At 44.6% G+C, this 70,569-nt stretch overlaps 1 protein-coding gene and 1 long non-coding RNA gene across 3 annotated transcripts; one reads left to right on the top strand and one right to left on the bottom strand.

The window, feature by feature from the left end:
- The first annotated feature begins 3,745 nt into the window (after positions 1 to 3,745).
- On the top strand, positions 3,746 to 8,006 carry UTS2R (urotensin 2 receptor). Its single transcript, XM_031598605.2, has 2 exons — positions 3,746 to 3,846; positions 6,300 to 8,006. The coding sequence occupies exon 2, from the start codon at positions 6,444 to 6,446 to the stop codon at positions 7,590 to 7,592; it is 1,149 nt and encodes a 382-aa protein (XP_031454465.1). The 5' UTR covers positions 3,746 to 3,846; positions 6,300 to 6,443; the 3' UTR covers positions 7,593 to 8,006.
- Positions 8,007 to 57,244: 49,238 nt separating this feature from the next.
- On the bottom strand, positions 57,245 to 65,409 carry LOC149915355 (uncharacterized). Of its 2 annotated transcripts, none has more exons than XR_016459078.1 (3): positions 65,069 to 65,409; positions 57,892 to 57,973; positions 57,245 to 57,507 (listed from the first exon to the last, which is right to left on the bottom strand). It is a non-coding gene; the product is annotated as an uncharacterized LOC149915355 (long non-coding RNA). The 2 variants fall into 2 exon arrangements; XR_016459079.1 differs by having other exon boundaries at positions 57,892 to 57,967.
- Between the last annotated feature and the right edge of the window lie 5,160 nt (positions 65,410 to 70,569).

Below are 70,569 nucleotides of genomic sequence, written 5' to 3'. Positions count from 1 at the left end.
TGCATGGGCTGTCAGCAGACAGCAGCGTCTGGCCAGGGACACGCTTGGCTGAGACAAATCCACAAGCAGCTGTATTAATTACTGATGTGAGATAATAAATAAAAAAACCCACCGCTGATCACAATTTCCTCTACTGGTATAAAATGCGTGCAACCTTATCTCTGTGCTCTGCTTGTCCTGGGTACTTTGTCTTCCTCACAAATCTCAGATCCAGGACACAGGCAGTTACATGAGAGTTTCTAACAGTGGCAGAAGACCAAGGAGATTGGAAAAAATACAAAAGGTGGAACAAGTGAGTTACGATGCGTGCATGTAGCTGGAATCAGGTAGGGGGAGATCCCAGAAAGCAGTGCTGGAACTGGTGACAATCACAGTGCTTGGTATGGTTGTGTGGGCTGCACATGTAGACACACTGAAGGGCAAACGTACTTGGCAAAGCAGACCTGACAAGGTTAAATATATTGCAAATAGGTTCTTGTTTCCTTTCACACAAGGACTTTTGGTATTATTACCATAAACAACTACATCAGATATTTGTGAATCACTGAATCATTAAGGTAGAAAAGACCAAAAAGATCATGAAGTCCAGCCATCAACCCATCACCACCATCCCACTAAGCCATGTTACTCAATGCAACATCCACCCTTTTCTTGAATACCTCCACTGATTGTGACTCCACCACCTCCCTGTGCAGCTGTGCCACGCATCACCAAATGGGATGAGCATTATGTGCAAAACACCACATCACTGCTGTGCCCCACTGCTGGCAGAAGGTTTTATGCCCACACATTACCAAGTCCCCATCACATACAGCTTCCTCAAACACAGGGACCTGAGGCTTGAGGGAAAACCCACACTGTGGGGAGCAGCCCATGGCCATGTTGTTCTGGGGAGCACTGCAGCCTGGTGTCATGTGTAATGATGTCTGTGTAAGGGATCCTGGATGAGTGCAAACAAATCAGTGATTGCAGCCCCCGGAGTCTCACTTTCATGCAGAGCTGCCAAGAGCAAAGCAATACTGACTCTGAAAGTACAACTGAAATTTCACATTGCAAAAAAAAAAACCAAAAAAAAAAAAACCAACAACGAAAACCAGGAGGAAAGGAGACCAAAATGCCAAAAACTTCAGTGAAGTCTCAAATGAGACACTGAAAGAACTCAAATGCGTTGGCTAATTTTGAGTGGCTCTTTCACTGGTGGGCACAGACAGGAAGACTGAAAAAGCTGTTGGAGCTCAGCTGGGAATGTGAACATCACATTTACACGTGTCCCAGCCTGTAAGAGTGGGAACAGAGGGATTTAAATGCAACAAGAAGGGGCTATAAGAAAGAAAGGGACCGACTCTTTAGCAAGGTCTGTTGTGACAGGACAAGGGGAAATGGTTTCAAAAAAGGGGGGGATTAAGACATTTTTTACTCCACAGGCAGTGAGGCAGTGGCACAGGTTGCCCAGAGAGGTGGTGGTGGTGCCCCATCCCTGCAGACAGCCAAGGTCAGGGGATGTGCTGTGAGCACTGATGGAGCTGTGGGTTTCCCTGCTCAGTGCAGAGGATGGGATCAGGTGGCCTTTATGTTCCCTTCCAACTCCAACCATTCTGTAATTCTATGATTACAAGAGATGCAAGTCAGTGAGGTTTGAACCAGTGACAAAACAGTCAAACTCAGACATCGCTGACATAAACTTTTATGTTGAAGATGAAAATGGATAATTTTTTCCTTGTTATTATTAGAATAATAATGACTGCTACCACTGCAGTCACTTTCGAAGGCCCTATGCAGAACTTGAGCCCTGTGGCAGTGGATGCTGTCTGAATGGTTAAACAGACCTGGTCCGTATCTCAGAGAGCTGCTACCTCTGTCTGATATTTGCTCTGCAGTTCCTTGCTGTGTTACCAATCCCACTGGCTGGGATTCCTGCCTATAGCTCTAAAAACATCTCACAAATGTGAAAAACCTTGAAACTCAACGCACCGGAAGATGAGAGGACGCAACGATCTCTGTTTTACAAATGAGGAAAAGAAGGGGAAGAGGAGAAGCAAAACTCTGATCACAAACAGCCCGCTGAGCCAGGGCTGTGAACCTGACACCAGCTCTCAAACTGCTCTCCAGGCACCTCCTCTGATGACTCCAACAGCACTCAGATGTTTTCCAGCACTGGGGAGCTCTGGTTGCTCTAATGGCAGCCCTGGGGGCACCGATGTTTCTGATAAACCAGCACACCAGTGTGATGTTTTAGTGAAGATCTGAACGCCAAGAAGAACTACCAGGTTGGGAATAACAGATCCGGGATAGAGATGGGTTGGCCAGAAGCTTTCCCCATTCCATTCCCCTCTCTTCTGCCTGGTCAATAATCACCCAACAGGCACCCTGGTGACAGAGGAGTGCCTCATCAATTATCTTTATACCTTTCCAAAGATTTTCTAGGAGAGAGTCACTGAGTACAAAGTTAGAGCAAACCTTCAGAGCAAAACTCCCTTTTATTGGGCTGTTTCAGGTGAGGATTTAGGGCTCAGACAACCCTCGTAAGAGTCTCTAATGTGAAATCTATTTTCACTGCAAACTCAAATCTCCCCACAAGGATTTGCTCTGAACCCAAGTCCTCACGAGGTGTAAAGGCCTGGATTTCAGAGAGGCTCAGCACCCTTCCCAGATGCCACCACTGTCACCTGGGCACTCTTCCAAATCAGATTCATGCTACAAGAAGCCAAGACCTTGGACACAAGATGCACTGAAAGCACCCAGACTGACACCCAGAGAGGGAGTCAGAGGAAGAAACTGCTCTCAGTTTCCAATACACAGTGGGCACAGTGGGCACATCCCACAGCCACATCCAGCAGCAACCATCCTGGGAAAGGTGGCAGGTCCTCATGTCCCATATAGAAAGCAGTTCCCTGTGATTCACGGGGCTAAATCAGGGAACCAGGAGGAAGAGCAATCCTGTGGCATGCAGGCAACCAACCCGATATTCAGCTGCTAGCAAAATAATCCCCAGCGTAGCTTCAGCATTCCACAACTCCAGCCCCTTCCTTGCACTGCAGTTTTTGAGGTGTTTGGTGGATCTTGCCCAGTCTCCCTTCCTTGAGAACCGCTGGAGAAAAGCAAGGAGCCCTAAACCACCTGGACAGCATTTTGTTACTGCCAACCTGACATGTCTCAGATGCTGTCGTGCGTGATACCACCGCTTGGATTCATTTGTGAATACGCCATCCAACCCAAATAAACTTTGGCATCGTTTTGGAATTGATCTCTGAACAGAGGAGCTCGGCTGTTTCCGTGGGCAGCCGACCCTCCTGCAGGAATTTAACCCTCCCCAACCCAGCTGCTCTGCACAGGCACACCAGCTTTGCTCACGCAGGGTTGGATGCTTGTGTCCTTCTGTGCGACGTGAGAAGGAGCAAAGCAGCTCTTTGTGTCCCCAGCCCTGCAACAAACAGCACCGACACCTCGCATCCCCCAGGTGAGGGGAGAAATCTCAGCAAGCCCCAGCTATCCAAATGCTGCTGCTTTAAAAAGGCTCTTTGCTGGCTGCAGTCAAAGCCACGCTATGCCTAACGTCACCGAGTAACAGAAATAGCAGGCGTGAGTGAAGGGAGGAGAATGAGAGTATTAAGAGCGCACAGATTTCAAACATACTTGGAGAGGCAGCACGCTCCCTTCCTGCCACTGCCTTTCCAGATGCGACAGAGCACGGGGATCTGTTGCTGTCTTCCCATGAAGAAGGATTCTCAATCTCCTTTTTTTTTTTTTTTTTTTAAATTTTCTTTTTAAGTTTCAGCTTTAAGACTACTAGATACGCTTTTGCTTTGTTTCTTGTAGGAAATTTCATCTGCCGGATTTAAAAGCAAGGTTTGAGCAGGAGGAATTCCTTTATCTGTGTAGCTACTGGAACGTGCATGGTGCCTCTGTGTGCTGATAACATAGAAGAAAATGCAGGAATGGCTGAGAAAATTGCTTAGACCGTAAGGTGCTTTGAATGGCTGCTTGGAATAATGAGCTCTTTATTGTGTGTGTCTGCATGTGTGCAAGTGTATGCATGCACGTACGAGTGCAGCAATGGCAGTGACTTTAAAGCGATGCAAGGCTTCCCCAATCTGCTTAATTTTCCTGTAGGAGTGAGGATTTGCCTTGCTGTGGGCTCTGCCTGCAGCCAGCTGGAGTGTCTGAACTGAATTAGTGCTGTAGTGATTTTATGAATGAAGTGAAATGCAGGCTCAGATGATGAGCAGAGCGAGCAGGCACGGTGCAAGAGCTCTCTCCAGCAGGAGCTGGCACATCAGGGACCTATGCAGACGAGCACAAATCTGCCACAAGTGCCCAGAGCACAAAGTAAGGCAGCTGCAAGAGGCCAGTGCTTGGGTCATGGAAATGTGCACCTGAAAACAAGCTAAAATGAATCCAACCGCATCCAAGAGCTGCGTGTGACTGGTGTTGGGTTCAGCTGGAGCATCCCATGCAGAGCCTTTCACTTCCAACCAAGCATGCTGATGACCGTGTGGCAAAACTCCTGAGCTTTTGTGTCTCCTTCTTTTGCTGCTAGCACAGCTTGTGTGTGAGCACTGATGAAGCAGATGATGAAGGGGCAGCTGGTGCATGGACTGGCTGGCTGCACACACCTGAAGCCAAGCAGGAGGGAATGGCACAGCACAGCAGTGTGAAGGATTGGGGTTTGCTGGGTCTCAGAAGGCTGGGATGCTGGTGAAACTGACAGAGACTACCTCAGAGAAGCAGCTTCCCAAAAGATAACTGAGCACTGCCTGACCATGCTTCTTCTCTCCCCAGTGGATATCTGTACCCAAGGCATGCGGGCAGGAGATAGGCTCTACAAACTGCTGTTTTCCCTTTTTTGCACCTTTATCCCAGCTGTTAAGCAAGAAGAAATCTCTCTGTGCTGGACCGTCCTCTTTTCTGTAGACTTATTGCATGACATCTCCACAGTAGCCATTGCCTAGTAATGAGGAGAAAATCATACAAGTGATGAAGAGGATGAACACTGCCTATCCTCAAGCATTACAGTGGTCACTGGTGGGGGGTGTCTGTGAACCATGGGCAGCTGGAAGAGGGCCTGCTGCTGCCATCCTGCTGCCAAGGAGCAAGCAGGATGAAAAGCAAAGGAGTTGGAGTGGGTGTGGAGGCAAAGAGACACCTAATTCACTTGGAAAAGCTGCAGAAGTTTGCAAATTCCCCTGATAAAACAACCCCAGCCTGCCCCAGGGAGCAGGCAGAGGGATGGCTTTGCATGCAAAGCCCTGCAAGGACGAGGCAGTCCAACAGCTCCTCTTGCAGTTTTTTCCAAACAAATGGACAATCTGAGCTGTGTAAAATTCGTAGCACAAATGTTTCTGTGTGCAGCGACCTTTAGGTCGATGCGGATTTCTCGTATGCCTTAAAATCCTGCCATTTCAGGTACTTCTGGTGCTTTTCTCAAGCAGCTTTGATCTCCCTTTGCCTACACCCAGAGCTGACACAAACTCAAAGCAGCACAGTCACGATTTGAACAGTGCTGGGCTTAAGCTAACCAAATGCTCCCACGTGCAAAGGGTGCCTGCCTTCCTGCAGCATCTCTCACTGCACTGCATGGTGCTGCTCAGGCCCATTCACAGATACGACTGTCCAAAACAGGGCTCTGTGCATGGGCACACAGACATCTGTGGGCTCATACTTACAGAGCATGTGAAAAGAACTGTACTTACACACATAAAACACACAGTGCAACCCACAACTTGCACTGCAGATGGAAAATGCCTTTCTTCTCCATCGCTTAACAATTTGAAACTGCAGGTCACAACAGAGCAGAAGCTCCTCATTCAAGAAAAGCTGTTCTGTGAAAGCACTGCAGAAATACCAGGCTTTGAGTTCATTATATGAAATAGACAACAATCTAGCTGCAAATGGTAAATACAAATTTGGCTTTCCCTTTTTTGGAACTTGGACTCCTTCATGCTCAGAGCTTAGCAAAAAGCTTATCAGCAATTGTGTTGATGAGTCTATAAGTTGTCACTATGAACGCAGGGATGTTTTTTTCCCCAACTCCAAACTAACTTTGAGGATTGCAACAAATGGTTCCAAAGGTCCACACAATCTCTTCTGTCTCCTTCCCATGCACACTACAAAATGGCATTTCTCAAAGCTGTGTTCAAAGCTCTTGTAACAATGGCGTGGGCCTTGCAGGAGTGAGCTCAGAGCAGAAAACTTTTGGTACATGCACACAGTAAAGGCTCAGTGAGAGGTAACTTCTGAATGACAGCCTGCGTTGCTCTGGCAGATTTCTAATATGCTGATTTCTGATGTCTTTCTTGTAGTGGAGAATGCAGACCTTCTTTACATGAGACCTCACTAAAAAATGGTTCGCCATCTCCCTGCAGTCGAATTTCTCAAGACAGAAAGAAGAGCTCGTCAAAAATCCGTGGTATGAACAGATCCTCAGGCATCCCAAGGCCAGGAGGATGTCCCTGACTGACGAGCTGGAGAGTCACTTCTCTGCAACCCCCTACATGGTGACAGACACAAATGAGAGCAGCCTATTCCGAATCAGACCCAATGCCTCTGTCAATGCCACCGGGGACGGTGCACCAGCTGCTGGTTCCATGGAGGACATGATTGCCATCTGCACCATTGGGACGATCCTGTCCCTGATGTGTGTGATTGGGGTGACAGGCAACGTCTACACCTTGCTGGTGATGTGCCATTACTTGCGGTCGTCTGCCTCCATGTACATTTACATCATTAACCTTGCACTGGCAGACCTGCTCTACCTTCTCACCATCCCTTTTATTGTTGGGACTTACTTCATCCAGAAATGGTACTTTGGGGACATTGGCTGTCGCATCCTGTTCAGCCTGGACTTCCTCACTATGCACGCCAGCATCTTCACTCTCACAGTCATGAGCACGGAACGCTACTTTGCTGTGCTGAAGCCCCTGGACACGGTGAAGAGGTCCAAGAGCTACCGAAAGGCCATCGCTGTTGTCATCTGGCTGGTGTCACTGCTGCTCACTCTCCCGATGCTCATCATGATCCAGCTGGTGCAAAGGGACAACAAAAGCATCTGCCTTCCCACCTGGAGCAAGCTGTCCTACAAAGTCTATCTCACCATCCTTTTTGGTACCAGCATCGTGGGCCCAGGGGTGATTATCGGTTACCTCTACATCCGATTAGCAAAGATTTACTGGGTGTCACAAACAGCATCCTTCAAGCAGACCAAACGGCTGCCGAATCAAAAGGTGCTCTATTTGATCTTCACCATAGTGCTGGTGTTCTGGGCTTGCTTCTTGCCTTTCTGGATATGGCAGCTCCTCTTCCAGTATTATGAATCCTTCACGTTATCCCCCAAAGTGATGAAGAACATTAATTATCTGACAACCTGCCTGACCTACAGCAACAGCTGTATCAACCCCTTCCTCTACACCCTGCTCACCAAAAACTACCGGGAGTACCTGAAGAACAGACAGCGAACCCTCAGCAGCAGCAGTGGCTACTTTCAAAGGAGGAATCGATTTCAGAGGATTTCAGGGAGATCCATGTCCACAAGCAGTCAGCACTGCACAGAAACGTACGTTCTTGCTCACGCTCCTTTGGGAAACAGCAGTGCCTGAAGGTAAAAAGCATCTCCACGAACAATCGATATTGACTTCAATGTTGCTTTGATTTAAAGTGTATGTTGTAAAGGCAAAGTCTCAGCAGCTCCATAATGTGCACACATTTAGTTCAGAGGTTATGCCATATTCTGTTTTCATTTCCTCCAGTGCCGCTGATTTGATGCTAGCAACATTCAGCTGAACATCTCTAAACGGTCTTTCGCTTTTCATCTTTATATTTTATAGTGTGTGTCTCCTCAAGTAGCCATCAGTAATGAAAACCTGTTATAGGGCCAAGTTTTTTAATAGTATCAGCTGTCTCACAGAGTTTAGAATTATGTTATCTCATGAATGGCTGTCGTTTGTTCTTTCTAAAGCAGTGATGTTAGATTGGTACTTGTATGAGAACTGAAAACGATGAAATAAAGACAAAGCAGCTGACACTTGTGACATGCAATCCAGTTTGAATCGGGGTGGAACTGGACAGTTTGGATGAGGAATGTCCAAGGCTGTTTGTCCTGGTTTTGGTCACATTCATGTTTATTCTGCTCTCTCACACATGCACTGGGCTCACTCCTCCACTCACAGCTGTAGCACAGCAGCAACACACTGTTAGCAAGACAAGCTTCCCATGACAGTGACAGTCATGGGACACTCAGCATCCCTAACACACTGACCCCAAACACAAGCACCCATGGGAGGAGCATCATCCGCCCCAGACAAACTCTTCCTTTCCCAGTATATCTGCCTTTTTTCCTTCCCCAAGGATCAGGAGCCTCTGCTTTTGTTCCTCTCAGGGCACCCACTAATGAACTTCAATACTGAGGGACCAGAGCTCTGTCACTGGGTCTGGAGAGGAAGGACAGAGGGAGAGGTGGGGGCTGTGAGCTGCACTGGGCAGAGCTGTGCTAGCAGAAGTCTCTCATAACCTCGATCATAAAAGTGCAAGTTCCTTATTGCCAACATCACTTGCTCTGTTCACAGGAGATGGTTTTGATTTACCGCTACAAGATGTGAATGCAGCCCTGCCTACACCAAGAACACTTTAACTTTCAGTGGTGACAAAACATCATTAGTACAAATATTCCCTCTGTGACGTTTGGTGCTGCCAGCACCACAGAGCACTGCTCTCCCATGTTAGTCGTTACCTTATTATCAAGGACAAAACTATGCAGTGCACAGCTCTAACCAAGCTATGGGATTAGATGCAGATTAATGCTCAGGAGCAAATTCAGAACCGTGGTGCCATCCTCCAGTGTGCAACAAACTGCTTTTGCTTATACAGGAACTGAATTTAGTCTTTAACTTAAGTTTAGGGAAGGCTCCCATGAGTCGAGTCCTAGAAAGCAGAGTGCATCTTTTCTAAAATCAAAGAGTGAGAAATAGAGGATGTTTTGCAGATCTCAGTTCACCCAGCATTACACACCCATGATGGTGATGCAGAGCAGTTACCAAAAGCTGCAGGAACAGATCTGTCACCAGAGTCAATCAGCCAACCCTTTGCCCCCGGCAGGACTGCTCTGACTTCTCCAAGCCCACCATAACCAAAGCATCCCAAAGGAAACATTTGCAACAAGTCTGCAGTTGCTCCATATCTCATCCAGCACCCTAAAAGCAGCAGGAGCAGAGCCCCATTGGAGGTCCTGCTGTGCCCTGGGACACAGCCTCACCCCAGGACACCCATCCCATCCCCAGTACTCATTCCAGGCCTGAGCTGGGCCCTCAGCTGGGGCTGGCTTGCCAAACCAGCAACACAAAAGCAAGAGAAAGGAAGACACTGACAAGTCAGGGAATGATTGCAGGTGATGTTCCCATTGACACTGGCTCCCCTTTGAAAGATGAGATGTTTCATTCAAGCCTTTCAGTTTCCACCCCGGGCTGTTCTTTTCATTTTATTCTGTTCCTCCTTCAAACACTCACATCCATCACCACTCAGTGCAGGCAACAATAAGGAATAGCATTCCAAGTTTGCAGGTAAAGGCAACGCTCTGACAATTCACAAGCAGGCTTCGCATCCCCTGCTAACGTGATGTGCCAGCATCACCCAGACACCAAACAGTCCTGTCCCTAAAACCAAATGACCTCTGAGTAGAAGAGGTCGAACGTGTGCAATAAGTGAAGTCTGAAGGAGGAATTGCCTTCTTCAAGAGGCAGATAAATTGCTTGGTTAATGACAGCCATAAAATAATTATCTCTCCTTGCAGAAGGCTATTACCAATTGCAGCACCAAGAGCTAATCTTCACCTCATCTTTATATAATCTAACCAAGGGCTAATCTTCACCTCATCTTTATATAATCTAGCCATAGCACTTTGAAACGACGCGTGTGCACACGTGGCCTGCTGACCCCTTACACCTGCACCCTGTCTGCTCTCTGCTTCTTCTTCACTGGGTGCAACCTGACATCTTGATGCCTCCCACCTCCAAACCCCAAGAGAACTACTCCGTGCCCCCAGCTGGATGTCACCAGCTGAACTGCAGCCACCAAAAGTCAAAATTCTCTCTCTTTTTTTTTTTTTTTTGCCAGTTTAAGCCAGGGTGAACTTAGAACCGCCTCAAGACTGCAGGAAAATCCAGCTGTGAGCAGACCATAGCATTGCATCCATAGGGCAGTGCCTGCAGTGCTGTGAAAGGTCGGTACCCACTCTGGTGGCTGAAACAGGCAGGAGCTGCAGCAGGGCCCAGAGCAGCTCTCAGCTGGGCGCTGCCTTCGCCAGGAAGGGATGACGTGTGCGTACTGAATTGTCTCCTTTCAGCCTTTAGGAGGCAAAGCAGCACAATTTCTCACTTCAGGTTGAGGTTTTCACTCCCCTGATTGCTTAGATTTAATTTTGAAACACCTCCTCTTTGTTTTGTCCAAACCACTGTATTCTTACACAGTATTCTTACACAAATCCCACGGGCAGCCATGCCCAGTGCCACTCATCCATCCATCCAAACACTGTTTGCATCCCAGTGCTCCTAATCTGCACTCAACAGTACTGATTTAGGCGCATTAAAAATGTGGTGGAATCAAAATAATTGAGGTGAGAGCACAACAGCAGACAACAAATTGCTTTGCAATAATAGAGATGTATATCTGAAAGCAGGATCCAACAGGAGAGCCAGAGCAAATTGGGAGAAGGAGAAATGAGCAGATTTTTTGCTGATTCCAGGCTTCCCAGTGCAGGAAAACTGAGAGGCAAACATTGCAGAAAAAAATTCAGACATGGTTGCATGGATGGGAAGCAGCAGATAAATCCACTGCTGATATTAACAAAGAAACTCATTTGAGGAAAGTGATATTTTTATACCCACTGATAGACCCTTTGCTAACTTTTATTGCTCAGGAAGATGCTGGAGCTGGCATAGGCAGCAGTTACGTGTTCAGTAGCAATGCAAGAAGCAAACACCAACTGTGCTAAAAGACACCAAAAGCAAAAATGTTTTAGTCCATCCCAGCTACTTCTCTCTTAAAACAAACATTCCCCTTCATTTCTCACACCTCACAAAACTGCAGCACGTCAGGCTGTCATACGCTGTCACCAAAACCGCTTCAATTCCTGCAGCCTGTGCTTCAAGGAGCCCAAAATGCTTCAGGACAGCACATCACCCAGTGGGTGACACTCACCAGCCGACTCCCCCATGCAGCTTTGCCCCCAAGATGCAGCAACTGGCTCGATGCAGTAGGTGCAGTAATCATGTTAAGATTAAGCTCAGCTTGGCTTTATTCAACTTTCCTAGGAACAAATTCCCCGCTCTTAGAGATCAGGGAGTCCAGCAGTCAAAGAAGTCAGAGAGATTTATATGCAAGCTGAAGGCTTGCTGCTAAATCCAGTCTTCCCAAATGTTTATCATCTGGAAAGCCATCTGTCTGCCAGCAGAGCTCATGCTTTTGCCACAGGAGAAAGTGCAAATATCATAAATTTGGTTTCAAGGAGCAAAACACTCCAGCATTCAACATTTTAACTGTCATTAGATTTAATTACATGACAAGTAGCTGCCATAACTAGCTTAAAGCTGTCTAGAAAGATGACAAAATAATGCTGTAACAGCAAATATATACAAAATCAGTGAAAGCAGCTGCTTCAATGATAGAGGTGCCCAAAGCTGAACACAGTGTTCAAGGTGCAGCCTCACCAGTGCCCATACAGAGCGATCATCACCTCCTGCTCTGCTGCCTGCACTATTGCTGATACAAGCCAGGATGCCGTTGGCCTTCTTGGCCACCACACAGCAGGTTTATGGTCGGACAAGCATCAACCAACACCCCCAGATCCTTTTCCTCCGTGCAGCTTTCCAACCACTCTGCCCCAAGCCTGCAGCAATGCCTGTGGCTGTTGTGACCGAAGTGCAGGACCTGGCATTTGGTCCTGTTGATGCTCACCCCATTGGCCTCAGCCCAGCTATCCAGCCTGTCCAGATCCCTCTGAAGAGCCTTCCTACCCTCGTGCAGATCAACACTTCCTCCCAGCCTGCTGTCATCTTGCAGCAGAGTGGCAGCAGGCAGCTACATGCTTTGGGAACCAAACCAGCAAACTCCCCCCTGCCCCAAGGTTGCTTTTTGCAAGGAATTTTGATTGCTTTCAATTATTGACTCCACTGCACAAATCTGATTGCACACGTGGGCACAGCAGCAGCGTGGCTCCAGCTTTTCCTGTGTTTGCATTGATTTGAAACGCTAAGGGAAACACACGCAGCCAACCTCCTCCTGATTACTTGTTTAGTTTATGGTTTATTGCTCAAAAGAGAGTATAACACCATTAATTCATTAACTGCTAGGCGTTACACAAACAGAATTGCTGCCCCTAAAATACTGATGTGAGTCAGTGAGTCACTGGTACTGTGTGATATCTTTGGAGGGAAATTTGGATTCTGTTTCCAGAAGGAGGGATGGAGACATCTCAGCACTAAGGACAGCCAGGGCAAGGAGCTGCCCCAGCTGCCTACTGGGGAGAACCTCTCTGGGTGTCACACTACAGACAATGCAAAATACACCATAAGATGGAATTTCCAAAGCATTTCTGTCCTTGAAACATCTGAAAATGGTACTCTTCCTCCTCTCAGCACCCTGTGCTGAACCTCCCTGTGCTGTCCCAGCCTTCTCTGTGGCTAGTTTTCAGTACATCAGGTTTGACCATCTGGCTTTGCTGAGACATCGCTGCGTCCCCAGCTTTTTTTTTGATGGATCAAAAATAGTAAAAAGCAGTTTCCCATTTAGCAATCCCTCATTAATCAGTGCTAGTTGGCAGGCTGATTACAATTTAGTTCAGCTAATTAAAGAAGAAAACATCTTTATAAGAAGCTAAGATTTGAATCACTATCTGCTCTCTAAAAATTCTTCCTTCCTTTGAAACATATGTCTGAAAATGAGCTGTCTTTGTGCCAGCCTGCGACAGAAAACCCCTAATACTGCCACACTTCTGCACCATAGCAAGGAGGGAGCTTCCATTGATGCCATGAATGGATACAGTTAGATACTAAACAACCTCTAAGACAAAACAAGAGGCATGAAGGCACCACACTGCAGGATCAGCCACAGATTTTGGACATTCAGTGTTCATGCTGACCCCAGTGCTGTTGCTCTTTCTGGTTACCCTCACCCAGGAAAGCTTGCTAAGGGCTCCATGACCCCATCCCATCTGTGTAGCTGCTATGCAAGGTAAAGCTAAGATGAAAAATCTAACAAAGGTATGATGTGCTCAACAACCACAGACCTAAAAGTTTCCTTTCTCCTATACTAACTGGAACACAATCCTTATTTGAAAAGAGAAATCCCTAGGCCTTGATGTATGTGTTTGGAATGACTAAGGATTACCTTGGATGTTCTGAGAAACACAGATACCTGCTTTAGATATTTTTCTTGGATGGGAAAAGCTCCTCCAAGCCTTGGTAGTGAAAAGGAAACGTTCAGCCTCTATTTCCATAGCTGAATAACAAAATATCACTCCTAGAGGCAGGAGGTGGTTCTTCTACCTTCCCCACAGCAGGACATTCTACAGAACAGAAGGGAACAATAGGGATTTGCTGAAGACACCTGGCTGAACTTCAATGAATCTTTGCTGAGCTGGCTCCAACACCGAATTTTCATGCAAAACCAGACTAGCTGCTCTGTATTTCTGTGTTTAAGGCTCTTATCTCTGAGTTGCCCTTCCTTCCCCTCAACCTCCCTCTGTCATACATATTTAAGGTGCACAGGGCACTGTGTACCATTTACAAAGCACATGCAGATGCTCAGCAGAGTGAGGTCACAAAGATGACCGATGTCTTCAAAAGCAGCTGTGATACAAGCAGTGGATTTCTGCTGCTAGTGTTAAGAACAAAAGTGCTTACTACAGACAGACTGTAGCTACAGGGCTTTAATCCTGCACAAAGCTGGTGCTGTGGGGTCAGGTGTTCACATGGAGATGATGCACAGCATCTTGCTCTTGAGCAGGAAAGTGGCAGGAGATGGCCCTGCAGCAGCAGAGATCTTGCCGGAGATAGCATCATACAGATGTCTCTGAAGTCATTGCAATAAATGTCCTTTCTTTTTTCTTCCAACCAATAATAAGGCTACATTTCTGCCCTGCTTTGGAAAGAACGAATACCTCTGAAAATCTGCTGATGCTTTGGGAGAGATGCATTGGGATATTCAGGTCTTCCCTGGTTGGTCAGGCAAATCCATCAGTACCAGGTGAAAACCCTGCCCGATGGATTAGCTACCACTGCATATCTCAGCTAAGGAAAGCAGGCTAATGCCAGACGACCCAAGTGTTAGTAAAACATAGATGTTTCTCTTAAGAGACACAAGTTGAATTCTCAGCTTCAGGAGCATGAAGCAGCCACAGCACTACCCAGCACTGCTCTACCTCCCATAGCCAGTCCAGGCCTACAAGCTTCACCTGAAGATCAGCTTTGAAATGCTGACAAACTGCCTTATGCAGAGTTTCTCCATACAAGCCCGCAAGGATCCAGACATGCCACGGTTCAGCAAACTTTAGAAACATCAAACCACAGCAAACCTCCCTGCACTACTGTGAGACAGTGGGGTGAGAAGGTGCACTTGGAGCAAAGGGCTTCTTCAGCTTTGGATTGCAGATTTTGCCAGACAGGGGTGGAAAATGGCTGTGGATCTCTCCTCAGAGTTAGCAAACTCCTCCAGAAGGGAATGCATCTCAAACTACCCAGCTCTAACAATGCTGGGGTGTCCCTCTGCCTGTCCTGCAGGTAGGTGAGCTCCCATCCCGGGTCTGGACCTTGAACAAGGACCATAATATCTGCTTTCCTTACTGAAGTCTCTTGAGGCTAACACAAGAAACAACAGCACAGTTTACGGGATACTCTTTGGACCTTCTCTTTAGCATAAACTAACACACCATTCTATGCCTTCTTTCTTTCTGAGCTAAGAAGAGAGAGGATCTGCCAGACCGGCTGGGAGAGAGAATAACTTACATTGGGGTCCAAGCAGGGAGACCTGAGAGATCTGCCAAAGCTTGGCATGGTGCAAAGCAGCTGCAGCACTGAGACATTCAGCGTTTCCTCGCTGCAGGAAGGGGTGAGCTTAAGGAGAAACCTTCCCCTGGGAGCCAAGCTGAAATGTGAGCATTGCTCAGCAGAGGCAGGACAACGCTGAGTTATCCTTGGATGTCTCCCCGGGGCTGAAGGGATGTTTGTAAGGGCACTTTTTTAATGAAAGAAAAACACACCCAGGCTGAGTTAAATGGCAGATGTTTCTTTAGGCCGAGGTTTGGCGTGGGATGCAGAACAGAATTGTTCTGGCATCCCCCAAGGCAGCACTCTTATGGAGCATCTCTGTCTCCATTTATTTATTTTTGGTTGTCTTTATGAATGTGCAGCTCCCTTGGGGGCTGCGTGGCACAGGGTGGAAGGGGCTCAGGCTGCCTACGGATGGGGGAACTGAAAACTGTCTACATGCAGCAGAATAACCACGTAGGGGGTGCTTGTCAGAGAGCACGTGCACATGGCTGTATCAATGTGAAAGCATTTGGAAGAGCTCCTGCATCATCCTTCTGTGCATGACAGAGGCAGTACGTGGAGCTCAGTGCGTGCATATGGCCAGGAGAACAGGCAAAGGACAGCATTCCTTCCAGCCCACCCCAGGCAGCTTTGTTAACATTCCTGGTGGATCAGCAGCAAAGATAACAGAGTCATCTTTCCATCCTGGCAAAAGCAAATGCAGGCTTGGGGTAAGGGGTCACAGAGAGAGAACCAGGAGCTGTTCATCCAAGGAATTTTTTAAGACTTTCACAGCTACAGAGATCTGTATCACAGCTGCTTACCATCACCCCCGCTGCATCTCCTGCTGCAAGGTGCCAAACCAGCTCAGCAAAGCCAGGGGAATAGATGAGCTTTGAAACAACAGCACCTAAAACCCCCACAGGAAGGAACAATTTGTCCTTCACCATTCCTGTCACAGAAAGCTAAATTGAACTACAGTGAATTTCTATGATTTCTGCTTCGTTACAGTGAAAAAAAACTCAATAGGAGCAACATATCCAATGTGCCATTATAACTGGCAAACCCAGCTTAACACAGTGCACAGAGCAAGCAGGGAACAAAAGCAAAGGTCTGCATGTGAAAGGGTGGGGAAAGCATCATTTACAAGCCCTTTACTATACCTATCATTGCAGGAACATGCAAACAGATGTGAATATTGCCCAGATCCAACATGGACCAGAAATTTGGTCCATTAACACAAGGGTGAGGCTCTAACCCAGCCTTCTTACGGCCCATGCTATAGGACTTGTCTGCTCTCTATCCCAGGATGGACTTGCCCTTCTCTAGGGGTTAGACCTGAAGGAGAACGCTGGCACAGTGCAATCATAGCATCATGCTAGATCCTTCCATTTGATTCCTAAGTTTGGAGATAACACAGAAAACTTGGCTTGTTCTGAAGTCCAATCTAGCAAGAACAGCATGCATCCTCTGTAACTAGCAGAGCCTGAATACCATTAGTAAGCACCTGACAGTAACAGAAAAATCAGTATAATTGGCACTGAACGGTATGTGGTTATCCTACAGGAAATTGTACCCAGCCACAATAGAAGAGCTTGATATAGCTCTGTAGCTCAATGCACCAGAAACTACAGTAAATCACTGTTATTTGAAGTATAAGAAATATGGGACCAATTTAAAGGCCACCACACATGGTACCAAGCATCCCACTGATCTCAATGGGCCCCCATAGGAATGAGCCTTCCTGCTGCCTCCACTCCTTGCCTATGTTCTGCAGCACATGGGTGCATCGCCCAGAGCCCTGCTCATTCCTGCAGAATGAATGCTGCCCACCTATGCAAAGAGTGAGACAGGGAAAGCAGGAGAAAGCACGGGGAGGGAGCAGGTCCTTCGTTTCCTCCCTTGACTACTGGTGATTTCTGTGACATCCCCATGGCATTCAGTACATCAGCAATTAAAGAAGCTATTACAGAGAAACAGCAGGTGTACATGGGTGGGAAAGATTTAAAATAAGCACTTTTATATTAATTATTAGATAACGATGTTGTATCTGAAGCTCCTTAGGTAATGGCACATTACCAGCTGGCAGGTCTGATGGGGTGCCTGCTCTGCTTGCATGGGAGCACAGCCATGTGTGCTTTATTTCATAGCATGCATTTCTATGAAGATTCTCATTTCCCCTCCAAGCACTCTGAAAACAAGGAAAGCTGTCTGTCCAATTATACACCCAGCTTCTCTCATCCTCCTGCTCCCCAGGGCTGGACTTCAAGCAGAAATGCTCAGTACATCCTCCAGGTGCTGCTGGCTTTGCAGCCTCACACACGTTCAATTGTTTCCCTAATTCCTGGTGTCTTACTCTTCCAATCAAATCATTGTATTTAAGGTAAGATGGCCTCGAGAGTCTAACAAAAAGATCTACCCATGCTTAAGATGCAGAAGCCCACCCAGAGTTAGAGACATACATTTTAGCAAGACAGACATTGCTGCAGATCAACCTCTAATTTTACAGCCTATGAAATAACACCAAGGCTATTTCAGCAAAGCCCATGAAAGAAAGAAATATTTCCTGATGCTGTGCATACACAAAGAGCGACCTTCAAAACTGTCCCCAATGAGCCACATCTCTGAAATGGCTTTAAGGACAATCTTCCCACAGCTGCTGCATTGAGCCCACACAGCCAGCAGCAGCACTGGGCTACAGGTACAGGAGGTGAAGTCCTTGCTGCCAGCAGGGACAGCCTGACTCCAGGACTGTGGGATGAGGAAAGCATCCAGGTCCTGTTTCTCCTGATGCCTGAGGAGGAACAAATGATCACTGCAAGGCTTGGCATCTAGAGACAGAAATGCTTTGGCTTGTGGTGCTACTACAGTGAGAACAGATTAAGTAGGCAGATGTGCAGAAAGGAAGATGATATCAATCAGGCAATAAAGGAATCTGAATCCTTCCCTGGAGGAATGGAGTATCATCGTCGCTAATTTTTTAACTAGGAGTCATTCTGGAATGTCAAGTTTTATGGAAATGTTACTTTGGCATTTACCTCAGGCCCTTTCAGAAGAGTTTGGTAGATCAAAGTTTCTCCCGAATTGACTCTTTCCCTCTATGAAGTCAGCACCCTTGGTTTCTTTCCACCTGTGACAGAGCAAGGAATGAGATCCATGCAGAGCACAAGGAGAGGGCTGGGGCAGCACTGAGGGTGGGAGAAACCCAAACAGCACCCACTCTGCAGAGGGCTCTTGGACCTGTGCTCTGATCTCCCAGGAGCACTCCAATTTGTTCCAGGTTTTTGTTCTCTCTTTTTTTCTATTTTGTTTTCCCCTGAATGACCGTAAGTCTCCAGTGGGACTGCATTTTCTTTTAATCCGATCAACAGCAACAGTAGTGGCTTCTGTGCTGCAAAAAGCAGAGTGAAAAAGCAGAGTGAAAAAGCAGACAGTGGTGGGAGAAACAAAACACAGACGTCCTAGTGCCAGCACTGAGGTCATACTGAAGAGAGATTTGAAAGAATTTAGTGGCTTGGTATCATTTACTTCCAGAAGCTGCAGCCATCCAAAGCACTCAGGCACGACGCACACTCAGGAATTCTGGTCTATATGTGCCCAAGTAGAACAAACTGTGTTTTGCATCTCTCTCTGTCCTTTCTCCTCAAACTGCACGGAGAGGGGTGGACTCAAGCATCCTAGACTTCAGAGTCCACCAGCATTCCAGCAATTTAAAGGTCTTCCTTATTGACGGCTCTCAAGACTGAAAATCCCAATCCATGTGAATTGAGGGGCAGGACTCAGGGAACAGCACCAAGTGTGACACTCTTGTCTCCCTGCAGAGGCTCAGAAGACCTGTAGACACACAGCAGGGCTGGAGCCAGATTCCCTGTGGACAATCAGGACCAGACTGTGCCCTGCTCCCATCTCCAGTGCCATTTCCCAGCCCCAACCCCAGTGATAGGAGCCACTGGGAGCCCTTCTGATGGCAGCAGGACTGCATGCTGCAGGGGCTGGCATTGCCTTCCTCCAGGAGCAGAGCTATGTTAACAAGCTCCATCACTCCAGGGGAACACATGAACTTTCAGCATCAGGTGAGACTGTGGATGGAGCTGGGGATGCTGGAAGAAAGCATCCTGCAGGACCAGCAAGAACCCTGCTGCTCCTATTGTTTCGCTGCTGTCCTGGCCTGCCATCCATGTTATTCTCTGCAGGTGAGAGCTGACAACAGGCAAAAGGCATCTGAATCACATCCTGCTTCCGCACCACCCAGCAGAAAGAGAGAATCAAATCATTTACTGCTAATCATTGCTAATTATTTGCCTGACAGACTTCACATTCAAAAATCCTTTCTTTCCAAATGCTGAGATGGTATTTTTTTAAAAAAAAATCATTTCCCTAATGTGTTTTGCTATTGAGCCATTGTTTTTTTTTTTTTTTCTGCATAGGAAGCCCTCTAATAAGCATCAAACTGGAAGTCAGAGAGGACAGTCTGCTTGTAAAGGAGATTGAGGCTCTCCAGTTTCCTGGTTTGATCTTAAGCCCCTCTTGAAGCCAGGGGGAGCATTTGAATCCAGTCCCAGGTGACTACTGGCAAATGTTCAGAAGAATATCTGATTTGGAGCAACAAAGCAGGAGCAGTTTAGATGAGCTCCCAGTTGCTTCCTCTCAGCACCATCTCTTCTGGTGGTCTGAGATGTCTCTCCAATCTACACCTTTGTTCACACTCTCACTGCTCTCCGATACTGTAATTTCATATATATATATTTTGTGCATAATACATGCTGTCAATTCATATATCTTTAAAAGTAAAATTGAACTTTAGAACAGAAAAAAAAAAAAAAGAAAACAACGCTGTCCAGGCTACTTTGGTGTATGTCTGAGAAATCCAGCATCTTCACGCTTGAAAAAGAAGAGCACAACATGCCATGAATTTTAAACTACAGAAATAACTTTGAACTTTGAGCTGATCACTCAAATTCAGAAAGGAGTCTTCTGCCTCCAGGCTGGAGAAAGCCATTTCCTTCCATTGCTTCTTCCCACCCAGCCAGCATAGGGACAGGGGCTCCTCCAGAGCCCAGCACTGATCAGCTGCATTGCAGCAGTGGGGAATAGTATGGGAAAGTAATGAAAACTGTCATAGGAGCAAATGAAAGCCACAAGGGACTGTCTTTGCCACAGCCTGAAAGTCCCAGGGCTATGACAGAAGTCTTCCAGCTTAAATTAAAGTGTCTTGGCAGTACAGAGGCTTTAAATGAGTCTAGGTAGAGAAGTAGATCTCATTCCAAACCTCTTCAACTCAACTTCCCCATTGTTAGGATAACAAATTAAGCCCGTAGGAGCAGAACAAAGAGCTCTGTACAAAGCATATGCACTCCATGCAAGCTGGCACAACAGCAGTTCTGCAGGCACGTTCCTCCTGTCAGGCTTCCCACCAGTACCACTCATCTCCTGGTCTGGTGCCATGGGTTGGGAACAGGGAAATTGTCACTGTGATCTGAAGAACCGAGGAAAAGCCTGTGGCTGAGACAAAAACCATGAATGAGGGTATCCTGCAGAAGCCTTTGGCAGGATGACAGGGACCCATATTCTGTGTCCACCCCAGCCAAACTCAGACATCAGTCATCCTATAGTAATTCCCCCTGTACCTCACTGTGTACATAACGGACTTAAAAAGCAAACACTGCATAACATTAACGACTGCAGATAAGGGAAGAGTTGAGACAACAACAGATACAGCCTGAAGTGTCTGATGAGTGGAAGAAAGATGCTTCTGTGAAATACAGCTGAGCCAGTGCTTCTGATACTGCAGCTATAATAAGCACCTCATGTCACTTTTCAGAACAAGTAGCAGATGTACACACACATGCCAATTTACCATCCATCCAGAGGCAACTATATTCCTTTATCAAGCACTTAATAAAGAACAGAGTACTTTTTCCAAGTACTGTAAGTACTCAAGTACTTGCAGATGCCCCATCCCTGGAGGTGTTCAAGGCCAGATTGGATGGGGCCCTGGGCAGTCTGGTCTAGTATTAAATGGGGAGGTTGGTGGCCCTGCATGTGGCAGGGGGGTTGGAGATTCATCATCCTTGAGGTCCCTTCCAACCCGGGCCATTCTGTGATTCTGTAAAACAGTTTTTCTTTAGCTACTCCCAGTTGGAACAGATCAGATGGTTGCACAGGAATGAGTAGACTTTGAGGTCATCAAAACGTAGAGAGAAATTATCTGCATTCCTGCTGTATACTTAGCTGGCCAGCTGCAGGACTAACTTCCCCTGAAAGAAGAAAGAGATAGAATCTCCCATGCAAAAGCACTACAGCCACCAGGCACACTGTTCCCACTCATAATCTTCTCTAGATCAATTCCTCTGCACTATGAAACAAAAGCCAACAAACTCATTCGACCATTGGCGCAATGCACTTGCTCCACCCACACCACTTCTTGCCCCTCAATTAATGAGTATGGCAAAGAGAAAAGGGCAGACATGGAACAGTTCATTGCCACCACCGTGGAGACAGCAGTCACGTTCATGCTCTGGGCAACTGATGTATTAATGGTACATGGGGAGGGACAGGCTCAAAGAATTCATGCAATGGCAGCAGCTGTCATTTACCGTAAGTCAGACTGAGAAATCATCCATACTGCATAATTATTATTGCATAATAAAATAAATTAATAGCAATGTGATGCTATTAATTGGATCCCGAATCCAATTCCCCATCCTAAGACATGGCTTTTTTTGCATACAGAAGAAGTGTATGGGAACCAAAGTGGCGTAACCATCAGCAACAGAAGAGTGGCTGTAGCCATATCATAGTGAAGCAGACAATTCCCCCAATGGGTTCATTTCAAGTAGGTATTACCTATTTACAATAGGTAACCTGTGCAACCTACTGTTGGGAACCTGCTTCAGCAGCAGGGTTGGACTTGATCTCTTGAAGTCCCTTCCAACCTCTGCAATTCTGTGTCTTCCTCAAAGCACACCTCACCTAAAGAGCCTCTTTGTGAAGATTCAGTACGTATCCTGATTTTTTCACTCTGTTTGGACTGGACACCAGCATTAGATGGCAGTGCTATCGGTCCCAGATTGGATGAGGCAGACTTCAGTTCTTGATTTCTCAAGAAAATCTTCACAGATATATTGACATGTTTCCTTCCTGCAAGTGATCTCTCACTTCAGCTCTTCCCAAAGGCATTCCTGCCAGCAAATGCTTTAGCTCAAGTATTCGGGGATTTGATCACAAAGAGGATCACAAAAACCAGCAGAAGCCAACACAACATTTAATTTGACAAATATTTACAAAAAAAAAAAAAAAGAGGCTCCCAGCCTCAGTGGCAGACATCACACAGTAATTATACTCCTTGCATCCGTGTCTAATTTAGAAAGCCTGCACGGAAGGGAAACGTCAGAGTTCTTTTGGGGAAAACAAAATTTACCTCGCAGAAAATCAAAGTCATGCAAGCAGGCAGCCAAATTCCAGCACAGCTCACGGATGGGCTCTGCCAGCTGCAGGCTTCAGAACACTGTGCTTCTAAGCATCAACTTGTTAGTAAGTCACTGGGAACAGTGAGAAGGGGAAGCATGGCAGTCAGTGAAAGGCTCTGGTTTTGGGGAGCTCATGGGTGGCAGTGAGAAACTTTTTTAAAGGATGCTTTGAGAAAACTGCTTCATGTAATTATAGAGATTTGTGTCTCTTACAGTGCCAGGACTCTCATTGTCCTCCTGGATCCCTCAGCAGAGGGGATTTGAGGGAAGAAAAACACGATTTCTTCCTTGGATGAAGGCCGGATGATCACATCCACGAGGTAAATTAAGAAATCAGTGTTTGTTTGGGTGAGAATAAAGCAACCAGGCTCTTGATAGAGATGGGCATTGCAGCATGAGCCTCCCTACAGCCAACCACCCCGAGATGCAGGAAAAGCATGGAGCTGGCAACCCCCAACCATGAGCCTCATTATAGTAGGCAACGAGTTTGCCAAGGCTCCTCATAAACAGTGCACAGTTATGTGGTTAGTCTGCTATGATTTTCATGGCTTGAATGTATTAAATGCAGTGTGTTGAGGTCTCGTTTAGGAGTAGGGTGTCTGGAGTAAATGTCTACAGTTGTAAATGGCAAGAATCCCAGGCATGGCCACGAATACCCCCAGCACTGCATAAAATTACATTTATCATACAGTCAGCACCCCTACTGAGATTTCAGTCAAATATATGGAAAACAGATGCCAAAGTCCACCTATGTTACTGTGCACACACACAGGGCAGAAAGAATGAATCCGTAGAGGTGTAAATGAAGGACTTTTAAAACCAGATCTCTCACTTTATCAGGACTATCACAGACCATCGTGTCACCTTTCTCCTAAGTGTCAGATAATTTTTTGAGAAGCTCTGACTCCTGATATGCCCTGTTGGAAAATATCATCTTTATTTAAGAGATAAATATGTATACATATACATACACACATGTATATATACATGTGTACTTATATATATGATTCTATGATTCTATGTATACGTATACACATATTAATTAAGTTTCTAGCCCCTAAGATTGCACACATGGAATTAAGAACAATTTGAATGTAATGTCCACACCCAGCCAAGGCAGCAGCACCTTCTCTGGGTGGGAACCTTTGCTCCGATTGCAGGAAGGAAACTGGGAAGGCTTCACATCAGCACACTGGTATGGTTTCTCTAACTGGAAACGTTCCCTCTGTTATTCTGAACAATTTGTCCACGCTTGATGGCATAAACTGCTTTAGAAATTACAGCCCTGGAATGTAGAACAGGGCAGGCTGGCTGCTCGCCCTGGCTTTTCCTTGCAATCCGTTTGCCAAAGGGTATCTGGTGTCAGCAACAGAAAGGGGGAGAAGCACAAATAAAGCAAGCACCTCGCTCCAGCAGCCATGCACAGAACCAAGCAGGACCAGGCACTGTGCACTGCAAGATGGACAGGGCTCTTCTCGGACCAGACTGAGTCCTCCTGCAGTTCTGCTGTAACATACACTCCCATCAAATTCCCACTTTATAGCTGAATTTTAACCCAACACCATATAGCAGAGCCTCTTGAGTTCAATTCTTGATCCATTAGTATTGAGGCAGAAAACAGATGGGCTGCTTTGAGGTGAGAAACACTCTGAAGAAAGGCAGTGCAGAGCATGAGCTTGACCTTAGGAATGAGCAGGATGCAGGTCAGTCTGCCTCAAACTGGGCCAGTGTGTGGGAACACAGCCAGATGAAGCAGCCTGGCCCAAGGCCTGGCCTCCAGATGTTGCCACCGAAGATAAAGAGCTTTGCAGAGAGACACAGACTCCTAGAGATAGCATTCCTTCCCCCCACCCCATCACCCTGAACTCATCTAGGGTTAAGAAGGCTAAAACGCATTCATTTCAGTAGTGTTCAAATGCAGTTATCTATTCCATTCCAAGGCCAAAAAGCATAGCCCACCTAAATGGCTGTGCTCCTCAGCTTTGCTAACAGCCCCTCTTCTATGAGCACAGCCACCAGAAAAGAGGTTTTGGCCCCAAGTGATGTGCAGTAATTACCCTGTCTGCAGTCCCGGAAGGCCCCATCTTCTACATCACTCCCTGCATTTTTTACATTCAACTTTCTACCAACATATTAAAGGCCAACAGAGGCTTTACAGGAAAAAAGTCAAATATGTTAAAAAGGTTACTTCCCAGAAAATGGCACCTTCAGCACCAAAGGGAACAAAAGAGAGATTGGGTGATGGCAGACATCTCAGTGATGAAGCTGATACTGGAATTCTGTCCTAGCAGAAAAATGACTGGGTAGCTGCTGCTTTGATGCATAGCAATTAAAGAGTAATTTACACAGTGCCACTTAGTGACAAGTATAATTATGTTCTACTCAGGGTACATATCAGATAATAATTACCACCATCTGAGCTGGAGTTTGTAACTCGCTAAAAAGGACTTGAATGATATAACTGAACATGGATTTCAGCTAGAGAGTTTGTGTTTGACCAGAAGACCACAGGATACTGCTCACAGCTTTTTGAAGAAAACTGCAATAGCAGTTTCACCACTTCTATATAAGTAATTGCATTGATCTACATACAGATCTATAACAAAGATAGGAAGGAACAGAAGAACTTGTGAAATTTCTAGGACAGATCACGCAGGAGGTCATTCAATTCAAAGGTTCTGGTGTTTAAAGATTAAAAGCAATAAATAAAACTATAAGCAATTGTGCCAGATACAGTCAATAGCCAGTTTGTTGATGAAGAATACCACTAACTTGTTGAGCATCCTCCAGCAAATCGAGGCACACCTACTAGAGCTACCTGGCACATACAGGGAGACCCTCATTTAAACATTTCAGTCTAATCTGGTCTATGGTCACTCCAAAAGACATCAGCTACCACTCCCAGGATGCTGCTAGAATTAACCTCTACTGAGCCACATTGAAACAAAGCCCAGAGTACTGAAACCAGCTCCATAACCTGAAAATTTAAATCTTGTAATAAGCTGTGGGCAGACCTGAGCTCCTTTATAGAGCCAAATCTCTCCACTTCCACAACAACAGAGAGATGCTCAGACTGGCTGCAGCTCTGAACCTGTCCCCAAACCTTTTCAGTAGAGAATGCATGGTTGAGCAGATTCTCCACCCCTCCCCATCATGAAGCAGCCAGCCCATTTCTCTATAAGCACACCAACATTAGACCATCCTTATGGTCTGGAGTGTACCTGTACAGCTGCCAGCTAAGTTGCAGCACTGAGTAGCAAGAATATAGCAGAACAGGTCATAAAACTACAGGTCATAAAAGCTGAGCTCCATGGCATTTTGTGTTGCTAATTAAGCAGCCATATGATTTCTGCTAGGTTTTGTCAGTCTGATCAGAGGAACAGCGGTAGTAATAGAGATGGTTTTGAATGAGTACCATGACATGACTCAAATACACAAGTGCAGAAATGCATCAGTATGGAATGTTAGCTCAATGGAATAACCAATACCACTTTAAACGAAAGCACAAGGAATCTTATACTTGTCTTCATGCTCCTCTGACACGAGGATGAGAGGCAGAATGAGTCAAATTCACTCTCCCATTAAATCTGGAGTTTATCCGGAGAAGGACTCCCAACAAACTCACTTTACAGACAAGCAGGTGGCTCAGAAGATTCTCACACCAACTCATCACTGCTCCTGTCCCTCTGATATGGACTGCTATTTAGGAGTCCTGCCAGGACAGCTATCCATCATCACAGCCTCTTGGGGCTGGGTAACTCGATAAGGGCACAGTAGGTACTTCAGCAAGACAAGAAACTTCACCAACACTTATGTTTTGCTTTCTACTTGCTCTTGTAAGTAAAGGTCTGCTAAGGTTAGCCTGGAGTGAGGATTTCCTCTGTAGTGGTGATGATTTTAGAAGGAGTGCAATGACTGCTATCATTAGGACACAACTGATTTAGCAAAGGTGACATAATATCCTGTGACTCTTCATACACTGTTCTCATTGTAAAAATAACTTCACGTGTGATAGTTCTTCCAGGAAGCAGTCAGAGCTCAGTCCTGTCCTCCAGCTTAGCAGGGTTGAACATCCTGTTCCTGCCTTTCACCATTTTATCTCCTCTCTCTGCTTTCCAGGTCAGTTTTCCCAGCTTGGTGGATGCTCTCCGTTGGCCATCTGCCCAAAGCTGGTTAACTAGGCTGGACAGAGGGATAACCCACCTTCCCATGCACCCCTTTCACACCTCACCACCACAGTCAGAACCCATTCACCCCTCAAGTGGATGATGAAGAGTTTGTCTTGGTCAGGGACACAGTCTCATTTATTATTTCCAAATTCTAGCCTGATGTAGGAGATGGTAACACTCAAAGTCCTACCACGAGCTCTAAGACCAACGTGTTTGCTCTTATAGGCACATTCAGACAAAGTACCTCATTAATGATGTTTATAATTTACCAAAAGGTGTCCTGTGCACTCTCCACAGAGTGTAATTAATGCATTGCACGGGAGACGTTTATAATTAACCTTTTTCTTTTCTTCTTCTTTTTTTTTTTTCCTGTTGTATAATGCAAAAATTGACTGTTATCCTCACACAAGCCTCTCACAAGGAATGCACATTGAGCCATCTCAGCCAGAACAGGGCAGAAGCATTTCAAAGGCAATGCAGGAGAGGTGAGATCCATGCTCCTCATACTAAGTCATACAAATACAAACACACCTTGACTCCCAGGCACGACTCAAAAGGCAGGCAGCACACAGAACCCCATCCAGCCCAAAACACCAGGCAGCAAGATCTGCATTCAGAGCAGGACGCATGAAATGAAGTGGAAAAATTATCTAGCACTGACTGTATTGTAATTGCTCGTTTCCAGATTTACAGTGGAAAACCTCACGCTTTCCCTGCTTTTATATTAGCAAAATCATTACGTGCTCTCTTGTGAGTCCTGTCCTGCACTTTGGAACACCTGAAGAGTCACAGTGGAATTGCTAGCTTTATGAGCATCAGCTCAGTGAGCAGGTGGGTGGAAAGTACTCAGGGTACAGCAGGACAGCTGCTAGAGCTGGAAGAACCTAATGCCAGCCTGCAAAAACACTGTCCGTCAATTAAGCCTGAGCTACACGCTGCAAGCTTTGAGAAGGAACATACGACCTGCTAAACATACACAAATCCCTTCTCTTTAGGTGAGCGTGGTTGTGTAGCTATTCCCATAGCCAGCACTGTCCTGAGCCATCACAGGAGGTGAGAGGATGTGCCAGGGCAGAGATCTGCAGCTGGCAGGAAAACAGACAGTACCTTCAGAGAAAGTACAGCATAAGAACATATAGCAGCAGTGGTCAGAGGCAGCATCAATACTGGCTGGAAGTCATGTGGAGAAACCTCCAGAGCAAACCAATATAGTCAGCCAGTAAAAGCATTACCATGTGAGATCAAAATAAAAGCAGCACACTTAGCAAGCATCTCACTACCAGCTATCTGAGATCTTACCTCAGCCCTGTTGTACTTGTACAAAGTAAGAATTTAAGCTTTTCCAGTAGTTCTGCTTCTTTTAATTTCTTCTAAATAAAACTGTTTATTTTTAAAGTAAACTGCATGCAGGAGCCAGGCCAACAGCCAGCCACAAGTGAGAGTAAAGCCTGAAAATCCCCCCAGAAAGCCACAGGGCTGTGCTGTGCTTACCCCTTGCTGCCCTCACTGCTGGCACATGTTGATGCTTTCTTGGCCATAGGAGTCTGCTTGAAGCATGAAAAGGTCCAGCAGCCCCTGGAGATGCACATCTTCTTCCTTGGTGTCTCACAAAGGTGTTTTAATTCAGAGAATTTATGAGCTGAATGAGATGTGAATCTGATATTAAAGCTATTAGTCATAGTGCATAGTGAAAGATAAAGGAAAAAAATGCAGAAAATAATCAGAAAACATGGTTCCTCTGGCTGCCACAAGGAAGAGCTCCCTGTCCTGACTCAGAACACAAGCTGTGCTTTGCCATGCTCCAGCCTGCCAAGGGAAACGCAAAGACCTAAACCACCTATAGTCACACAAAGAATAACAAATCCACCATCAATATTTCCTAAGATGAGTCCTGTTACACTCCCAACACCAGAGCCATCTCCAGACCCAGCACACAGCCTTGTGGCAGAGCTCTCCATGTTCTATCACAGAACAATCCCTTGCTGTCATATTTCCCACCAGACAAAGCAATTGAAGCAGGTGATGGCATCCAAACAGAAAAGTGAAACAAGTTTTTCAAAATCACTCAGCAGTACAGTGATGAATCATAGAAGCACTGAGGTTGGAAAGACCACCATCATCTAGTCCAACCATCAACCCACCACCATTCTACTAAATCACATCACCTAACACAACATCCACATCTTTCTTGAACAATTCCAAGGACACTGACTCCACCACCTCCCTGGGCAGCTTGTGCCAGTGTATCACCATTCTATCTGAGAAGAAAGTTTTCCTAAGCTGAAATGGGAATCCAAACCCCCAAGACCCAGTCCATCAATCAATATGTGGAACCACATGGGTGACTGGGGCCATAGGGCTGATGGAGATAGTGAGCACAGGATTCACCCTGCCTCGAGAGACAGCAGCAGCAAGAGGTGAAGTGTTCAATATTTCATCATTACATCATTCCGGGCAGCTCCCAATATTAAATTAATCACTGTCTGTCCAGATCAGCTAAATTCATCCCCTAGATAAATTAGGTCAGCAGTTGCCTGAATTAAGGAAAAAAAAGAAAGAGATCTGATTGAGTGTTGAAAAGTTTCTGCCATGAGTGATTACTCTATGAATTATTCATCCCAGCAGCAGCTCTGTATTGCTCAACAGGAGCATTCCTACAGTCAGGAAAGCACTTCACCAGCAGGACAGGGCAAATGAGGTCAAATCAGAATGAAACCACTGCTCCCTACGCCCTGGCCCAACCTGCAGCATGCAGTTCAGTTGAAACTACAAGGTCTTCAATGCCTCCTAACATACTGATGAGGAGATTATCTTTCTACCTGATATAGATGAATTAGAAAATAAAAAAAAATAGCTAGGTAGTTCTCTGCTGACAAGCATATGCGTTTCTGTTACAGAGAACTCTGAAAATAAAATGTTCTCTACAATTTAAAAATTGCCTCTTCTAATAATGCAAATCTGGAGGTCTTAAAGTTATCCAGCTTTAACTGCTAAACCACCCTCCGGAGCCTAAAATATGCAAGATTTAAGACAAAAGATGCTCTAAAAATGTATTTAACTATCATCAGATGGAAGAGTTAATGATACTGAGAGGAAAATAAGCCCTTACAGAGAGGGGCTGTTGCGTAGTTTTAGAGGATAATAAATTGTGCTATCGGTCTGCTGCTGGGCCCCGCTCATAATAGATCACACATTTTCATAAAAGTTCAAGCAACACACAGAAAAACAGCTACAGATTCATCAGGTTGCCAAAACGCATCTTAAATAACACACCAAAAAACAGCCACAAACTAGTCAGGTTGCCAACATGCATCAAACGCTGAGGAGTCTGTGGTCTTCAGGATGTCAGAGTGAGACAGACTGTTTTATGATGGCTTTTCAAGAGAAATTATAAGGTTTTGCATGCCATTCCTGAAACAGACACGCTTCTGCAAAAAAAAAAAACAACCTTTGGTTAATAGCGGTCGTGATTTGTGGAGCTATTTTACCAAACTCTCTCGAAAATAGGCATCTTGAAAAGGCTATGAATTATGTAAAAATTCAGTTGCTATCTCAATGGCAAAGAATGCAAATGCAAGCCTTTGTTCAGCAGGGAGCTGGCTTGTAGCTAGCTGCTGCCCAGACCTCAGCACAATGGTAAAAAGGGGCACCGGGAGGAAACAATGGGAGGAAAGAAGGATGGGAAGAAAAATAATCATGAAAACTGGTGAAAAAATAGCATCCTGGTGGAAAATTAAAGCAGTTACTGGAGCAGCCATCTGCTGGGGCATGGAAGGCGTGGAGGTGAGGTGGTATTGGGGTCAAGGCATGGGGGATACGGAAGGATGCAGTGAGAACCTACGTGGTCCTGGAGTTCCAACAAAGCAGCAGTACACTCAGTGCACCACTCTTGGACCAAAGCAAACCTGTGTGACAGCAAGGTGGCAAGCAGCTGCTCCAATATATGGCACAGCAGCAGTGCACGGGCATCACCAGCTGCGGCGGCTCCACACCAACAGCACTCAGCATGCAGCATGCTTCGTGATTCTGCAACCACAAATAAGTGGAAAGGAGCACGGCTGAGCTCTCATCTGAAAGATGAGTCAAAGGCAAACTGAGGGATCCAGCTTTGAGCACCACCGGTGAGTCAGTGCTGCCAGGACACTCCAGGATCCTCGGCTCCGCACACAGCCGGCAGCGATGACCGCAGCGGGGTTGGTACCTCCAAGCTGACCTTTGTGAAGACTGTGATGCAGACAGAGAGCTGAGGGAACAGCTCATGCCCTCACCTGCTATTTTCCAGCCATTGCACAGCTCCGGAGAAGGAACTTGGTTGCTAGCCCATGAATGCATAAGAGGGTTATGCTGTCACTTGGAAGGACTCATGTTACTGTAATTCTTCTGTGTTGAGAAGAGATGGAAAATAAAACCCCATTTTCCTGAAATGATCTTCACTCTTCATACTTGCTCAGTATCTGTGGCATGTGGGCACCACACCAGCTCAAATGGGGTCAAGGATAGGGACATTCTGACTCTGGGAGCCTCTCTCTTCCTTCTGGTAAATCAATCCCAGCCTGACCTGATAGCAGCAGGCACAAACACACCAAGCATCAAGTGGTGGGGGCTAGTGCAGGCAGGGAGCATAGGCAGCAGATAGCTTCCAGCAGCCTGGATGCACCTGCAGACAACAGATATGGTCCCATCACTTTTCATTTTCATTTCTGTCATAGCTAGAATTTCTCAAGAAGAACCCAAAGGACAGAAGCAGCAGCTGGAGGATCCCAATGCTGCCTGAACATAGCACAGCACACTCCCCTGCATGCCTCTCCTGATAAAGTCAGCACTTTCTTTGGAAAAATCAGATTTCACAAAAGGCTGCAAGCAGTTGATTGCATACAATCACCTCTCCTCTTTTAACATGGAAGCCAAGTAATAAGCGTGCCAGTTCCATTTTCACTTTTCACCTCCAAGTTTTGCACTCCTTGAAAATGGTGAAGTCAAAATAACTCTCCCACCAGATACATCTCATAGAGAACAGGAACTAGATGATGGACTTGTCTCAGGAGCTATCGAGCACCATGGGTTCAGCCAACACAGACTTAAGCACAGTAGTGGCCCTGAGGCTGAGTCAGAGGCAAAACAGTGTCGAGAGAAAATGAGTTTATTAAGTAGAAAAAAAATAGGGGACTCAGAGTCTGATGAGAACGGTTAATAGTTTGAAGATGATGCCCTCAGAAGTTACCACAAAACATGGCTTCTACTCCCAGTAATCAATACTTGGAACATGTTTCTGAGGCAGCTGTAGCCCTGTAAGGACGAGGTTACAGCTCTGATACCCTGGGAGCTCTGGAGCAACTCTGAACTTCAGGAAGGAGTCATCATGAAGTGGCAGTGAGAAGGTGTAAGAATTCTTGTCAGTTTGACAGCTCACAAGCAATTTAAGTTCATCCTCTGCAAGTGCAGAAAAGCTAGAAAGGGAAAACTCACCCCCAGAGCATCTCCTTGAAGACTCCAGAGATACAACAGGAAAGGTCTTGAACATTTATAACTTCCCTTTAAGTTGTATACATAACTCTCCAATCCTGGGGGGGGCTGAAGAGCACAGCTAAGCTGTAAATTTAACTTCCCACTGCTGAGCTCCATCCTGACATGGCTCCTAAGTGCCAGCACTACCTGACCTAGGTCTGCTCCAGCTCTGGGACACACCGACATTCAGTCTGACCAAAAAAAAAAAAAAAAGAGAGAGAGAGAAAAGCAAGGATAATCCCATTCCTACTGGCTGCTTTGTGATTCATTCAGGTCATGGTTAGAGTGCCTCCAAGCAGAAACAGTTTGACAAAATTCATCTCACAGCACGTCTTTGTGGCAAAGTTACCCGATGAGTTGCAGCATTAACTCTGGTGCATGGATGCAGATGCTTGAATTTGAGTGTGTCTATCTCCTCCAACAGACGTTATCTTCTGAAGGGCAAACAAGCCTCCTGGTAGGATTCACAGTTGCATTTAATCCTCTACATAAAGCTTAAGCAAAGCACTATTAAAACTAGTTCTCACCCCCAGCACAGTGTCCTCATCACCTCCCCTGCCCTTCTCCTCCCACCCCAGACCTCCGGAACCACACACCATCAGATAACATCTAACAGATGGACCTCAGACCCCCCCCATGATTTCCACATGGGAGGCTGGTCTTGTCCAACAGACAGCACACAGTGATGGTAGGACCTGTGACACCTTCCTGAGCCTCACTGACAGGACACAAAAAGTCCAGACCTCCTCCAGCTGCCCAGAGTCCATCCTCACCCAAGGCATCATCAGCCCCTCCAAAGTTGCTCCAGCAGTGGACTTGCCCTCTCCCAGCCCAAGCTCTCTGAGGTAACGAGGCATCATATTTATTCACAAATGCAAATCCATTTTTCCCAGTGCAGAGTAAGCTGAGTACCCCGTTCCTATGGAAACCATTTGGATGCATTTATATGAATGGGAAGCTTAACAAGCTGCAGAAAAATCCTTGATATCATCACAGTCAAGGGTAGACTCTGTGACTAAACAAACCTTAAACCTCAGTATCAGCCACAATGGGGAGGTAAACAGATACTCCAAAGCCACAGGCAGATGCAAAGAATGGAGTCAGGATTTCCACTGATGCTGAGTTTGAGCAGACACATTCAGAGCAGTGGGATACAGCATGCAAGGGTAATACAAGCTCAGGAGGAGAGCTGCATTACTGATTGTCCCTTCTTCAGCTGATACCAAGTTCCAGACTATTATAAATAGAGGGGAAGTGTTACTCATTACAGAGGTACATTCCTCCACAAAAAATGTTCTCCATCACTATGAATGCTTGCACAAGCAATGAGGGAGTCACAGGTTTCGTTTCTTCACAGGATTGCAGAGCCAGCAGAGGAGCAAACAGGAGAGTGATCTCAGCAGAGCAGACACTGCTGATGCCACCCAGCTGTGAAGAGGAGAGCCACAAAAACAAAGGGCTCAGAAACGTGCATCAGTTTTCTGCATCCCATTCTTGCGCACTGCGCTCAAAGGACTCTCATGGCAGAGAACAAAGTGAAGGTTTTTCTTAGCCAAGGCTGCCAAACACACACACATCCTCTTCTGATGTTCTGCTCCAGCACCTCCAGATACAACTCAGTGCAGCATGCAAAGCCACAGTCATCACTTGGGTGTCTCCATCAGCTGGGGACAAAGTCACCAAGAGATAGTTCACTAGGTAGATCCAAAGGCTACGCTCCTAGTTCCCAGCTAACTCCTTTAAAATCCCTCATTTTTTGAAAAGCTCCTTAGGAGGCAGAGAGGATGGGCTGGGAGCCTGGCTGTAAGCAGATCTCAACTCAATCTGCCAGCTGTTTTCCTCCTTTCATTGATATGTTTTACTGGGCAGCGGAATGATGAGGCTGTTACTTCCTTCAAATGGGATTTCAACAGCAATTCTGCAAATGCTATAAGTGCTATCTTACAAAACAGAATCTCAAAGCAAGAGATGCCAAGATTATCAGATTCAGACAGCATTCGCCAAAACACACACACAATTCTTGGAGATGTGACTGCTCTAAGTGGCAAAACAGGTTTTAATTCTTCCCTAGGCACAAGAAGTTTTTCCCATTATAAAGTTTTTGTGTTTTTGTTTTCTTTTTCATACCAGCTAAGGATCTTTTGACTTTCATTTTAGTGCTGCTCTAGAGAACTGTTTTCTCTGGAAAATTTGAACTGGTTGCACTCCAAACTGTGGCTCTGCATTGCCACTCAGTACCAACCAACAGGGATGCAAAGTCCAGTTTGTCTGCGTGCTGCTGCACTGCTCACCTCAGTTTAAAAAACAGAAGTTACTTCGTGAACTACCTTAAATCATTTACAAGCATCAACAGCTTTTAAATTACTTATAGATGATTCACTCCAATGAAGCACAATTCATCAAGGAAGTTTTCAGGCAAAATTAATTGCACCCGTGGGCTTGCAAATACACAGGAAAGTCATTAAAACATTAAAATTACAGGGCACTCTGAATCGGTACCAGCTTCAGCCATAATATTCTACTGATTGCAATATGCCACTAGAAATCTCTTATGTAAACAGAGAGCAATGATTTCCTAAATACTTTTGACCTCAGAATTACCCTCAGAATGTCACAGATCACCACGCTCTGGAAGCAGCCAGCAGATTTGCATCCCCCTTGCTCAGATGTCACAGACCATTTATAGCCCACAGATTGGAAATGGCTTGTTTGTATCAGAAAAGCTTTTCCCTCCCAAAGTTGAGGGGAGATGAGCAGCTGGGAGCATGCATTTGCTGGGAGCCAGGTTCAGTGCTCAGTCTTATTACAGGACATGAAGGGTTAACTGAAGCTGCTCTCTCCCTGGAGCCCTTTGAACCAAGCGAGTGCTGATCCTGACATCAAAGTGTTTTCCATCTACATTCTGTGCTGCTGTTGTTTGCCACCAGGTCAGACTTCAAGGCAAGAAGTAGTCTTACTTGTTCAGGGTGGGGAGGTAGCAGAGCTGGGATTAACCAAAGGCTTTAATGAAATAGGGTAACAATTATCAAAAAACTACAGCTAATTAATAGACCTCCAATAATGGGTTTGATCTGCAACTCCAGAAGAGTTTGCCAACCTATATTTACAAATCTGTATTGATTGGTTTTTGCATATTTCTAGAGGCTCCTTCAACTTCTCCGCTGCATAACAATTTCCCATCTCCAGCATTTCTCAGGCTCTATGGTTTTAAGGAGAGAGGGTTTGCAGGGCTTTGTTTGCTTCTTGAAGCTCGCCATGTAACAGACTGCCATCTCTCATGGAGGAGCAATGGAAGGATCCCTGCAGCCATAGCAGAGCCCAGCTTGCTGCTTGAGGACTATACTTCAAATGTAAGAGAAGAAAAAATAACAAAGACATCACTTAGTGCAGCTGGAGCTCAAGGAGATGAATTTATGCCCACGGTAAATGTAATCTATACATGAATGCATTGAATGCTTCCTTAAGCTTCAGGGGAGATTTCTTTAGCCCATGTCCACCACGTGCTTCTTTAGGACATGAGCTCAGAGGTTGTTTACAGGCTGTTTCCTGCAATCCTGAATGCTGAGCACTCTAGTGTTGCTGCCAGGTTTTATTTCATACAAACAGGACTGCTGTGCTGACAGCACAAAACCATAGAGCCCCATAGAGACTGCATAAAGTCCCATAGCGTCCACACAGGCCCATAGATATCTATAGTGTTCCCATAGTGACCCACAGAGCCCCATAGCATCCCCCCAGTCCATCCAGCTCAATGCAGATGATACCCAGCACCCACACATTGGTATCAGTGGTCCTCTTAGCCAATAGCATCAAGCACAAAGATTTTGAAGGGTTCACAAAGCAGATTCAACCACCATCCTCCTCCAACAATTTCATTCAGGAAGATACAGCAGTTACTTCACAGGGCTCAGCTGCTAATCACAGCCTTATTGCAGGCTCAGTGATAAGACAGTCACTAATCTACAGTTCATCTGTTCCAAACAGATGATATGAATCCTATAATGTGCATAAAAGCTACTGGCATTTATATAACAATAGAGTCGTGAGGTTTCATATTCAAGCACTGCTCACCTACACTGAGATGGTGACAGCAGCTGCCCTAGGATGCACAGAGGAGAAGGGAAGGCAGGGGTGCCCAGGTGGGAGCTGCAGTGCTGTCATTCACTGGTAGTGGCAAAGGATGCTTGTGGTGGGGAGAGAGATCACGCCCTCCCATGTTCCTCATACTGACTGACCAACACACACTCTGTGTTTACAGACCCTTTGATATCAAACATGATGCCTTCACACACACAGAAGCCAGATACTTTGTGGAATTATCTAGTGATAAGGTTTCTTCAGTGTTTGTTAAAAATCATATATATGGCCTTCCTTATGATTGGGCTCCTTTATTTTCCCTTCAGAACTCCCTTTGTCTGAAGGATAAAGCTAAAGTGAGGCAGAGAGACCCCTCAGCAGGGTACAGCTGCTGGAAACAGCAATGCTGCCACACTGACTCTTACATTTGCTCCTTGCAAACTGGAGCTAGTTAATGACCCCAAACCCAACCTGAACCCAAACAGGCATGCAAGAAATCCACGCTGCTTGTCTTCGCTTTTTGCAAGCCGTTGCACTGAGATCTTTGAGGTCACAGCAATGTGACATGAGCAGCCGCTTTGCTCCAACATGGAGACAGACCTTGAGGAATCCCATGCATGGGCATGAATGCACACCCATGGCAGGGGGGTTGAAACTAGATAATCTTTGAGGTTCTTTTCAACCCAGCCCATTCTGTGATTCTATGAATCACTTTCTTGTAGCTCAGATTCATAAATAATTTCGGAGGGAAAGGAGAAGGGAAAAAAGCATCTAACAAGAAATAAACCAATGCATATGATGGAACAGCTAATGTGGATCAAATCCCAGACCAGTCAAACCTCAAAGGGGAAAGTGCATAGGTTAAAGGGCTTTCCTGTGAAGACAGTACTTACAACAGAGATGATTTCCTTCCAACTCAGTTCACTCAGCCATTATTTTCAGACTACTGCTTTACATCTTTTCCACTTGATAGGGCAGCTCTTCCTCTCAACTGCTTCCCTCAGGGAAGTCATAACCCTCTGTCTGCACTTTTGCAGTCTGCTTCTCTAGGAACAATATGAGCTACAAATCCCAATTTATGACTTGGCTAAGAGAAGGGAGCTAAAGAAAACAGACGAGGAATGACTCTGACAAACAAGATATAGGTTCATCAGAAGAAGAGCCAAGGGAAACGCTGAGTGGATGGCTTCAGGGGAGAAAGATTTAAATGGGCTCTTCTCAGAAACACGTGCTCATCTGTGATGCACTGGAGAGAAACACAAACACACTCAGAAAGCCTCTACCCTGGTCCAGTCCAATGGCTTTGAGTGCAATGATGTCAAATCCCATTCCAGGAAGAAATGTGACAGTTTTGGGCAAGCAACCCATATGCTTCTGAGAGCACATATAGACCAAAGCAGTGCTATTTCGTGGTGACTCCTAAAGCACATTGGGAAAGTTTTGCTACCTGTGGTGCTTTCCCTACACCATTCTGCCTGGTTTGTCTTTTGGAGGTCGGTCCTTGTGGAGACTGACCTGTCCCCTGAAAGTGCTTCTTTCCGCCTCCCTTCCTCAGCTAGATATGAAGTAGGCATTTCAGATGTCTGAAACTACATGTGGGTAAGTCCAGGCTGCCACAGGTGCTTGGGACCTGAAGAAAATGAATCAAGCTTCTTCTGGACAATGACTTTGGCTGCCATGCTTCACAAAGTTACAGGGAGAGGAAAACATTCAGCATTTTCACAGAGAGACATCAGAATTCCCGCGGTGGAAAAAGCCATAGGCACAGGCACATTTAATCCTGTTGAGCAGCAAGATTTAAAACTCATATCTTGTTTATGCAAAGTGCCTGGAAATGCTTCCCTGACCCCAGCTGACTTCTCTTGATTAACAGCCTGTGTCATTTTTATTTTGGTTACCATGAATGCAGTCGCTATTCTGTGCCATGATGCAACGTTACCAAGATCAAAGGAATCAAACCAGCGCGGGTGGGGGCACTAAAAACATTGCCTGTTTAACATTCACCGGATAAAGGATAAAGAGTGGGAATGAGAGGGGAAATAACAGCATCATAGCTAAATGATACAACCAAGACTCCAGACCGGACAGCACCAGCTTATCTAAGGTCCAATTAAACTTTAACTAAGCATGATGTGATGCGAGCTGGTGGTTGGAAGGAAGCAGCTGGACAAAGAACTGAACAACCCTGGCAGCTTGTTGTGTTTCTCTCTCCTTACGTGAGAGTTCCCAGACAATATGGGGTTGGGACACGAAGATAAAATGCAACATTGGACAAGATCCCAGGAATCTTCTAAGCTCTTTGATTACAGGATGAACCCCATAGAATATTTATCACACTGGAAAATGAATTACATCAGAAATTAGTTAATAGGTTTTTGCCGGGGAATAAAAGCCTCCTCCCCTTCCTATGCTACACAAGGATACAAAAATAGAACACATCCAGAGCTATTCATTTCAGGCTATTAACTTGTAGACAGCCCACGGGGACATTGACTTTAATAACTGTCCCAATAAAAATTCTCTGGACGCTTTCAGCAGCCCAGAGGCTGAGCAGACCCACAGCTTCCCTCCACTGTAGAATGCTCTCCATCTCCACAGTCAGGATTTGCATAGAACAGTTTCTGCCTACGTGTGCCATTCCTGGCAGAGATGGATGCAGCAGCATGGGAGTCAATCAGGACATTAGAGCAGCAAACAAAGGCGGACGTCAAAATGAAAACAGGAATGACTTGCACCGACCAAATATGTTTCAGGCAGAGAGGAGAACTCTAGCCAAGATAAATCGTATTTGCACTCCTGCAGAACAAGTTAGGTACTGGGCACTGAGACCAAGAAAAGCTAATAAAAGCTAATTAGCCTGGAGACTGGCAAAAATATAACCACCTGTACCTAAGCTCTAGCTAAGCACAGCCCTCTGAACTGTAATCTTTGATGGAGCATTAGTGGTTTGGGCTCAGGTCCAATATGTTCTGTCCAAGATCTGATTAAATATGAATCAGAGACAGCTCACAACAAAGCCAGCCAACTCCAAAACCCTTCTGATACGGTACCAGTCCTGCAGGCTGGGATATATACCTGCAGTATATAACAGCCAGGGTTGGGATTTCAGGAGGATTCTTTCAAATTGCTTAATTATCAGAGGAAGTGATGGAGAGGGAATTCATTTTTTCACTGAAGCTGCAAGGTTTCAGCAAGCAAGCTATGCTAAAATCCTACACAGAGGCATAGCCTGATAAGAAACCTTTCTTGAATTCCCACATCCTACCCTCCCCACTCTCTGCCTCGCTTTTCCTTTGTCCTGAAGTGACTTTTCAAGTATCTGTTTGGCTCTGATTTATAGCTGAGCTTTAACTTTGTTGTTTCTGCTCTGTCACTGCTCCCTGCATCGCAGCTCTAAGGAAGAAGATTGTTTCAATGCCATTTAATGCTTCTCAGCACACAAGGCAAGAGCCCATTCCTTGGGGACATCTCATCTCTGTACATCTCTGACCTTTAAAACCACATTGCAGAGCATTCCTGGGGGTGGTGTGAGAGCAGCACAGCCTCACAACGCTCATCTGCCCCCAGTGATCACAGACCACAGCCTGCCCACCGCCTCCTCCTCTGCACCTGCAGGCCCTTTGCTATACAGGACTAGGCCCATTCTTTGCAACAGCACGGTCAGCATGCAAACTCCTTCCAAAAAAATGCAGGAAGAACCTCAGCACACAGCCTGCACCTCTCCTCAGGCCTTGTGCCAACAGGCACGGCCTAGCCTTGCCCTGCCCCAGGCACCACACGCAGCCATTTCCTTTGGAGCCCAGGCTTATTTTTGCAAGCAGCCTCACCCCACGAATGCATTTCTAGCAGACTGTTTAAGCACTTGGCATTTTCCCTCTCCAAATGACCTGCTGCCTATTGGTTCACCTCCCAAAGCTCAGCTTGGGACCCATCTTCACACATGCTGTTAGTGTAACAGTTTGTTTAGCAAATTTTATGATCATGACCTCGAGCAGACTCATCCCAGCTCCCAGCACTTACTGCTCCTTGCTGTGCAAACGACATGAGCCAGCTATGCAGGAAAGCATTTAACCAAGTAACTGGAGCCACAGTTCTCAGCATGGGCAGCTTGCAGAGCAGAGAGTGGTTTTTTTGGTCACAAATACCTGGCAGACAAAGCAGTTGCCATCTTACGGCTCTGCCTCACCTCACTCACTGTCAGCAGAATCTGCTCTGTGCAAAACCAGCAGCATATGACCCTGCACATTTCCCATTCCTCCTCATTTCTTCTCATTTCCATTCAAAACTCACATGGTGCATGGGTTTCTTCTTTTTTGTTATGCTTTACATTTGACAGTGCATCCTTTGCATCAATGACAGGCTCCATAGATCTACATCATCTGAACTACACAACCACTTTCATAGCCCATTTCTTGTTAAGCACTGCAAATAAAGTACAGAGAGCGTTTCTGAATCTATTTCTACCCGGTGTTTTTTGCCTACAGTTTTCCAAGCACTGTATAAGCCAGCAACACCGAGCAGTCAGGGTGATTTTATGGCTGAGGACACTAAAGAAAAGAGCAGTTGCAGGCTTTCAAGGTCTGACAAGTCCCATGCTCTGCATGCGGCATTAAGAGCTTTGATATCAAATGCTACAACAGTTTGACTATAAAAGCAAAGCACTCCAATTTGCTACCACAGGCACACAGCTGGAGCTTTCTGCCCTTACCCTCATGCAGTGTGGCTTTCCCTGATTACTCCTCAATCTCCTTGCTCTAGAACCTCTCCAGTAAAACTATATAGATTTATACAGCTCAGATACCATTCAATTCTTGCAATCCAAATTACTAATAAACACTGTAACATTTCATCAGCATTTAAGACAGTTCTGATCTTCTTCTCCTTCACATGCTGTCTTCTCCAGCACTTCCACAGCCGAAGCCTGTTCCATCACCTCACCCTTATCTGCTACACCTGACCTTGGGTGCCTGAGCTGAGGGCTTCAGAGAAAGTTTCAGTCTCCTGCACTGATGAATTAGCTGACTGTTACACATCCCTTTCTCAGCCCTTCATTAATAATTCCCTTGCTTTTTTTGGCTTTGCAAATTTCTGCTCCTTCCCCCCTCTCCCCCTCCCTTCCCTTCTTCATTTCACCTCCCTAGAGGCTGATGTTTCTCATAATCCCATTGCAATCATCAGGGCTAATGGTCAAAGAAGTCAAAATGCACTCTTCTGTGAACATCACCCAGTATTTATGGCTATTCTTCACCCCTAGGAGATGCATAAATACAGAGAAGCCGAACATACTGAGCTCTGCAAGGGAGGAAAATGGTCACAGTTCAGAAAATATAGAAGTGCATCTCTTTCCAGAACTGTTATCCACGTTCCTAATTGCACTTACTGTTTATAATCACTGCGTGTGTTGAAGGGCCCCATTAACACACCAAAGAATAATTATGCCAAGTCACCTTCATCTTTCTCATTTCTTATATTCTGAGAGATCGCCAAGCAAATTAGCAAGAAAAAGAAAAAAGAAAAAGAATAACAATTACAAAGGATAAGAAGAAAACTGGGGACAGGCGGATGAGCTGATAACAGGCAAAGACTGCAGAAACAGAAGTCTAGAAATGCCACCCTGCCTAGCGAGGTTTGAGAAGGGGCTGAGAGCAGGGCTCAAAGCATCACATCCCACTGCAGTGTGCAGCACAGCCGGTGCGCATGCAACTTAGGGGCATAGGCACTGTTCTTTAGGCACAACTGAAAACTGATGTTGGTTTAGCCAAACTGGCCCAACTCTGCACATGCAGAACACGATGCCAGTTCAGCTTAGAATAGCTGACTGAATTTTCATGTAAACAGTTGTGACCTAGTGTGACTTCACAGCACAGACTGGAGATAAAACTGAGCTAAAGGGCAGAAGTGAGGTATCAAACTTGTCACAGACCAGCAACCTCAAGCTTTCAGATGAAATGTCTGCTACCAGAGGTCTTTCCTGGAAATAGGCCCAGTCCAAAAGTCAGAAACAAGCTCCCTTTGTTCCCTCAATTCTGTTGACATTAGTTCATGGCTCTAACCTACATGAGGCTGTACAGAAGGCCGGATCTGCCTACGCTGCACATCCAGAGAAACCCACAGCTCTCATGCTGCTGCTGCCAGCCCTCTAAACATGAGTTATTTTGCCTAAACTTCTCCCAAAGAAATCTACAGTGAACAGATGACATTTATAACATCACTGTGGTGCTTACACAGGCTGTAAGCATCACAAAAAACTCTTCCTTGCTTTGGCAGCAGGCAGATCTCCAGCAAAACTAGCTTGCTGCTCAAGTCCAAGGTCCTTTTATCATGTGATTTTTCCCAGTTACATATTAGCAGTGTCACACAAAATGAAATGGTGCTATACATCCTGACACAGATGCACTAAATTGCTACATATGCAAAGAAGGATTGTTAAGTGAGAACAGTTCAAACAACAGAAAGCTAAAGGTAGATACCAAGAGAGGGAGATTTGCATTTTGTTAACATAAACGAACACCAATTTGTCCACAAAAGCTAAGTCCAAATGGAAGATTTTGTGTGCTTCAATTTGTATCAGCATGCCCTAGACAAACTGGATTGCTGCAGACTTCCTCCCCCCAACGTCATCCACATTATCTCAACTCCCAAGAGGGGCACAAGGAGACAAGTATAGGCAGGCAGGTTATCAAAAGCACTGAGGTCACCAGCCATTACACACGATTACACCACGTACCTGGCAAGCTCAGGTTTCCTGCTGCAGTTGCCAGTGAATTCTTAAGTTCCAATGAGCTGCAATAATCCTGCCTCCCTCCTGTAGCTCATGCATTTTTAGTATCCCAAACTTGCACAGCAGTATTTGAATAGCTGAAGATACAGTGCCCAAACTGAGCAAAATCTCATAACTTAGAAGATATCCTGAAAATAGATTTTGTATTTCAACCACTTTAAGATAGAGTCAGAATTTCTGCCCACATAAGGATATTTTCTCTAGCATCACCTAGAGCTGCCTCCTTTTCCAGTTATCCCAGTTATCTGGGTTTATTCCTAACTGACAATTCCTTCCATGAGGAATAAAGTTCTAGCAGCATCACTGAGAACTAACTGCAGTTTTTCCACACAGGAGAAAGTCATGTAGCTCAGCTGTTGCTTCCTACACCAGACTCAACATTTCAACAATGCATAAGTGCTGTCAGCAGCACTGTCAAATGTATTTCTAATCTCAGGGCTCTTAAAATGGAGTAGGAAGAATTCAAACAACAAAAAAGAAATTGCATTTATCTTCTGGTCTTTTTAGTTACCAAAAAAAAAAAAAAAAGGTAAGTGAGAAAGACAACACTGTGGAAGCTTAATTCACACAGCCTTCTATTTCTTTTAAATACTGAATTCAGATATTCCTTCAAACCCAGAGGGCTATCTCTGTGAGCAGAAAGCTTCCTCATTAAAACCAAAGCAACAATGCATTGAATGTATTTTCTTTCTTATCTGTAAATGCATCCCAAACTCTTCTCCATCAAGGCAAGTCCCTTCACAAGGTGCCACCCTACAACAAAACATATCCTCCCAAGCCCTTCCTGCAGGCTCACAGGCTTTGGACTTGATGTGGGTTTTATTAGAAGATTTCTCATTTGTGAAATCAAAAATGTTGACATCAGGCCTTCAATTTCTTTCCTCTTGTGGTTAATATTAAAACAGTGTTTTGTCTGCGTTATAAAAGCAACCATTAGGATAGGCTCATTAATGCACTTACCGACTTCTTTGATTTAAATAGCTTATAAACACTAAAGCGAAATTTAAGAATGGTAAGTTTGATGGATGAACACAGTAAATTACTAAGAAGGAAACAAACCACTGCAGCTCAGCCACAGCCATTATGAGACAAAACAACTTTCTGAGGTTTGGATAGGAAGGGCACAAAAGTATGGTGACTCTCACACCGTGCTTGGCTACTAGCCATCATTACTGTAGCTTACACACAGCCCAGCATCTCTTCCTTTAAAAAGAAAAAAAAAAGTCTCAGCATTAAATCACCTTCCTATGCACACTTGTCTCGTCTGATAAACCAATCATCACAGTATGCTGTGGCCAGACACATGCAAGAAATTCACCACGTGTTAGCAACAGATCAAACTCTTTGCTGTATCTCAGCAGTCTCAAGTAGCACCAGAGGAGGTTTAGATGGAACATAAGGAGGAATTTCATTACAGGGAAGGATGTCACTGCTGCTGAAGGAAGTGGTGGAATCTCCATTCCTGGAGGCATTTATGAGACACGTGGATGTGGCACAGAGGGGTGTGTTTTAATGATGGAACTTAGTAGAACAGGTTGGTGGTTGGACTTGGTGTTCATGAAGGTCCTTTCCAAACCTAGATAGATAGTGATTCTATCTTACTTTTTTTCTAGGGACAAGTTTATATGCCTATCTGCAGCATATAATTCCTTCCCCTGTGCACATCTTGGGGCAGTTTAAATCAGTTAAGTGTTAACAATAATTGCATGCTTTTCCTACCTGCATAACCTCCTGCATTCTGAAGTCTTACAGCTCACCCTGCTCCCCGAGCAGTGTATGAACAGCCTTCATCTCTCAGGTGCTATGACTGTGTTGTTTGTTTAAAACTAGACTTAATCCTATTCAGAAAGCAGAGACGTGGGAACCTGTCTGAAGCAGAATTTTATTTCTATATAGCCTGAATGGCCACACAATTCCCAACCATTTTCAGTAAAGAATTAGGAGGGACTCAAGCAAAAGAAAAAACACCTCACAAACCCTGCTGCCTGCTCATCTTATAGACTGATACCTTCTGGAGCACAAGACAGTGCAGTTGGGCTTTTGCTCCCTACATTTCAAAGTTCAGGCAGACACAACGTCTGGTTTCAAACCTCTCTGTGGCATAGGGATGAGACCACAAGCACTCCTGGGCCACTACTCTCTCTCTGGAGGAATGCTTCAGTGCTGAGATGGCACACTGTGTTTCTGCTCCTCCTCCATCACTGTCAAGAACCAAATGATTTGGCAGTTACATATATCAGACCTTAAAGATCTTAATTTGTGCAATCAAGAGCCTGCTAGCACCTATTAGTAAAAAATCATACCTCATTAAACACGTAAATGAAAGCTGTGAAATTTACTATCTCTGACAAACAACTGAAGAGATTTCATGCTCCTACAGGAAGGGACCAGTGTCCATGATCCAATGGGCTGAAATACGTTTGTAAATGATCACATTTGAGAACGTAGCTTTTCAAAGCACAGAGAAGCGCAGACACCAACATCAGATCCACCTTTTCACCTTTGGAAGAAGGGGCAGGTAACTTCAGAAGAGTATAAGCATGTTGCTAGAGCACGCAGAGAGAAAATTAGAAAGGCAAAAGCTCAGCTAGAATATATCTAGTCACCATTAAAAGAAAAGATAAAAGATAACAACAAGTGTTTTTAACAAATACATTAACAACAAAAGAGGGGCCAAGGAGAATCTCCATTCATCGTTGTATGTGACAAGGAACATTACCACCAAAGGCGAGGAAAAGGCCAAGATACTCTATGTCTTTTCTTCTGTCCTTAATAAAACAGTTAACCTTAGGGTAGTCAGCCCCCTGAGCTGGAAGGCAGGAATGGGGAGCAGAATAAAGGCCCCCTAATTCAGAAGGAAACAGTGACCTGCTACTCCACATAGATTATCTCAAGTCTACGGGGCTGGATGGGATCCACCCAAGGGTACTGAGGTTTTCAAAAGCATCAAGAAATACCCTTTTTTTTTTCAGTTCTCAGATCTGAGTTTAGAGCAGCAAGTACATGAGCTTTCACATCAGGTGGTGACAGTGAACAGCCAACAACCCAAAGCTCATCACAGGAAGATCTTCATGGTTCACTTGAGTGAGCACTGACAGATGTTCAAGTTTAAACAATGGGCTTAAGCTGGCTGGTAGCACATACTCTTCATTGCTATTCTCCACGTAACACTGCCTCCAATTCATTATTCTCAGAAAGAACAAACTCTAGTCTGCTCATAAAGTCTGGCGAAATGTTTCCCTTTTCAAAAGATCATAAATCACCTGAAAGTCTCCAGTTTGAAAGTTACACTTCGCAGGGGGTAGAAAACTGTGAAATAAACTGGGAGTAATGTATAAAAACACGTAAGGATTAAGACCAACCTATTCCTCCCTCTAAGCATCATCAGTCTTGATAATGTATTGATCTCAAGAGTAAACAAAAACAGTGCAGAACATAACTGTCTTTAGGTTTGCACATTTTGTAATTATTTCCAAAACCACAACTATAGATTTTACGGTTTCGTGGTTTCTTAGTGATTTTCCTCAGATCTTGCCAACACTTCCCAGACATCAGCACAGAGACTCTGCAATCCCATCTCTGCTCCTGGGTGAGAAGGTGCAGGCAGAGAAAGGGCAGCATCACAGCTGGACCTCTCGCAAGGACCACTGAAGCAATAGGCAGACAGGAGGAAACTGAAAAAGCTGCATCAAAAACAACTCGAGTCATCACACAAGGCACTCCTTACAACCTTCACAAACTGACCCATGAGCCAGGGCTGCTTTCTGTAACAAGGGATGCCCAAAGCACCCATTGGATTTGTCCTGCCTTACACCCCCAGGGACAGCTAGAAGGTGAATGAGAGAAAGTCGAACATAAGTCAGATCCATATAGGGAGTAGATATGCCTTTTCCCACAGTGAAAGCTGGCAGCAAGACTTTTTATAGCTGGGATCCTCAGGCAACCAGGGCACAAGAATAATCTCTGCTCGGATGCTTGCTGAATGCTTTTAACCATGCTATTTGCTCAGCCTTTCAGAGCTGAAAGGGAGCATCCTGTGCTCGGCTGTTAATGTCACAGAGAGACTCAGTAGCAGAGTTAGGACTTGGGAAGCAGACAAAGTATTTATACTGCTGAACTATGCAATAGGAAGAAAAAAATAACTCTTAAAACTGAGTAATCTGAGCAAGAACCATTTACATGCAGGTTCTGTGCTTACCCTCTAGGGATTCAATAAAGAAGTTTGCCTCTATTTGCTTGGAAAGGCAGATTTATTAATGGCTATGAAAAAAATAAATTAAGAATTGCCAGCACTCTTCCAGATAACAGATGTATTTGTCATAAAGCAGAGTGAAAGTTTAGTTTGAGGGACAGAGGGCACCTGCATGGTTCAGGGCAAGAAAGGGATGAGTCAGATTCAGGCTGGCCCTAACTCTGGTTCAAAAAGGCCATAGACCACTATAGCACATTGCCCCCAATACTAAAGTAGTTGCATTAACGACATGGTTTGCTAGTTTTCTAGCCAAAGTGCACTTGATCTAGTTGTTGATATGAATTTTCAAAGATCTTAAATGGCTCTGAACTCCTCCAACAGAGGAAAGTTTATGCCAGTTCTCCATTCCCCACATATCAAGGGAGATTAGATTTGATCCACAGCTGAGAGTCTGTGCCCCCCAGGCCCTTGAGGCAATTGTGCCCTTTTGCTGAAACTGCTGTCTTTGTGAATTGCCATACAGTTCCTTATTCCTGGGTCAAAACGTGCCCAATTTCTCATCCTTTGCTCTCTAGCACTTTCCCTGGGTCTGTTTATCTCATTTCCTAGGGCAGTACCAACCTGCTTTCTCATCTTGCCAGGGCTGCTGCTCATCCCCCCAGCTGCAACAAAGCAGTGCTTGGATACCAGTTCGTATTTGGTGGGTGGAAGAAGATGCAGCAGTTTGTGAATGCACCCAGGAGAGGTTTGGCAGAAAGGGCAACAGCTGCTCCCTGGGAAAATGAGCCCTCCTCCCTCCCCCTGCATTGGATTGTTCAAGAATATTCACAACAAAAGGGAAAAGTGAAGTCACTCTGCCAGGAAGAGGCGTGATCAGTGCGGGCATCATAGCACAGGCTCAGCTCTCCCTCCTTCCTGGGAGAATTACGAAGGCAAGAACTGGCAGCAAATCTGCAGCCCTCACCCAGAGCCACCCTCATCTGGCACTCATGGAGCTCGCTGCTAATTGCTTGCTGCATATTACACTTGACAGAAGGAAATGCCCTGGCTCGTACCCTCCTCCCCTCACCCAGCAGCCTCAGAGCTGCAGCTCAACGTCTCACCTTCCTCCCACCACAGCTCCCATAAGCCTTGTCCAAAAGCCCTTCTCCAACAAGGCCATCTCCACAACATGGAAGATGTTATCCATGATGGGCTTCCCACTTATTTTTCCTCCTAACAGTGAAGATTTTCTTACAAAGCTTCTCCACAGCAGAGTTTTCAGATGTTGTATATTATGGACAACTACAGGCGTAAAGCCAACCTGTTAGCTCTCTTGCCTGCATTAAGAAATGGCCAAATAACACCCATAGTTTTCTCCCTCAAATGAGGCCTGGGGAGCTCATTAGTGCTTGCTGTCCACCGGGAAAACAAAAATGAGCTATTTGATGGAATAAATGCTTCCATTCCATTGTCTCACCATCATCAGCTTGACTAATGGGAGTCTAAATCCTAATTAGGGACTGTGGATGTGGCTTTCACACATATAACCATAAAATTAATGCTAGTCAAAATGTTATGAAAGTGCTTTCCATCAGAAAGTGTGGATCTTTCAGAAGTTACATCAGACAGTACTGAACAGGGAAGGGCATCCTTCTGGTTTCTCAAGCCTCACCAGCCAGCTGCCAAGGAGCTGCAGAGCTGTGCACAACTGTAGAACGAGTGCTTAAGCATTGCTAAATTCTCACAAATTAGGGCAGCTGAGGTCTTTAAAAAATGAAAAGAAAAATTCTGTATATCCCCCTCTGAACTCTGTACTCTCGGTATTTCTATAGCTGTGCACTCCAAGTAGCTCTTTAAAATTCCAGAGATCTTTGCTGGAAGTCAGTGGCAGCACAGCTAGGTGACTGCAACTCTTCACAATGGTAATGTAGGCTTCTGATTTGCTCCCATCTGCTCCTTAAGTTATTAAGGTTTCTATACATTGAATTTGCTAGTTCTGAGAACTAGCAAAAAAGGATAAGCTTTTTATCCTCTTTTTTTTTAATCCTCAACTAGGTTCTACAAATGGGGATGGCTCTCTCTTCACAACAGAGCAAGGAATATTCTGCCTTCTTCTTCCAAGTGCCAAAGACAACGTTCTTCCCCATTTCCAGGTGTGAATCTGATCTTTTTGCTTGCGGACCCCACAGCTGCATCTGTTATTGCTGTTACAGGATATTGTTCGTATAGGCTAGTGCTTTTGGAGCTTACTTATTCCTCTTACCTACGTCTGCAGAGCCTTTCTTCCATTTTCTTTAAAACTGGGTGCTACTAAATCTCATGAACAATTTTATTCCTGATCAGAGGAGTTTCCAGCAGTACAATTGCTTGTGAGAAGACAATAAACATCCTAACTATGAAGCAATTATGAGTTTATAGATTAAAGTTTGCTTTGCCCTTGAGTCAGAACAGTTAGCATCACACAACTTCCTTGCAGAGCAGTGATGCGAGATTTCTCAGAAGGCAGTAATTGTGAATGCAATCATTAACTTAGAAATCCATTGTGCAGCATAAACAGCGCTTTAGACAAGCTCAGACAACAGCCAGTCTGAGTAACATTACAGCTTTGGTTAAGCTAGTTGCTAAATTCTTACAGAAGAACCAATTTAACATCCTCAAAGATCTGTGAGCAAGGACAGGTTGGGAAATGCCATACAGTAGAGCTGTGAGCAAGGGCAATTTAGTAAATGCAGAACAGCCCATATTCCAACATTTGCACTGCTCCCTGCAGACTTTGGTTTCCTCCTTCCACATATCTTAATAAAATTGTCTGAAGTTTCAGAGTATTCTCTAGCTTGTGCTGTCCCCATACGTCATGATCAGCACAAGAACTGACAGAACAAGTTGTCACAGCAGTTAACATATGAGTTTATATAGAGATCTGACAACGTCCTCCTCAGTGCCCATCAACAGCTACCAATAAGGCACTCAGATCAACTCCCACCCAGTCTATTATCTTTCATTTCTTTCCGAATCTATATTTTTTTCCAGGAAAACAGAGGATCCTCCCTTGGGACTTCTGTTATGCTACCATCCATCTAAATTTCCTAGTATGAGGACAAAGGCAAACCAAACAAGCCACATCACAGACTGCAAGACAGGTTCTCAGACTCAAAGAGGAATTATTGAATGGACAAAAAATGCTGAGCAACAGGAAATGAAACACATGTTCTGTCTAAATCAACCTTCAGAATAGAACCACAGTTGTCAATGGAAACCCTTCAGGAAGCAGAGTGAGAGCATGGGAGTTTTTGTAACAACAACTGAGGACAAAACTAATTAGACCAATTATTAAAAAGTGTTACTGAACACCTACAGATCTGAATAGTTAGAAAGAGAAATGGGCTCGATTCCCTACTAGGTCACAGCCTTCTTCGTTGGTAACTGGGGAGCAGATGACTGGGAAGCACTGTGGGGTTTCCAAATGTCACGGATTTCAGCCTTGTGCTACGACCAGGCAAGAGCAGTGCTAATATGTACCTGAGACAGATTCTATCAGGAGCTGAGATTCACCTTAGGGCTGTTCACAACACCAGCAGCCAACATAGGACTAAACACCGTTCTGCGCTGCCCTAGGGTTACACAGCCTTAACAGCAATCAGCTCTGAATCTGTTTGTTTGCAAAAGCAGAAGAAAATGCTGAACAGATAAAGTAGCACCTGCAGCAGTTCCAATGGAAGCTGCATTCTCTGCACACACTCCATTATGAAACACCATTCTGATGAGCAGTACAGATAGTGAGATTATTGCACAGAGAAGCAGAAGGACCAACCACTTTAAGACCAGAAATGCAAGAGTTCCATTTCATCTGATTTGCTGCTACACGTAAAACAACGTTTTGACACATTCTTTCTTAAGATCATTTCCTCAACTCTGCAAGCCAGGAAAAAAACTTAGGTCCTTTGTTTTCCTACGCAAAACCCCAAGATTCATATTCTTCCCACTGCAAGATGATTCAGAATATCATTTCAGATGCATCATTTCCCAGGCTTAGCATGACAAAAGCATTCATGGTAATGGCTCCACTGATGTAGATGAGAGTAGCCCCTCCTAATCAGTCATAATTCTATGATTTCATACTGCAGGAAGTACTGTAGTGAACATGTTTTACCCCTAGGAGTCAACAGGGCACGTAGATGGGATTCTTCCTGAAAAAGCCATTTCATAGAGCCTTATGAGCTTCACACTGTTTCTGGAGTCTGAACCAGTTCATTGCAAAAGAACGTACGCAGTCTTAAAAATAAATTCTGGGAGATAAAGAAGGAAAGAAGAAGAAAACCCAGTGTTTGAGACCAGAGAGGTGGGTTGCTGAGGTGCTGAAGCTTTGACTATTGGTCTTTTCCTGGCAGAACTGAGGAGAGAGAAAATAGCTGCAGCACAGCAGTGGTACAGTCGTGGTTACCATACAACAGTTAGGAATAAGTGCAGAGATTCCACACATATTATAACCTTGGGAAATTCTCATATTGCTATGTTACTTTAAAGCATACTATTTAAAACACTGTTGTCTATCAGCCTTACCAGCAGAACTTAAAAGCTGGTTTACCTTCTCTGTGACTGGATGTTTTATGTCACTCTGAGCATAAGAGCTGTCACCCAAAACTCTGTGAAAACAAAAACTGAGGGAGAATTCATAGTTGAGTAAATAAAAAGCACATCTTGAACTGTCTTGCAGTTGTTGATCCCCTCCCCACCTCAAGCCAGCAAACACACATCATCAGTGAGCATACAGTAGTAGAATGATTTCAGAATCAGTTCCATGCTCCTTACTGTAGAATCAGAGCACGATTAGACTGGACACAAAACAGAACTCAACGACCTTTTATCAGCTCAAATGCTCCAGGGAGCCTCAGTAAGTATATTTCACCAAGAAATATACTTGTCATGACACCTAGCAAATGTAATCTATGTCCAAAAGGGACCTTATCTCCTTTTGAATTCAGAATGTCAAACATTGCTAAAACTACAGTAGCAATGCAATTGGTTCAGAGCTTTCTCTATTTGTTCTGCTCCACCTCTCATCAAAATTATTAGCGATGGCCCAGCTGGGAAATCCTAAAAGGATATCAGAGCAAGTGGTGGATCTGCCCACTGAACCAGAACCACCTCCGCAAGAGACCTAGGATCAAGAGGATAAGTCTAAACTAATAAGAGAGTTATGGATTACACAAGTAATCCTTCCCTCAGCTTGCATCAAGCTTATCTCACCTAGGACCAGAAGAGCATCAATATGTAAAGCTGTATTAAATCACTGCACAGTTAAGGAAATCGTTCTAACAAACAGGGTATGGAGCCTCTAACTCATTTTTTAAAGAACATCTTCTCCATTTCTTTTCCAGACTTTTCAAGCAGTAACTACAGCTTAGGGCCTATATGCAATTAATACAGCTATTCTACATAATAGTTTAGACCAAAACATTAATTTCATTATTACTGTCTTAAAACTTTTGAAGAAATCTTGCCCATCTGATCTGGTTTGTAAGAGCATGAAGTTGAAAAACATTCATTTTCAGCGTGGTGTTTTGACTTCTGAAATGAGGTCATTGGTTTAGTTCTCAAAATGTCAGTGTACAGCTTCCCATTCACAACAGTCTTTGTAAGGGTGGTTCTTTTGTGCCTTCGCAGCACTGGTTCTTTTGCAACCTCTTAAATAAATTTAAAAATAAAATTAAAAAATTCCAACTTCTCATTCAGCTTTTTTGCTTAGGTTGATGATATGTGGAATGCAATATTTACAGATCCTTTCAGTCTTCACATTACAGAAAAAGAACATCAAGCATTCATTGACCAAAAAAAAAAAAAAAAGAAAGAAATCTGAGCAAGTTTCCACTAAGTTTATCTTCTTGAAATAAAAATGAATTGTTCACTTTTTAAGAAGACTTGAGACAACTTTCCTACAACAATGAAAAAAAAAATCACAGGAAACCTAAAGAGATGGGAATAATAAAATCATAGAATGGTTCAGGTTGGAAAGGAGCAGGCTCCATTTCTCCTGAATTTTCATGGCTGGAGCAACACGTGTGGATAGGGTTGGACACTTTTCAGTTCTTTATTTTAAGTGTATTCCTCTATCTAAAAGTGTTAAGAGTTAGTAATGAGAAAAAATATTCAAGCCTCTGTTTTTTCCCCACGGCTGCTTTCCACCCACACAACATTTCCAACATAAGCTGGGTAATTGTTGCCCAAAATGGCAACGCTTGCTCCACAATTATCATTAGAGTTAATTAAAGCTTCTATGCAGCAGACAGCTTTGAATTGCTGTTTACACTCAGGTCTCTGAACACGCTGCAGGTAATTGAAGGAGAAGCCTCAGTCTAATGTTGTTTGGTTGTTTTTTTTTTTTTATTGGTAAGGGTTTGATAGTTTGATTTTTGGTTATCGCATTTCTAAATATAGACAACAAATTCCCTCAGAAATCCCAATTCTATTTTTCACCACACTCCACTAATTACACATTTCTGAGCCCTTTGCTATACCAATACTTGGAAGTTCTTAGAAAATAAGGTCAAAATGGGGACAAGATAGCAAAAAGTCTCTTACGTTTGTAGCGAGGAGAAAAGCCTTTCTGCATTTCAAACTGCCCATAGGAGATACCTCAAAGGGTTCCCACTCCAGCACCTCAGTCAGAACAGGAGGGAAGACAGAATTCAGGATTTCACTTGCACAATCCCATTAATCCACCTCAAGAACTCCAAGGCTGCAAGAAGGCAGATAAGCACGCACAGCACAGCTCTTCTGCACCTTCCTTGCTGGTAGACACTCTAAATTATGGTACCAGCCTTTTTACCCCCCTCTTAGTCTGTAACCAAGTAGAAGTTACCTAAACTGTCAGTGCTCCACACCTCTCACCATCAAGCTGATATATTTATCATGGATACTTAGAAATTTTCCTAGAAGCTGACACCCATAATCCTCACCGCCTTAATTGATGGCAATTGTTTCTGATCTGCTCCAAAAAAAAAAAAAAAAAGAAAAAAAAAAATCAGACCTCACCTCCCTTCAGCTTACCAGGGTTTGGGCTGAGAACCCTGCTCTACAAAAACTGCTGTTTTGGTTCACAGGATGACCCAGTTTGGAGGAGACACAGCAGCCAATTCATTTCTGCCCCGTGCCCAGTCTGGTCACTTCACTGCCTTGGTCCTCGCATCCCACGAGCTGAGGATGCAGCCAATCTTGTAAAGACACCTCCACAGCCTGAATGCCCCAGCTATCATTTTTAAAAGCCTACAAAAGTAAAGAACACTTTCAGGTGTTGACTCAACTTCTAAGCCAGCTCCAGTCACACACAGTGAGGCGGGAGGAACAATTTCCAAGCATCACTTCATAGCACTTTACGCTCATTTTCTCTGGGGCTTCAGCCTCGGTTCACTGTTTTCTATCTCTACCTCCTTTCCTGACATTACCCCCAAAGAAAATGTTTAAAAGCTCAGCAGGAAGCCTCTCTTTCAACACCTCTTCAGAAACACATTTGCTTCCGAATTAACCATAAAATACATCCATAAAAGCTCCATAAGGTTGCCACACTATGTAGATTATTAATTTTGGACCTTCCTTTCCAAAAGATATTAGTATATCTTTCTCATCTCCTGGTAAAGTGGTACAAAGATTACCAGTATGCCAAACTCTGCTACCAGCACTGGAAACCTGAGCTGGTCCTGCAAAAATATCCAAGGTCAGTCAGCTGGCGATGAGCAAAGCCAATGGCTTTACTATGTTTTAAAGCACAATCTCTGAAGATTTATGATTCCAACGTGCTACTGAGCATGCATCTATTTTTGTACTGGAAGTGGTCCTGCCAGAAGAGAAGTCATTTAGCACAAGAGCATGATCCCTGACTCCATCAGAACTCATCTCTTCTGCACACCCTGCTGTAACAGCCTCACAGTTCAGGCATACGAGTGCACATGCAATATACACTACACTATACACTGTTCAATCTGGAAGCAGAATTCCTGGTAGGTAACAACCTCCCCGTTGTCACCCAAACCTGTCATTTCACCTATCATGTCACCTATCATTTCAAAAGCAGTTCTAAGCAATTTTGGAGGAGAGTGCAGTAAAGGTGGCTTCACCACCTCACAATGAGATTAATAGCAGCACCAAACAAGGGTCTTGGCTTATGCTTAAAATAAACTCTTGCCTCATCCTGGAGATTCCTGTGGCAAACAGCCCACAAAATTAGATCACCAAAGCACGTATGGAGCTGCTTCTCAAAAACAGGCAGCAGAAAGGAAGGTCAAGATGCGTGGCAGAAGGCTGCCCTCATTGCTACAGCTCTGGGACTTTGGGTTCAGGCATGAGAAGGCACCAGAAAAGCTTTGCTGGGACAAGAATAGGAGGCCAAAACACGAAGCACACTGGCCAGAAAGGTTTGACTGAATCAGTCCAGACAATCTTCTCTGGGAACTTCACAGCCAGTACTTGCATTAAGCCCCAGCAGTAACCTACTGCTCTAGAAATGCATGGAGCCAACACACTTTCTGAGCTGGAAAAAGGAAAGCAGAAGCTCTACTTCAATCATTTAGAGAGCAAGAGACTCAAGTGTTCTCTGTGTCTGTGCTCATCTCTTCCTCTGCCACAAAGGTACAGGGAGAGATAAGACATGAATTTGAAAAGAGCTCAGATGAAGCATTACCTGCACACAGGAAAGCATCTCTCCAGTAAGATCAAACTTCATGTATTGTTGAAAACCAGATCTGCTTTCATGAATGGCAGAACTTACAACACATAATCAGAGAGATTAGAGAAAAAGTGGTCAAAGCCCCCTAACATGAACTAGTGAACATCTGGACATGGCCACTGAAACCTGAGGGCTGAATTCTGTCTTAAGAGAAATCTTCTTTTCCATGTGTGCCTTTAATCAGAGGAGGAAGAAAAGCAGTCTGAAAAGTGAACTGACAGGTGGGAGGAGGATAAGCTAGAGGCACATCATACAGACAACAGCACGTGGAAAAGACCAGGGATTATCACCACAACAGAGGCTCCATTCTGTTCAGCAGAGCACGTTGTTATGAACAATACTATTTTTCCCTCTTCTAGCATTTTAGGCTTCCTAAGTGCTGTACAAACACTAATCACTGAGTGAAGGAGTCAGAGAATCCCTTCCACATCTTGCTGATTGCACAGTAAGCACAACACGTACAAAGACAAACAGGCTTGAACAATCACCACAGTTAATGTTGCTAAAAAGATCATCTTTTAAAGGGAAAGATATCAATGTGCACTCATTAGGAAACTATTCCCACCTAATGTCGTGGAGGCAGCATCATGCTTATAGGGAGCAACAGATGCTGCTGGGAGGAAGATGAAGCAGATACAAAACAGGACTAAGCAATGAGGTCAAGAGCATCCACCAAAGGAAACCTGGGAAAACTCAGCAGATGTGCTGGGGGGCACAAAGGGAAGATAGGGTAAGGGTTCAAGAGCAAAACTGATGTCATTAAATCCAAGGAGGAGAATGATTGATCCAAACAGCAGTGGGGGAAATCCGGTAAGCAACTGCCAGTCAGGAAGGCTGATCAGAACACAGGCTCATTCCTTGGCAAGAGAAGTGAGAAACAAATTACATCAATTGTAGGAAATGAGGAGAAACAGTCACCGGTGAATATCAGTTAGAAAGTTCACGTGAATTAATCTTGTTAAGTTCTTGAATAATTAAGCTGCATGGCAGTGCTTTCTGCAGAAGCACTCAACAGAATGCATAGAAAGGCAACGTATGCAACAGTGCAAAAATCCCCTTCATTTGGGGATGCAGAGGATAACCAGGGTTTTCACTACACAGATGTTAATTGCTGCAGCTGCTGAACTCCTCCAGGGAAGGACAGCAGGATGCCACCCAGCCTGCTTGGAGTCACTGGTTTTAAGTATAGATGCTCTGTGACAAGGCAAACACTTTCCTAAGCACCCATTCATAACAAATGCCATTAAAAAGATAGTGCTTCAACATCTTAGATCATTCCTTCTACTAAGAAAGTACCACAAAACCAGCTTTCTGACATCAGCTTCTGGTTAAATGTAAACAGAAATAAATATATATCTATTTATTGACAGATATATCTCCATTTCTGACGCAGTAAGGACACAGAACCACGTTTTGTTCCTAGAATACAATTATAACAAAAGCTAGATGAACTTCCTGAAAGGTGCAGAACAAACTCAAGTGTGCTTTTCACACAAATCCTATATGGCCCCTTCATTTCCCCTGCTGGATAATAGCTGCATCGTCTCCAAGGCAACTGGGTTCCAACTTCCTCGGCTTACAGAGGAGGCAGATCTCAGTGCTCTGTTAAATGAAATTATCTCATTAAAGTTCATTCTCAGTTTACCATTTCTCTAGTTGGTACAGAAAACATTACAGTCTTTTCTAGGAAAAAGACCCTTTGGTTCACCATAAACTGGGGAGTGCATTTAGCAGTGAAGAAGTCATCCCAAGCTTTCCTACCCCAAAGAAGCATCCTGTGAGCATCCTGGCCCACAGTGATAAAAACAAAGAACAAAAAATGAAAGAGAAAGCAACCACCAAAACCAGTGCAATTCACCATATGTGACAACATTTTCATACCTGTTTGATGATTCTCGGTATTTTTTAGTTTTAAAATGCTCATACAGTCTAAGCAGTTTGACTTGTCAAATCCATCAGAGATTCAGAGTTTGCAATGAGTCCTACCTCAAGTGAGTAAAACTTCATGAGGTGCATATATCTGTGGCTCCTTCTGCAGGACTTGAGCATTTTTTCTTGTCCTCTTCACCTCAAGAAAATAAGCAAAATCCTCATGAGAGGATGGAGAGAGAGGATGGAAGGACTGAGGGATGACAGAGATGTAACTGGAAATGCTGACATGTCACCCAACTGCGTCTTCCCCCTTCACTCTTTAGGAAACTTGGTCGAATGCTGCCATGTTTTACAAATGAGCATCTCTTATTTTTCTGTTTCATCTCCTTGACTCAAGTGTTTGATCATAATTGCTGCCTAGGGTAATTCCTTGGTTTTAGTTCTTATTCTCAAGTCTGATATTTCCCAACTCCCTTCTAATCACTCAGCCATCTGTGTTTCTTGTTATGCACTCTTGGACTGCAGAAATACATTTTCACCTCTCCAAAATCTAACTACTTCTTCACAACAGACTGTAATACCACCAATTTGTTTCCTCCACTGCACTTGGATGTGTTTTGAGTGTTTAAAATTCAACAGCTGTACAGTGAGATGATAATTGTGCTGTCAGTGCACCCAACAAGAATTAGTGAAATTAGCCTCCAATGAACATAGGCTACATAATCTCATAAATCAAAAGAAAAAAAAAAAAAAAAGGTTTTCTTACCACATAGAAATGGACACATGATCTGAAATGAGAAACATTCATCTGAAATCAGTGCTGTCCACAAGAGGCTGTGAAGCAAGTGCTTTGCTACAAGCTATAATAAAATAGATGGACCAGCTGAGACCAACTGACACATGGCAGCAGTCACATCATTTCCAGACTTCAGATCATTTAAGGAGAACTCCAGGAAGCAACTGCACTTTTGTGGCCCTCCAATGATATTGAAAGTCCCACCAAGGAGGAGTTGGCTTCTAATGAGCCCCTTCTAGATTGCAGGATGTGAAGGACAGTCACTCCTAACCAATTAGCAATAGCCAAAAGCAAGGATGCTCCTGGGAGGTCCCACATCTCCCGTCTTCTTTGATAGAGCCCTGCAGGAGTTGGAAAATTGACACAGAGGTGTGAAACCTCTCAGCGCACAATGCAAGACATGACTCTACTTAGCAGTCCTTGCTCTGAGGATAAAGTGCTTCTTGGAGTTCTACGCTAAGAGGAAAGGGAAAGATTGCAAAAAGCCCATGCTCCTGATGGCAGGGATTCTCTAGGATAAAAGCTTTCCATCACATCTAAATGTAGAAGTACAGCTCTCCGAACTACTGTACTTCCACCCTGCCTGCTCCAATAGTCTTAATTCCCCTAAAACTTCAGAATGAGATTTCAGATACCTAAAGAACCTGCCTATCTCCTAAACTGATATCTAGGCATTGTCTAACTCTGTTCTTTCTTTTCTGTTCCAAGTTTCCTTATACAAGGAGGTGCTACCATAAAGCAAAGGGAGTCCAAATCCCTGAAGACTTCAGGACTGATCTCTTGTACAACCACTTTCAGGATCGATCCTGAAAAGCTGCAACAGAGATGAGCAGACAAGGCCTAGACTCCTCCAACAAGGTGGACAAGGCTCTGAATCATAATAACTGATGCGTAAGGATCACAGCAACTCATTAAACAATAAGCAAACGTTTCCTCAGTTTCCTCAGCTTCAAACATGTGATTTACCAGCTGCAATTGGAATAAAAATCAACCGCAATTTTCACATTCGGTAGAAAACTTTAATCAGACCAAAAAAAAAAAAAAAAAGAAAAAAGCATAAAATTGGGAAATTACATGTGAAATGATTGCATTTGTCCTGTGGATTTTCCAACAGCAATTCTACATAACTAAATGCTCCCATTGCCCACCCAGGAGCAAAGCCTTCCATGCCCTAGGCAACTTTCATTCCAATATATTCCTCATTATTTCTGATAATGCAAAGACAGAAATCAAGCCCTGGTTCTCAGATATTAAACAGTCATTAATTGTGATTTCTGCTACACTTGTATTGCTTCCCTTCCCACTGAAACAACTAGCCTCAAGAAAGATTCTACCCCTCCATCAGAACTCATTAGTATTCAGACAAGAACCATACAGGAGGCTTTGCAAGCTCAACTGAGTCCATATTTTCCCCCAGTTTTACAAGGTATCACAAAAACAAAAATGGTCTCACACAGGATAGTTACATGAACTTTAGACTGGAGAGAAATACTACCTTCTATTCAGGCCACTGGGACAAGGGGACAAACTGCAAGTTGGACACTGGAGCCAGGTTGAGTAGCAGCAAAACAAGACAAACTCTCATTCTGCCTAAAAATGGCTATAAACTGAACTAATCCAAATGAGTGCTGGGAGGAAGCATTCGTCTTGTCATAATTTCATTCGAGGGGGAGGAATTCTGTATCTGAAAAAAAAGGTGGCAATTGCCAGCCAATGACAGAGCTACGTGCTGAAAAGCTTGGATTCAGAACAAGGGGCCTTACCCAGTCCAAATGTCACTGCCCGTATTTAGTCAAAACTTTCATCACATCCAGTGAGTTTTGCTCAGAGCTGGACAGCAAAACTTTAGCCTAATATAAGCAACTTTCATTTATCACAGCGAAAATAAAGCTGCTTGCATTATTGAGCAAAGCTGCCTTTCGTTAGGAAGTTGGATTTGAATCCATCTGATTTATTTTATTATTTGCAAAGATGCCTGCACTGGGCTGAAAAGCTGTGGTTTCTCATTGTGGTTTTTGAAAGAAATCAATGCTTTCTGCCAGAAAAAGGGTGAAGAAGGAGGAAAAAAATTAAAAAAAAACATTTTCCAACCACCAATAAGGCAAAGAAACAGAAGGCTGCAAACCAACAGCTGGAAAATGAATAATTAGGTCTTCTCTGCATCTCATGATTTAATCAGCCTAGCTGTTATTGTGTCAGCCTCAGGACCACTTGACAAGCAGTGGTGAGAAGCTGCTTGGCAGGACAAGCTCCTTGGCCCACACCAGCTGTGGAGCTCACATGCTGATGGCCATGTTACTACACAGCATACAGAAGAGGCAGAAGAAGCTATAATGAAGTCCAGCATATTGTTTTTGTGGGTTTTTTTCCCCTTTAAAAAATCTCCTCGCCTTCTATCCACATTATAGCCAGGCCCAAAACATGTAACAGCATTCCCATGCAAGTAACCCAGTGATTTATACCCAATTAGTCCTCTCATGACATTCCTGTGCCTTGATCTACTGATGCTGCTCCATGGCCGCCCTGCTTGGGCCAGCAGAAAGGGAAGGGCACATTTCAGAGTCTTATCTTAAAGAACAGCTCTACTCAGATCTACTGACTCTTCACATCTCTCCTGCTCCTCTTTGAAAGGACGACTTGCCCAACTCCAGCTCACCCCACTGCAGGGGTCCAACAGCAGCAGTTGCTCCAAGGATGGTAGCTGCTATTCTGCACCAGCACAGCAGTGCGTGCAGGCATCAGGAAATTGGGATGTACATCATCTAAGTAAAAGATCAGAGCCTCTTCAGCAAATCTTTCAGTTGAATTACTAAAAATCCTTTTGCCTCTCCTAAACGCTACAGTTTGATCACAGAACAAGGCCATTTTTCCTTATTAAAGTTTCATGCAGTACAGCTACAGTGCTCTGCGAAGACGTGGCTCGATGTGATACCATAAGCATTGCACTCACAGAACTGCTGTTTTATCAGCTCACTTGTCAATCGCCAGTATCTTCTTCTGCCTTAGGCTTATTTTTTCCACCTCAAACAGGTCCTTCCATTCAGTAGAAACTCATTTCAAAGAGTTTTGCTATGGCATTTCGCACTTTGAGTCTTGAAGAATGAAAAGTTTTTCATCTTTGCAAGTCTGATCTTTCACCACAAGTACATTGTAGACAAAAGATAGAAAACAAACTGACAAATGGATAAAACACAAAGGAAATGGATCTGTGGCAGTAGCTTATTCCCAAGTAAAAATTCCTTTAAATTACTCTATTGCATTCTTCAATTACTGTCCAGTCATTATTACGCTTTCAGTATGAGTTGGATGTTAGGAAGAACTGTAGTAGGAGAGCACACAGCATTGACTCTCCCTTTCTGTTCTCATTTCCAAGGAACAAGAAAAGGAGAGAAAGAGAGACAGGACAGACAAACTATAAGGGAAATGCTGCAGAGATGGGTGGTCACAGTCCACCCATTCCCAGAGCAAAAGAAAACAAAGAAATAATAATAATAAAACCAGCTTCCAAGTAAGTTCAGAGCAGCTTTTACTGATGGTCACACATCACCTGGCTTTCCATTGGCAAGGGGAAAGTCACGTATGGGTCTGGATTCTCTCTTAGAGAGTTTTATGTAGCTTTGAAGCTTATTCTTCTTTCTGGAGCATATTTTTCTAATTTATCTGAGTGTTTCTGCAGAAAGTTCGGATTGTTTTGTCTTTTTATGCGATTGTTTCTATTTTCTTTTCCTCTTCCCAGCACCACTCAGTTTAAATGTCCCTACAGGTGGCATTACAGATTGGAGTCTGCAGTCTTTCATCCACACAACTACATGGCCAGGGAAAAAGCAATCTTCAGAAGAATTTATTACTCCTATCCCTTATCAGGGGAAAGCAGGTGCAAGAAGCATTCATAATCACAGAGGAACCCTCAATCTGGAAAACTACCACCAACAGCACTGTTAGTAACTCTTATGTAGAGTTGTTGAAGCCACTTGCATACATTTAGGGTGTTCCAGCAACACGACAGCCAAAATTGTAGATGTGTGCCCACATACACATGTATGCCTATGTGTATACATATGCTTTTCTCTGGAAATCTGTGGGCTGAGCAGCTGATCAATAATCAATACATTTAAATGACACTGTTTATGCTAAGTAAGCGATTGCATAATGTGTATTAATGACTGTATCAGTTACATATGGAAGATCCTGTAAGGAAGGCAGGAACTGAGGCACTACCTTTACCAGTAGTCTTGAAAAAACCTCACCCTTAGAGCCCCAAAACCTGCTCATAGCAGGCATGCAAGAAGAACTGACTGCTACAGGGACCTTCTCCCATTCCCCATTGGCTCTGAAGGACAGACCTAAAATTTGGATAAGATCCTGCTATCGACTTTCCTAAGACTCAAAGCTCCAGACATTTTCTCCTTAGTAGCTCTTTGCCTCCACAACCTGCAGGGAAGTTTTCCTACTTCTGCAGGGGACAGTGATCAGGTTAAAAATACATAGCATGATTTCAAGTCTTCAGAACCCCTTGCTGTCAAATGGGTCTTGCTTCCCTGTTAATAAAGCTGAAGAACTTTCTTTTCAGATCAGTCTTTCGCCTGGCTTTCCTTCCTTTCTGAAGGAAGTTTAGAGAAGTTACCACTGCCTGCTGCTGGTGCCAGTCCTTAGCAGGGCAAATCAATTGCTACCAACATCTTTCAGTAATTCATCTTAATGGTCCTGTTCATCAAACATCACTTTCAGCACAAGGCCAGTCCTGTGCCACTGGAGCTGGAGTCACAATTTATTTGAACGCACACCTGAACTCACAGCAGTCCTTCACCACCACCTCTCACCCAACTCCTCTCCCATTCACACTTCATCACGGAGCAGTTGTTCTGATGGCACACAGAAAGCCCGTGCACAACAGGCAGAGGAGATAGACTGTACTTTGGCATAAGGAATCAATCACAATATTTAATCCTCATTTATTACAAAAATACTTTGCCCGATAGAAGTCTTCTAATTCTTAACTACGAGCAGAAATCTGCACGTAGCAAAGTATGAGTGGAAGAGCCATTTGGCCATTGAAATAGCTGAAAAATTAGGGCAAAAGTAAAAGTGATCATCTTTCTGGTTATTCGCCAGCAGCCACGCACTGATCCTGCTCTTTAATTAGCAGGTGATTCAACTCCAGCAACAAACAACACAACACTTCAAATACTTGCTTCTTTGTTCTTTCAGGACCTGCAGATTAAAGCCATGTTTGAAGAGGAGGGGGAAAAAAAAGTGCAAAGACAAATTAGATAAGATCCAGAAAACAAAGGAAAAGAGACAAAAGACCTAACTTGACAGGAGAACAAACAAGAACACCTGACAGAGCCAAGGAGATCTGAAAAGGAAAGTGAAGTGTTTAGGTGATGGCTTAATGGATTGGATGCTCCTTTTGGGAACGCCAGCTTCAGTCTGATTTAATAAAGCACGTTACCCACAGCTTCGTTAAAGCCAGAATTCAGCCCTCAGAAGAATAAAGGAAATCAAAATATCTGTCAACACGAAGCCAATAAGGCAATGAACTACAAGAAATCCCTGTTTGTTTTCCACTCCCAGCTGATTTTCTTTCTAAAGCATCTCCAGAAACAACTTCTCCTCCTGCCCAAGCCAACAGAAATCCTTCTATACACAGACAGTAGGGCCCCGTGGGCCCTCAGCTTTGTGGTTCTGCATCATCTCCAACATAAAAGTCAGTGCCACCTGCACCATGGCAAAGCCTCCATGAGATTTCCTGATGCACACCTGTTAGCTGGGACTCACTACAGCTGTACACCACCATCTTCAGGGAAATAAGTAAACCTGATTCTGGGAATAAACAGGATTAATTTGGCAGTGATGAGTCTCAGCTGGATGTATTTTAAGTGTTTTGTTTGGTTGCTTTTTAATGAAATATGTAGAAGATTGCTGCACAACAGAACACCATCACAGAAAGGCAACAATGAGACAAAAGAAAAGCATCCTTCACACTCTGACACTAATTTAAGAGGAAAAGGTTTAGGAAAGCATTACAACATATGCAAAACAAAAGGTTCTGAAGAAAACTCCATTGCAGACTAAGCATCAAGGCACACAGAGGAATACATCTAAAGTGCCATAAACTCCAGTATTAACCAACGCAGTGAGAATCTGCAAGTTCTTCTAGGATTAATGACCTTCCACTCAAGGAAGTCTCTGAACTCAAAACAGTTTATATACCACGTGGGATTCAACCAACAGCAGTTTTGTACCAAGTCCCCACTCGCCCCTGTCCTCCTTCCTGACTTGTTTGGGTAGCTCCCAATGCTCCCATTCCAATGTATGGCGCACAGGATTTTAACATACTAGTTAAATTAAATGATTATAGACAGAGTGACTTAATCACCATTGAAGTATACATCCAAAGCCCACCAGAAACATCACACAGCTTCCACTTGCTCATTCTCCTCCCTACAGAACACAGAGAAAATAGGAATTTAGAAGCATGCCTTCAGTACTCACAGACTTGGGCTGCTATGGCTGAGATGTAAACATCCAACAAATGGGATTTTTCACATCCCACTTCTTGCTATGTGATCCCAATGGAAGTGAACCATGACACCAAAGGAAGGAATCGGGGGAGAGGTTTTGAGAACACCTGAAGAACCAGCAGAGGGATGAGAGAAGCAGGGCAGGACTCTGCAGAGCCCTGGGCAAACAGCAGCAGCTGTCTGAAACAAGCTGAACTTCTCTTTTTTCATTTCCCCTCCTTAAAACGAGCTGAGTTAGAGATTGAGACCTGCTCCAGCCTGAAGCAGGTTGTTGCTAATAAATAGGAGAGCACCACTCCTCTGCAGCTGAGCAACGCTGCCTCTGCTCCCCAGCGTGTGCAGCTACTGCTCCCCAGCCTGGCCTCACTGACACCAGCACTGCAGGTGCTTTGCATCATGATTAATTAGGCATATAGTGTTGAACTCCTAATACATGCTAGAGAGATCATTAGTTGGCATTACCTGCTACAGTTGGGTTTGTGTCTTCTATCAGAACCTGTTCTGTTCTGAGCAGCCCAGCTGTTAGGAAGCTGGAGATGTAACCATTTAGAGTCCAATCAGCAGGAGATCTATGTGTTCTCAAACACCTCCCTGAACGGCCTTTCTGACCGTGTGCTCCACAGAGATTAGGATCACTAACTGCTTCCCATAAAAAAGCACAGGAATTCAGAGCCATCAATTAGTGGATTCTCTTTTAGGGAGCTGCTTACTTCTGTACAGAAGCAGGGGAGAGGGAAAGAAGGTGACTGAAGGTGCCTCCAGAGGAGAACCAGCTGGACAAAGCCAAGAGGTGACTGATGATCTGTTTGCATATGAGCAGAAGAACTGCCCTGGGACCTCATGTCCCACAGCACCCAGGACTTTGGGCACAAAGCATCCAGCCAAACAGCTCTTCATGCTTCTGTTTCACCAGTTAATAAAACAAAGCTACGTATAGTTTTCTGCATGTAGAAGTTTTCCTAACTTCCTAAACTTAAAGCTTTACACAGAAGGGGATACATTTCTCCAAGAGGTTTCTTCTCTCACAGGTAGATAAGAGCCATCAGAGCCATTCCCTACACCTACAAAAATCATCTCTCTATCTATACAAGGTGCTCCTTGGTAAGACAAGCTCTTCTTCTCTGCCACATCTCCTATTTTTCTATTCATAAAAATGAGATTTGTTCTCTGTTTCCTCTGTCTGTTCCTGTTCTCTGACCTGAGGGATGGAGCTTCAGTTATTCTTTTGAATTTCTTCATCTCATTTTACTCCTTGTATGCTATTTGCAGTTTAAAAGCTGGTGTTGTCACCTGGATCTTTTAAATTCTCTTTTCTTCTTCCTCTCCCTCCCCAAACAGGCACCACCCAAATTTTTATTTTCTCATTCTCCCCCAGCACATAACCTGGACACATACAGCAGCTGCTGTTAATCTGCTCCTATTTCTGTTACTGATAGAAGTGAAAAGTCCACAGTTTCACTTGGACTGTGCTCAAAAGCTGCAGCTGGATCCATTTCTACACGGAGATAAAGATGCCCAATGGTTCATGGTTGGCTGGCTGTCATCTCAGACCCATTCTGGGACTCACAGTAGATGTTCCTGCTCCTTTCTCCAGCCCCCTTGGAGCTGCTTCATAAAAGGTCGTGGACAGGGAGCACCTGAAATTAAGGGCACCTGGCTGTCCTTCATCAATCTGACTCCTTTCCACTTGTGAGTTCATTAGCAGAATTTAGAAAATATTTAATTAAATAATTAAAAAAAATATTAAGGCACTTTCTAAGAATGTATACCATTCCAGACGCACAAGTGTTTTATGCCTGTAAACTATTTCAAGTACCAGCATCACACTGGCCCCCCCTTAAAGAAGTTCAAATCCTGAAAACTGAAGGCAGTAGCAAGAAAAGAAGGAAAAAAGAAGGGAAAAGGGGGAGGGGAGGGGAGGGGAGAGGAGAGGAGAGGAGGGGAGGGGAGAGGAGAGGAGAGGAGAGGAGAGGAGAGGAGAGGAGAGGAGAGGAGAGGAGAGGAGAGGAGAGGAGAGGAGAGGAGAGGAGAGGAGAGGAGAGGAGAGGAGAGGAGAGGAGAGGAGAGGAGAGGAGAGGAGAGGAGAGGAGAGGAGAGGAGAGGAGAGGAGAGGAGAGGAGAGGAGAGGAGAGGAGAGGAGAGTCCAATTTAAGTTATCAAAGCTGTTTTTTCTGGTTCGTTATTCAAAGAATGTTTGGAGGCCCCAGCATCTGAAGTTCTTCACAGACAGATTTCGGGCTCAGAATTCAACACAACTATTAAATTAAGTACCACACAGAGACATCCAGGCCTTGGGAGAGAACTGCCTTTGAAAATAAGAATAAAATAATCAGAAATGAAGCAAAGAAAGGGAAACTCTCAGGGGAGAATGGCTCCTTGAACTTCAAAGCCAATTTACAGGAAACAAAAGACTGTCTAATTGTTTTCCCCAATTCATGTTTTCATCCTTTACTGTCGCCAGACTCTGACTAATTATTCTCTCCAACATCTAGTTAAAAAGATGCCTATTTCTTCTCACAATTACTGTTGTATATGTTAATAACTATCTCTTGAGCAAATTGGAGGCCCTGAGCTATTCATGCCCTGAAAACTTACGAGCTGCCTGGGAACAGGATGCATTTTTCCAAGAACCACACTGAAGCTCTCAGCAAGCAGCACCATGGCAATGGCCAAGAAGAATGCACTCCACACACCCTCCAAAGCAAGCAAGTGGTGCTGCTCTCTGCTTCTAATGGTCAGCTGCAAGCTTGGAGCTATTACAAGTAGAACCCATCAGTAGCTGATGGTGTAAACATAAAACTTAGTAAATAAACACAGTTGTTGACCTGTAATTCAGAGCTGAGACCTAGCAGCAAAGCGTAGGATGCTAACAGCACTGTCTTCAATTAGTATTGCAAAGAAGTCATAACCAACATGGATTTGGGTCCCTCTGACAGGAAGGAGAAGCCAGGCAGGCTGATCCCTGTCCCACAGCATCCCCTGATCCCAGTGCCATGCATGCTATGCATGCATTCTTGTTGCCCCTCCATCACACCCAGCACTTGCACGTGTCCATATGTCCCATCGTGTCAGAGCACGTGTTGCTGTACTGGTATCCATCAGAACTCAGTTCCTCGGGGATGGGTCGGGGCAATGGATGGGTGCCTTCCCACAATGCTGCCAGCCAGTTTTCAAGCAAATGTTGCCAGTTTTTCACCATGCAGAAACTGCCACGCCGTTCTCCATGGGCTTCATTGTTCGCATCTGGGGCGTGCTAAGGAAGGGGACTGGTTAGAAGAATTCGTGCTTTCAGCAGATTATTGAATTACTTGGGCATAAGTATGCCAGCTCTGTTGCAACACACTGGAATGCAAAGTTCTCCTACTAAGCTCAGGCCTGGCAGGATTTTGTGCAGCTTTGGAGTCTGAGAGCAGAGCTTTGCCCAGAGAACAGGTCTGATTTAACCAGCAGCCTCCCACATCATCAAGGCAATGGGGAGATTTAGGGGATAGAATGTACTGACAGCCCTGATGGTGAAAGCTCTTCCAGTGAAAAGAAGAAACAGTCAGCCAATTAAATATTAAAATAAAAAGTCAACTTCTTTTTATTTTTGTTCATTAAAGAAATGCTACTGCTTCGGAGCAGAACAACACAAAGGTAATTGAGGCTGGAGAGCTCTGTGGCACGTAAATGCAGATGGGGGACTGGGGAAGGGGGGGTTAAAGAGCTCCTGTTCCCAGAGCAGCTCCTCTCCATTCCTTTCCCTGTCCCTGGTGAGAGGGGGATGAGGTCCCAGCACAGCTGGGGGCTGCTGGTGGCCCCAGCCCATGTCCCTCCTCCCATGCTGCTCCATTCACTGACTGCCTGCTCCCCCAGGAACACAGTGCAGAAATGAAGTTTCACCAACAATAGGGGCTCTTGCTGAGTCCAAATGAAAAGTACCAAAGCTCTTTGTGAGAATTAAAGCTGTTAGTTTTTTTATATATATTTTTTTTTTATCTTACAAAATATAAATTCTTTGATATGGGAGCAGCAGATGGAATACAGACATGGGGGGAGATGCTGGGGCTGGAGATACCAGCAAGCACAATTATTTACATTTAGTTTTTGCTCTGAAAACCCCAGACATTTCATTTCCCCCATTATTTTTCACCTGCCTTTAAAACGAGACAGGAAAGCAGCCGACAGATCTGACATGCCAATGCCTTTCACCACCACGGGCAGCCAGTCACTCTCTCTGATTGCATCATCTATTTATTTTGGGTACATCGCAGCCCCTATGCAGGGCTCACAATGTTGGTGTGCACACAGCACCACAAGGGATCCAGAAGGTTAAAAGCCTTCAAACCTTGCTAAGCACAGAAGGGTCAGGCACCAACCCCTGACTCCAAATCAGCACCAGCCCTTATTTTAGGTCCAAACAGCACCAAGATGTGAAATAACAGAGCCATGGCCAGACATAGGTGCAAAAGTAAATGCACAAAGATCATGAGTGCAAGTGGCTGCTGCAGACATGCTGCGAGGGGGCAGGTGCAGCCTGGGATGCAGAGGGCTCAGAACCTGCCCTGGTAGCTTCAGTTTGGGCTGTGGCTGTGTCACTACACCAGTTTGCTCCCCAGATGTAAAAGGAAGAAAGAAAAAGAAAAAAAAAAGCCACTGCCTCTCACCCAGGGAGACAGTCAAGAAGAAGGCAGTAGTGCTTACGGCGCTGAGTGCTGCCACAATAGGAAACGTGTAATTTACTTTTAAAGGGTGTATTTTTTGAGGCTGAAATGGAATTCCAGACGTATTGGCATGGAAAAGAAAAAAAGCTGTTGGATGCCACTGTCCCAGTCTGCCTCCCAGCAAAGGGCAATTCCAAAGCATTCCCTGCACCACGGCATGCTCTGCACACATCCCCTTCCGTTGCTCTGAATTCTATGGCCTTTGCCATGTGCATACAAATCATATTTTTGCTCACAAAAAGCCTAGGAAAAGATGAAAATACATGCAAATCTATCACGCAGTTGTGTAAACCATGTGCTAGATGTGCTCACCTCAATGCTTTTTGAAAAAAAGCAGAGGAAAAACAGGAGTTTGGGCCCAAAGGAACAAAGCATGGCTCAGGTGGGCACTCAGCGCCCACAAAGAACCCTTAGCAGGATCCAAGGAGAGCAGACCACAGACAGCAATGTCTCCCCAGCTCTCTGGCAGCAGTGCTGTGGAGAAAGCTGGCCAAGCATCTTGCTGCTGTGCCAGGCCTCCATCGCTACTCTCAGCCTCACAGACACAAAGGTCACCCAAACACCGATCCATAGATGGAGCAGAGCACCAAACCCAAAGCTGCACAACGATAGAATCACTGAACGTGTTTGGTTTGAGATAGAAGGGACCCTAAGGGCCATCTGGTCCCACCTCCTGCACTGAGCAGGGACACCCACAGCTCCATCAGTGCTCACAGCCCATCCCTGACCTCGGCTGTCTGCAGGGATGGGGCACCACTGCCTCTGTGGG

The sequence above is a fragment of the Phasianus colchicus genome, chromosome 20 (assembly GCF_987193195.1).
Source record: "Phasianus colchicus chromosome 20, bPhaCol1.hap1.1, whole genome shotgun sequence".
NCBI classification, from domain to species: domain Eukaryota; kingdom Metazoa; phylum Chordata; class Aves; order Galliformes; family Phasianidae; genus Phasianus; species Phasianus colchicus.
Note: the sequence above shows the minus strand (reverse complement) of the source record. Positions and strands in the feature narration are given on the sequence as shown.

Coding starts and splice junctions, on each gene's coding strand:
- UTS2R (XM_031598605.2), top strand. CDS start 6,444: ATGTCCCTGACTGACGAGCTGGAGAGTCACTTCTCTGCAACCCCCTAC.